The following is a 64,985-nucleotide window of genomic DNA, read 5'->3' as shown; positions in this document are numbered from 1 at the left end:
AAGTATTGTTTTGAGTTTAAATTACTGTTTAATTTATTTTAGTTTGTTTTTGGATTTAAAATTTTGTTGTTAGTATTTACTAGTTATTTATTATATTTTAGCTAGATATTGTGTTTAATTTATTTTATAAAATTTATAGCTTTTAAAGTTGCTTTTGTTAGATCAGTTTCTAGACACTAGATGTGAGGACTGGATCTCAGTTCTTTCCTTTCCTTTTTCTTTTTCTCTTCTTTTTTTTTTTCTTTTTCTTCTTTCCCTTTTCTTCCTTCTTTTTCTTTTTCCTTCCTTTTTCCCTGCTTCTCTCCTGCGTGACCCAGCCCCTCCCCCTCCCTCTCCATTCGTTTTTCGTCCCACCCAGACCGCCGCTGTCAACCTACCGGTCGACTCCCTTCTGGCCAGTGATCACCTCCCTCAATTTTCAAGCCAACCCGTGCAGCCGTTAGCCGCCACGCTGGAAGTTGCGGCACCCTTTCCTTCTAGCTCCACCGTGCGCCACCTTTTGCCATCGCTGTTGCTTCCATTTTCTTCCCCATCCACCGGCGACCTCACCTGTCCATTTTCAGCCCCCCAAACACCGTCGTTAACTACCACGAACATCACCCAAGCTGCACGGTTTTATGCTCTCGGGCAGCCGTGCCTCCGCCGTTGGCCACCATTTCTTCACCACATCATCACCGGCATCCCAGCTACCTAACCCACCCAACCCCAGCTCCGATCCATCATTGGTGAAACTCAACCAACCCACTTTCCGTTTTGGACTTTTTGGCATTCCACCACCATTTTCGCCGCCACCCACGGCCAACCCTCACTTCTACTAGCTTCATAAATACCTCTAGGTCATTCCCTATCAATCTCAAGCCTTGGATTGTCTTCATTCAAAAGTGAGTATTTTACAACCTACAGTCACAATGTATTTTATACTGTTACGTTACTTTCTTTTCGCTCTTTTCGACTCGTTGATCATTCGAAAATTGTTATATAGCGCTATAAGTATTTTTCAAATTCTATTTTAGATTTAAATATATTATTGCTTGTATAATAAATTCATTAATTGGTTGGTTATTCCAGACTGAGTCTGAGGAGTCGAGGGTCGGATAGATTTGAGAACGGAGTTGTTTAGTTATTGTTGATGCTGAGTTTTGTTGGATAAAGTGTGTCTTGAGGTGTGCATTGCATGGTGCATTCATGTGCATGTATTAAATTGTGAAAAGTGGGTTTTCAGGCGTAAATGGATTTTCGGGTACTTGTGTATAACGACACCAAGTCGGGATAAAGCATTATTTTGATGGAGCTTCTCTGGTCACTCGGGAGTGGATAATACTGAGTGACATCCCCTAGATTGTCGTTGGGTGACAACCGGATCGCACGATACGGTAACGCTGTCGTGTCGACTCCGTAGTCCCTCGGCTGGCGGGGACTAGAGGATGGCTTGGTCCAGGTACGAGCTGGGCGCGAGACTGGGTATCGCTCGTTTAGGTGTCACATACGTAGTCGTTACCTACAGTGTGGCATAGGAGTCAGAGTGTGTGGATGATCCCTAGGGGAGATCATGGTGTATGCGTTTTATTGGAACAGGTTTTACATACTGGATATGGGCTATTTTCTGGGAAAATGGCGAGATTTTGTTTGAGATTATTATGATCCATTTTCTGAAAAAATAGTGGGTTTCTTAGTTTGGGTCATTATCTGGGATAATGGCAAGGACTTGCTTTAAAAGATATGTTTTGGGCCAAAATGGGATTTTGGCGTGCGTGGAAAAATGTGGATTTATGGGACATGTGCATTTGGTATCCTTTCATGCATATTGTTGACTTTAATATATTATTATCTTATGGCGTTTGGATTATTACTTACCTGCGGTACCATTTTGGTACCGTAGATTTTGATGCAGAGTTTGAAGAGGAGGAGGTTGAGTCGAGGAGGCGGCTTCGCCCGAGTTTTGAATTGGAGTTGTTTTATGTTGGAAATTATCCTTACTTGTTTTTATGTTATGTAATTTGGATTTGAAACAGTCTTAAAACTTATAATATTTTTGAAATTCCCAACGTACCCCTGTAAAACCACGAAATTGTCTATCAATTTTCTTGAACAAATAAGTTAGTTCTCAATTATTAAGATTATGAAACGAATCAAATACTTTAAAATAAATAATCAAACTTGCAAAACACAACGATTGGTTACGAAGGGAAACCCTTTAAAGAACTCTTTAAAGGTAAAACCCTACGGGGCAGCCAAACCCAGGAAAGTCAATCTTATTATTTGAAGAACAATTACAAGCAATAATCAATTACAAAACCTTTGCAATTCGACTCTCTTACTTGCCTAGACAAACGACCCGTTTGTCTTCTACCGCAATAGCAGCCAGAACCTCTGGCGATCTTCAAATGTTGACTTCCCTTCTGGAACTCCAGAGGCTGAAATCCAATCGATATTGCTTCACACTCAAAGCACGATCACACTCAAGAAGATATGAAAAATCCCATGAAAATTCTCAAGTAAATTTTCTCTCATAAACGCTCAGAATCTCCTCTGTAAAATTCGTGGCTTGAAGTCCTTAAAGAGATACAAAACCGAATCCCTTTAACTAGAAGGTCTGAAAAGAGTTGTAGTTGTAGTAGGACTCTGCTGACGGTTAGCAACAGACACGAAAACGCGTCCCGACGGACTGCTAACATTTCGTGATAATTTCTTCTGTTATAGACTAAACTCTGTTCAGATTTCTTCTGGATAAGTGCAAAACTATCAGATCTCGATTTTGACTTCAGGAACTTATCCAAACAACTCCTAAAACTTCTAGATAGACTCAATATTGTTTAGATACAAATCAAAACTTATTTTACATTCATCCAAATTTAATCAAATAATGATAAGATAAACCTTATCATTCATCCAAATTTAATCAAATAATGATAAGATAAATCTTATCATTTAGTCATCTAATCCTAGCCAATTTTTGCCTTTACAATTTTATTACTTGTGTTTTAACCTAGTTTGTACTTAAACAAAATTCTGGTACTTAGTTATAAGACTTTTATTATCAGCTATGTGATTTTATTATACACTTGTTGCATGTACACACACTTAACACATGACGATGGGATGTGTGACCCATGTTGTCATCATTCCGACACCTCGATTTCCACGTGTCTGTACGTGGGAGTTGAAGACGTCACAGTAGTTATATGCCACGAGCTGTTTATTAGCATCGCATTGGTCTTGGTCTTGCATTTTGTCCTACTAGTTGGAAGTGGCTTAAAAATATAACGTGTATGTACGTGCCTTATCACCACGAGTACATCCTAGAGTTAAGTATTTGAAAGTACCATCTACATCCTTCTTGATTCTTTGAATGCTAGCCCCAAATCCCAATCACTTCCAATATTTCTTATAATAAGCTTGGAGATTCTATTTAGTATAAATTAAACATCAATCCGGGCATGGGTTCTTCAAGACGTGTCCGTACGTGAGAGTTGGAGGCGTCACTGTAGTTATATGCCACGAGCTGTTTATTAGCATCGCATTGGTCTTGGTCTTGCATTTTGTCCTGCTAGTTGGAAGTGGCTTAAAAATATAACGTGTACGTACGTGCCTTATCACCACGAGTACATCCTAGAGTTAAGTATTTGAAAGTACCATCTACATCCTTCTTGATTCTTTGAATGCTAACCCCAAATCCCAATCGCTTCCCATATTTCTTATAATAAGCTTGGAGATTCTATTTAGTATAAATTAAACATCAATCCGGGCATGGGTTCTTCAAGAGTATAATTCTTATTGAAGACATTTTCGTTTTCAATTTCATCATATGCACTCTCTTTGAAAAAAGTATATTAATCTGAGACCTAAATGATTTTTTTTTTTAATGGTAGACTTCCCTTTTTTAAAATAATAAAAAAAGGATTGGAACTCACACAATTTAGGACTGTATCTAATATTACTTTTTGTTAAAAATAAATGTAAATTAATCTCATTCTTTTACATTGCAATGAAAAGAGATGATTGGCTTTAATTTACAATATAAAACAATAATTTAGTGGCAAATATTATCTCTTTAATATTGTTTTATCTCTCACCAATGATTGAACCACACATGAAAGAGCTTGCTTTACCATTACTGATCAAATGATGAAATCTGTTTGAATCTCAATTCCCTCCCTTCTATCTTTGATATCAGTGCGATCATTAAGTAGTAATGCAATCTGCACATTGTGATCAAGAATGTCTTGGGAGCGTGCTTATTACAGTACCAAGTGATCAAGATGGCCAATTTCTTATTGTGATCACGACCAAAAACTATATATTCTTTTCTTTGTGTGCTCATCCACATTTTTGCACAATCATGTTTGTGTTAGCTATATACCCATCAATATTCCTCATCTTCTGGACAAGATTTTGGTAGTGCCTTCTATATATATTTCTATGCAAAGCAATTTTGAGTCATATCTCTTGATTCAAAGCTCATGCGCACTTTTCTTGTCTTCTTCCCCCTATCTGACATTAATGATCTCACATTTGCCACCCCTTAACTTCCAAGTACCCAATAGGTTCATAAGAATTGGATAGCAATATGTAGTCTTCATGTTTCCAGTGATACAAGGTAATTCCAGTTCAAGTAATGATCTCAGTCTATTGGTGTTAATTTGTTAGATCTAGATTCATGAGGTAGCAACATGAACTGAAAATGGTATTAGAAGCTTTGACTCCATGCAGCTTTATTGGCATCCTCTCGATGAGCTTATAAGCTTTCATGATATGCCCAGATTGTGCATACAAATGGTTAATGAAATCTACCATGCATGCATGCAAATGCGTGTAAGGCTAGATCATCATATATGAGTGTGATACTATTGTTAGTGTATATGTGTTATGTGAGTCCCGCATTGGTTTAGTAATGCTCTCGTATAGTTTGACTTCTTATATATAGGTCACCTTGTATAACACAACTAATATATATAGAACTAATCAATACAATTTTTTGAGCATACTCTAATGCTGACTGGGTAGATGATCCCACTGATTGTCATTTCACCATGGGTTATTGCTTCCTTCTTAGTTCCTCACTGATTTCTTGCCATAGCAAGAAACATATTATTGTCTCTCAATCCAGTATTGAGACCGAGTATAATGCCCTTGCAGACACCATCGTTGAACTCCTTAGGCTCTGATTGTTGTTAAAGGATTTAAGAGTACCTCTCACATCTACCATTCCTCTTTACTGTGACACTGGCAGTGCTATCCAGATTGCTCATAATGATATTTTCCATGAGCGGACCAAGCACATCAAGATTGATTTTCATCTAGTTTGTCATAATTTGACAAAGAGTTTTCTTCAGTTACTCTATGTCTCAGCTCAAGATTAACTTGCCAACATCTTTATCTAGTCTCATCCTATGTCTCAGTTTTGACAACCTCAAGGTGATTTCTCATCCACCTTGAGTTTAAGGGGGGACATTAGTGTATATGTATTATGTGAGTACCACATTGGTTTAGTAATGCTATTGTATAGTCTTTGACCTCCTATATATAGGCCACATTGTATAACACAATTTGAAATAAATAATTGATCAATAGACTTCTAATAACTGTGATAGATTATCATGTGTATCATGCATGGCATTAAGATTCATTTGCCTTTCTTGAACTAATATTCCTGCACGAAAGCATGCATGTAATGTGCCCAAGAATGTGATCATCTTGTTCTATACAACACCCTTCAATTTCATAATTCCATTAGTGCCTCTTTGAGAGCTTTCAATCTCTCCCAGATCATCATGTTTTACATAACCTACAATCAAAGAAATTGACAAAACCACATTCTTAAGAGGCATAATGTCTAAAAATTTGGCATGCATCTTCCTACATGCATCCACATTTAGTATAAATATTTTTTAAGAAGAGGATGATACAACAATTTTATTGATAACTTTCATTTAAGGTGGAAGAATATCTTATACAAGAGGAATTTAGAGATTAAACTCAAAATCACAAAACCAACTCCTAAAATGTCAATATCGATATTCAAACCCATCATCATCGCATGAACTTGTTTACAGTTAACCAATAAGATCAAAACGAACATAAATAGAGATCGAACACTTGATTGACATGGTCATAAAGTCAACTTGGTTGACTTCCTCCTCTCTCATTTTCTTATATAAAAATGCAGTCGTTCCTACAGAGTGTTTTGCAAGCCCGATAATTAAGTTATTTCAAAACCCCCAGTAGGTTGTGCACGTTCACGTATACTATTCAATAAAGTGGTACTGATGATCATGTCCATTGTTGAGTGACTCATAAATTTAAATCTTACCATTGCTAGCTAACAACATCTCTTTAGAGCACATCACATTACATATGATGGCAAGTGTCCATTTGAAATTATCTCTAAGAGCATCGGCAATGGTTTGGCCAAAACCAAAGTAAAATTTGCTTAAAACTACATGTTTTGCCTAAAGCCAAAACCATTAAACATATAACCGTATATTGGCCGATTATCTATATATTAGCCAAAATATTAATATAATATTATTTTTTAATAATAATATTTATTTATTTTTCATATTTTGCAATTACACTAACTATATGTTAATTAATAATCAGAGATAGCAATATTAATAACCATGCACAAAATCAGTTAATTAATATTATTATTGACAATGTTAATTAATAATTGGAAATAGCAATATTTTGGAATAAAATATGTGTTTTGGCTATGAACAATGTCTAGCCAAAGATGGAAAAAGTTTTGAATTTACCACAACTCATAGTCTTACTTAAAGGACTTTAGCTAGTCCAATGCAACTGATTTAATAAAAAAAAAAAACTAGTCATATTTTTGGCTTTAATGGTATTTAGCTAGTTCAATGTGAATGCTTTAATTGTTTGATTAAGTTGATTACTACTCTAATTTTGAGAGATGAACGTGCATGAAGGTTAACGTTTATCTAGGGTCCACATTACTTGAAAATTCAAATGAGAACATTAAATATTGTAAAGCTAGCTCACATCATCATGATATATATATATATATATATATATATATGCATGTCTATTTCTCTCGAAAACTAGCAACCTATCCAATTTGGTCAGGTAATTGAAAATGATCTATATTTATTGGTGACAACATAGGATCATTTTCTGGAGACAATCAAGACAGCAATCAAGGAGAGAATCAGTCCAAGCATTGAGGAGTAAATTATGGCATTACAATCGTTGTACAAAGTTTAGAAGTTGATTAGTTCTAATTATAGAATGTATAAATATCATTCCTTATATGGCATGTACAGCTATTGTTTAGCTGTTACTCTTTGTAAAGTTTTCTTATATAATGAAACTCCCAACGCCATAAGCATTGCTGTGGATTTACTACTGGTTTTAAATCTTTACATGGTATCAGAGCCCTATAGGATTAACCTCCACTCGATTCTATGGCCTCAGAAAATTCTTCTTCTACTCTCTCCTTCAACACCATGGTTCACATGGTTACAGTCAAGCTATCATCCACCAACTTTCTCCTCTGACGTAGCCAAGTAGTTCCCCTGCTGCAATGCCAAAAATTCTATGGATATGTTGATGGCTCAAGTCCAATGCCCTCTGCTATTGCTGATCCCACAGCCTACAATCTTTGGAAGCAACATGATCAACTAGTCATAAGCCTCCTTCTTTCCTCTCTCACGGAGGAAGCACTCTCTATTACCATTGACCTTACAACATCAAGAGATGTCTGGAACTCTCTTGAGACTGCCTTCAGCCACAAATCTAAGGTCCGTGAACTTCAAATAAAAGATGAACTTCATCTCATGAAGCGTGGCTCTCGTAGTGTTTCTGAATACTCCCGAGTATTCAAGGCTCATTGTGATCAATTATCGGCAATGGGACGTCCAGTTGAAGACACTGACAAAGTGCACTGGTATTTACGTGGTTTAGGCCATGAATTTTCAACTTTCTCCACCACTCAACTCTCTTTAACTCCTATACCAAGTTTCACAGATATTGTTCCTAAAGCATAGAGCTTTGATTTTTTTTCCAAGTCCATTGATCATAATGCAGGTGGTGTTTCTGTGTATGTGGCTAATTCCTCCTCTGCCCCTTTCAACCGAAATGCAAGACCAAACAACTATCAAAACAAATATAAAGGTGGTCAGTCCCAAGGGCGGAAACCGTAGCAAGCACCAATATAAACGTCCCCCTCGATGTCAAATATGCCATGAGGAAGGACACTATGCCACATCTTGCAAAAGCAGATACACCAAATCTGATGCAAACCTTGCTGAAGCTCTTGCCAACTGCACCATCAGCAATGACACTGCAGATTGGTATACTGATACAGGAGCATCTGCACATATGAACTCTGATGTGTCTCAACTTGATAAGGTGGAAACTTACACTGGTAAGGACAAAGTTATTGTTGGTAATGGATCCTCTCTACCCATTACTCACATGGGTTCTTGCTCTCCCACTCCCACTCTTCAATTAAATGATGTTCTTGTGGTGCCAAATTTAACCAAAAATCTGCTCTCTGTCAGTAAACTAACTAATGATTATCCTTTCTCTGTCTCTTTTATTGATAATGATTTTACCATACAGAATCTTCAAACTCGAAAGGTGGTGGCAAGCGGTAATCGTGTAGATGGTCTTTATGTACTGAAGCATGGACACCAAGTTTTCTCTACTATCATTAGCAAACAAAATCTTTGTAATTCCTTTGATATTTGGCATGCCCGTTTAGGCCATGTCTCATCCAAAATAATATTCATGCTTAATAAAAAGAGTTCTCTGCCTCTCACTTCTATATTGCCGAATCCATCTCTGTGTGTTAGTTGTCAAAAGGCTAAAAGTCATAAACTTCCATTTCCAACAAGTGATAGTCGATCAGAAACAATACTCAGTCTCATACATTGTGACCTATGGGATCCAACACCAATAACTTCAATCTCAGGATATTGATATTATGTTATCTTTATCGATGATCACTCACGTTTTACTTGGTTCTACCCATTAAAACACAAATCTGATTTTTATCAGACTTTCATAAACTTTCAGACTCTTGTTGAAAATCAGTTCTCGGCCAAAATAAAAAATTTTCGAAGTGATGGGGGAGGTGAATTCATAAGTACAAATTTCCATTCTCACTTAACTAAGTGTGGCATTCATCATCAATTATCTTGTCCCTATACACCCTCTCAAAATGGTAGAGCCGAGGGAAAACATGCATATCACAGAAACAGGTCTCACAATGCTCTTTCATGCTAATGTCAATCTTCACTTTTGGGTTGAAGCCTTCAGTACAGCAATCTTCACAATTAATCGCTTGCTCACATCAGTCTTGAATGGGACATCTCCATTTGAAATTCTGTATGGTAAGTCTCCTACCTATGCTATATTTCAAATTTTTGGATGCTTATGTTTCCCATATCTGCGCGATTATGCCAAACACAAGTTTGAACCAAGAAGTCTCCCTTGCATTTTTTTCGGTTACAACTCATCCTACAAGGGATTTCGGTGTCTTGATCCTGTATCACATCGAGTATTTGTCACTTGACATGCTCGGTTTGATGAAAATGTATTTCCATTCTCATCTTCAAATATGCACTCTTCACCTGCACTCTCAGATTTTATTTCTTTTCATGATCCCACTTCACCCAATTCTTCTTTGCCCAGCACTAACTCTTCTGCAGCTTCTCAACCATTATCGTCAGTAACTCCATCCAAGCCTTGTAAATCATGTGCCTTGGAGTTGAACACATCTCAGAGTTCATCAATTTCCCTACCTCATGTGCCTACTCCAATAGTTGAGCAAGTTCGAGAAATGCAGATGGTACCAGCCCCAAATCAGAATTCTCATCCCATGTTAACTCATGGCAAAGCAGGCATTTCAAAATCCAAAAATTATAATTATGTTTGTCAAGTTCCCTCATCTCCTTTATTATCATCTCTATTAGTAATGAAGGAATCAAAAGGATTCAAGAGTGCTGCCAAGTCACCAGAATGGCTTGCTGCAATGGAGGCTGAAATTCGAGCTCTAAATCTCAATCAAACATGGGAACTAGTTCCAAGACCACCTGCTACTAATGTGGTTGGATCCAAATGGGTTTTCCGTGTCAAATACGATTCGGATGGTTCCATCGATAGGCTCAAAGCACGCCTTGTTGCCAAAGACTATACTCAACTCTATGGACTTGATTTTTATGATACCTTTAGTCCAGTTGTTCGAGCCTCTACAGTTTGCATTGTTCTTTCAATTGCAGTATCTAATGGCTGGAACATTCGTCAACTTGATGTAAAAAATGCATTCTTGCATGGCCTTCTCCAAGAAGAGGTTTATATGGAACAACCAGCGGAATATATTGATTCCTCTAATCCAAATCATGTTTGCCGTCTCAAAAAGGCAATATATGGTTTAAAGCAAGCACCAAGAGCATGGTTCCATCGGTTTAGCACTTTTTTAATCAAAATTGGCTTCAATTGCAGCAAAGCTGATTCCAGCTTATTTGTTCATTCAACAACCAACGGGATCATTTATTTACTCTTATACGTTGATGATATTATCATCACAGGCAGCAATGTGTCTCTCATTGACACTTCCATTCACAAGCTACGGCAAGAATTTTCCATGAAGGATCTTGGCACTTTAAATTATTTCTTAGGCCTCAAAGTGATTTATTCTGACACAGGCATGTTCCTAAGCCAAATGAAGTATGCAAGAGACATTCTAATTCGGGCTGCCTTACTTGATTCCAAGCCAATTGGAACACCCATGATTGTTGCTCATCATTTAAATACTGATGGCCCTCTTTTTCATTCACCAACTACCTATCAATCCTTAGTTGGTGCACTGCAATATCTCACAATTACTAGGCTGGATATTACACATGCAGTAAACTCAATAAGCCAATTCATGCATGCACCAAGAGAACAACATTTTCAAGCTGTAAAAAGGATCCTTAGATATGTTAAAGGAACCCTGCATTTCGGTCTCAACATCAGTCCATCAACCAACCTCAACATCTCAGCTTTTTCCGATGCCGATTGGGCTGGCTGCCCCAACACAAGCAGATCAACATCTGGTTATGCAATCTTTCTTGGTGATAATTTAATTTCATGGACCTCCAAAAAGCAGTCCATTGTATCTTGATCTTTTGCGGAATCTGAAAATAGAGCATTAGCACTCACTGCAGCTTAGGTCAAATGGTCGTTAAACATACTTCATGATTTACAAATTCAGCCAACAGAATAGCCCACCCTTCTCTGTGATAACACCAGTGCCATTTTCATGACTCGAAACCCAGTGGCTCAACGACGCTCTCGGCACATTGACATTGATATTCACTTTGTCCGAGAATTGGTTTGCAATGGTGTCTTGAAAATTCAACATGTGCCATCTAACTTGCAAATTGCAGACATATGCACCAAAAGTCCATCCAAACCCCTGTTTATGCTCTTTAGATCCAAGCTTTGCGTGTTGCCAACCACGCTTGACTTGAGGGGGGGTATTGGTGACAACACAGGATCATTTTCTGGAGACAATCAAGACAGCAATCAAGGAGAGAATCAGTCCAAGCATTGAGGAGTAAATTATGGCATTACAATCGTTGTACAAAGTTTAGAAGTTGATTAGTTCTAATTATAGAATGTATAGATATCATTCCTTGTATGGCATGTACAACTATTGTTTAGCTGTTACTCTTTGTAAAGTTTTCTTATATAATGAAACTCCCAACGCCATAAGCATTGCTGTGGATTCACTACTGGTTTTAAATCTTTACAATATTCACTAGCTAGTGTTCTGTGAAATTGTTGGTAATTTTTTAATACTATTTATTTTTTTTAGCGTTAATTTTTTCCACTTTAGGAGCCTGCATTCAAGTACCAGACATTGATAACGGGTTAAAAATAAAGTTGTTGTTACTTTGGATTTTAACTTGGTTTGGGGGCTAGTTAAAGTTGTTAACGTTGGCCCCTTTAGTTCAATTTATTTATTTTTCCGTTTACGTCCCTTTACGTTTAGGGTAGTTTTTTTTTTTTTTTGTCCAATATATATATATACTAAGTCAAAGCAACGTGCAAAGCACGTTTGTCTAGTTAAATCAAACATGATTTTCATAATATTATTTTGTAATTTTTAAATTATAAAATTTAAATAATATACTTTCTTGATATTAATAATTATTTTTACATTTGAATTACACTCTAGTTTAAATTATTTTATTGTTGGAGATTTTTTATTATTTTATTTTATTAATATTTAATTTTAATGTTTTTATTTGATTTTTCTTGATTTTTATTGTGTCCTTTTACTATGTTGAATTTTTAATTTTGGGTAGGCTTTGTTCTAGTGGGATTTTTTTTTTTGGGTCAAATTCCTTCAATTTTCGGGCCTAGCCCGTGTGCCTTAAGCCCAACCCCCTTTCTCCCCCAAAACGACGCTGTTTGCTGTCTAGCCCTTAGGGCTTTGCTTCTTTCTTTCCTTCTGCTGGCGCCGCTGCTTCCTCTATCTTCTTCTTCTTCTTCTTCTTCTTCTTCCTCTGTTTTCTTTTATTCTCTCTGAGGTTCCAACTTCCCAGTCTGTGTCCTTCAAGCAGCCATCGAAGTCCAAAACCTATGGGGTCGTTCAACTTCAAGACCATGTCGATGGGCTCGGCGGTCGCTGTGGCCTCCATGGTCACTCCGTTCGTACCGTCCCGTGGCTCCCACAGTGTCAGCCAATCTAGTCTCGGCGCTTGGCTCATCCTTTGCCCAGAGGACGGCACCTGGAACTCGTGGGGCAGCCTCGAGGCGTGGCGCGAGCGTGGCTACTCTGATGTCGTCGGCTATCGCTTCGAGCTCTTAACCTGCACCGACGCCGCCACCACGCTTGCTGCCAACTCAATCAGCTCCAAGAACGATGAAAAATTCAGCATAGACAGAACCTTCGACGTCAGCAACACCCCAAGGCACACCACCAACAGCAGCTGCAATCTTAGATCTGGGTCAAGATCGTTGCTCACTTGCGGAATGGAAGACTTCAAAGACGAAGTGCTGCAGGAGGTTTTCAGAGTGATGAGAAGGGAGAGATGGAATGTGGTGGGATTCAGGGTTTGTGGAATTACACAAATAGCCATAAACGGTAGCTTAACTGCTGTTTAACGAGAAGAACAAAACTAACGGCAAAAACAATATTTTCTGTTAAAACAAGAAATTCCGTTTCATACACACTTTTTATATATAGAAGATATATTAGGTTAGAGTAACGTGTAAAACAAATTTGTCTAGTTGGGTGAAATAATATTTTTAACAAAAAAAATTGATTTTTAACAAAAAAATTAATTAATGCATAAAAAAAGTAAATTTAGAAAATATCTTTAAATAATGATAAGTTAGTGAAATTTAATAATTAAATGTTTTGATAGATTAGAAAATAAAAAGATTTGTTTTATTGGACTCTAAATTTAATTTGGAAAAAATTTGAAAAACGATGCGAAATGTAAGATCTCAAAAATTAGTGTGTTTTAATTTATTTATTAGTATTTTTATTGTTTATTTTTATTAATTATTTTTTAGATTTAGGCCTTTTGTGTAGTGGGTTAGGATAGGTTTTTTTTTTTTGGTTGTGAGCTATTTTGGGCCAAGGGCATGGAGAACAAGCCCAGCTCGTGGCAAGTGAGCCTAGCTCCACTTAAACATTGTCGTTTTAGCCAAAAGGTAAAAACCCTATCTCATCTCCTACCTCCTGGGCGCCGCACCCACATCCTCTCTCTCTCTCTAGATCTTCCTCTCTTTTTCCTGCTCTTAATCCATCCCTCTCCTTCACCGCTTCATCAAATTGCTTCGCAATTTCATCTCTCTGCTTCAAAAGCTCTTCTTTTGCTCTATTTGCTGCAGCCAATTCTGCTCCAACCTTCTCACTTGACCTCAAAGCTTCTTCCTTCTCGCGCACAGCTTCGTCCCTCTGCCTCCCACTCTCGTCATGCTTCTTAATTGCTTTGTGAACCAGAGCCTTTAAGTAGTTGAACGAAACTTGCAACTTTGATCACTCTGATCTTTCTCTATTTTAGTTCTCCCTCTATTTCTCTTATCTCTCAGCCGTCACCCACGCTTCCAGCTACCATCACTCAGCGTTGCAACTAAGTCCTTTTGTTTGCAAACTCTTGTTCTGTACAACAATAACAATAGCATTGGTAAAACTACGAGCAAATGAAAGAAAAACTAAGATATAAAATGAATTTATACATGAATGCCATTTGCTTCTCTGCAAACCAATTTCTCTGATTTTCTGCAAACCAATTTAGAGTCTGGGTTCTTTCCGTTTTCATGTTTTCTTATAGTCTTTGTTAAGCAGACGTTTGACTGCTTGGAAAACTGAGGAAAATGCTAAATAGTCTAAAATAACTCTTTGTATTCGGTTCCATGTCATTTTGGTTTCTAACGAATTAAAGAGTCTCAGCTAAAAAGCTGTATTTACCGTATATGGATATTGGAAGCCCATTTCAATAAGCCCTTCCGTTTCAAAGGAGCCCATTTCAAGAGATGGAAGTGCAAAGTGCTCTTCTATCTAAGCCTTCTCAATGTCTCTTATGTTCTAACTGCAAAGAATCCTAGAAAGATCACCATCGAGAACATGACTGAAGCATAAGTAAAAGCAATATCAAATGACTCATGGAAAGTCTGTCGCGGAGCAAGCTCAAGATTTTCAAATGCTTGTAGTAGAAGTTAGATCCGAAGGCATCAAGATTGGAGATAATCTAATTGTTTGTGGCATCATCGACAAGCTACCACATTTATGGAGAGAGTTTCAAAAGTCAATGCGCCATAAACAAAAGGAGACTTCCTTGGAGACATTAATCACGCATAGAAGAGAAAGCTAGAGGCCAAGACGCTTTGGTATTTCAAAATGGTAATGAGGATTCCATGATAAAGGTAAATTTAATTTTTGAAAATGATAGCTTGCCCAAAGGTCAAAATACAACAAAATAATAATAATAATAAAAATAAAATAAAAAAATTTAGTAGACCTCACAAAAAGGGCTTTCAAAGCCAAAATGATAAAAACCAAGGACTCCCTTCACAAAATTAAGCTTGTTTTGTTTGTGGCAAAAGCGGACACGTTACTAGAATTTGTAAATTTCGGAAGTGAGGAAATAATCCTGAAGTTAACGTAACTGAGGAACCTTTTGTAGCTATGATTACAGATATTAGCGTGGTTGAATTTGTTGAAGGATGGTGGGCAGATTCTGGTGCCAATAGGCATGTCTGCTATGATAAAGATTGGTTCAAAAATTTTACTCCCTTTGAAGAAGAGAATACTATTATGTTTAGTGATTCAAGTAAAACCAAGGTCATTGGGAGTGGTGAGGTCGAGCTGAAATTCACCTCGATACATATATTGATGCTCAAAGATATACTCTATATACCGTCCATGAGGAAGAATTTGATGTCAAGTTTTTTACTCAACAAAACGGGTTTCAAACAAATTATGGAATCTGATTAATATATAATTACAAAAAATGAATTTTTTGTAGGCAAAGACTATGCTTGTGATGAAATGTTTAAATTGAGTATTGTGAATAAAATATAGAATATTTCTCTTTATATACATTCTTCTTCAAATTTTTTAGCATGCATGTTGATGTCTTATCAACAGTCGATATGTTATAATCATGCGTAGTTTATGATTAATTCCTAACGACAATTTTTAAAAAAAAATGTGAAACTTGTATTTTTCCTAGATATGAAAGAAAAAGTAGCCATCTATTTTTTTTTTTCATATTGGAATAAAGTGGTTTTTGAGTGAGGTGTAATTTTTTTTTTATGAAAAAAAATTATTTTTAAATCAAAAAACTAGTGGGGTCAAATTTTTAGGAAATAATATTTTTTTTGAGAAGACTTTGGCCCAACACGTCTTTAGTATTCTTCAGTTTTTTTTTTTTTTTTTTTTTTCCTTTGAGAGTAAAGTCAGAAGTGATAACTTTTCGGTATTTAATGTACGTTGTGTACATTCAGTGCATTTAATTTGTGGTTTTCTTTTCTTTAATGTTTTAGAATAAAGCCGGATCTTATTAATTTATTGGTGTTAACTGCTGAATGCGCGTTCAGTGCTTTAGATGTACGGGAAAAACTTTTGCGAGCGGTTTTATATTTACGTCGGCTACATAAACTATTGCTTGACTGCCGCATTTTTTGCGGAGTCAATTATGGCAGTTGGGCTGGTTTGGCTTCGATAAGAGAGGAAGTAAATCGGCTAAAAGATCTATTAATTTATTGCGACAGTACTACTGCATTAGATACAGAGTATAAAACCGTCATTGTAACGATAAATCCAAATCTTTTAAAAGAAAAATATAATACTGTGAGATTTTATTTAGTTGACAGTGTTATTAATGTGGATTATGTTAAGTATTATGATAATCTTACAAATTTACTAACCAAGACTTTGATAAAAGAAATGATATGGAATATATAGAAGGAAATGAGATTAAAAATCCATATATCATGAGCCATTTATAAGAATACCCAATTAACTTGGAGACTAGAAATCCTGATAATCGAGTTCAATAAGAAAAACGAATCATATGATGATCGTAAGAAATGTACTATTTATTTTATTTCTCGTTCTTATGATGTGAGTGCATTTATCTTGTAATGTTGTGGAGAATGAATTTTTAGAGAAATTCTTAATGAAATTCTATAACTCTTATGAGTAAGGTGTAAGAATTACAGGAGCACCTTTGACACCTTTCACCTAAGTGAGTGTCATAGTGGAGTCACTGTCTATGAGATTTGGGTTTATTCTCAAATACATTCATGAAACTGGGATTAGCACAAGGTAATGTGCTGGCTAATAAAGCTCATGTCAACACCTGAATTGCTATGTGTGAGTAATAATTCTTTATTTCGCTTAAGCAGTCATAGTTCAAGTTTGAGACCACTACTGATTCTGGAGTAAAGGTTGTTATTTCACTAAATAAAGATTCAATGCCGAGCACACTTTCATGATGCATAATAATAATTTTTTGTCTGGAAATATCTCTCTTTATTTATTTTTCTATTATTAAAAAATTTATTGGGGGAATGTTGGTAATTTTTTAATACTATTTATTATTATTTTTTTTACCATTAATTTCTTCCACTTTAAGAGCCTGGATTCAAGTACCATACATTGATACATGTTCAAGTGGCAACGGGCTGAAAATAAAGTTGCTGCTACTTTGGATTTTAAGCTGGTTTGAAGGTTAGTTAAAGTTGTTGACGTTGGCCCTTTAATTCAATTTATTCATTTTCCTGTTTACGTCCCTTTAAGTCCAGGGTAGTTTTTAATTTTTAATTTTTTGTCCAATATATATATATATATATATATGTTTGTTTGGTCATTCGGTACAAAAAAAAAAAAAAACATTTTTTAGTAAGATACGAAAAATAAACTAGTGAGTATGTATTTTTTAGAATACTTCTAGATAAAAGAAATGTGTTCTTTTGGTAGAGTTTTGAACTCAACTACTTGTGCAGAGTTGGTTTGAATTATACAACAATAAGTTGGGTTGTCGTATTTTGGAAGAGTCAAGTTAAGAGAAGTTATACTGTACTGGTTAATTTGAGACTTTGTATACTGCAGAGGGTTTGAATATCTTTAAAGAAAGCGAGATTTCCGTATCTTAATCCAAATTGATTTCATTTTAATTTTAACTTTATTATAATTTTTATTATATTATTGGGTAATTCCACCAACATAAATATTCATATCAAGACGGGAAGTGATTAAAATTATATCTCTATTGAACCCATGTTTGAACAAACTAAATGAGCTTGCTTAGCTTCTTCAATGGCATGACCAACTCCACGATCTTCAACCCATGCAGTTCTATATAATATATATGAAGCTGATGAAACAAGTAAAAAGTATAGCTTCAGTACGTACGGCATTGCCTAGTGTTACATGCGAAGTGGTTAAAAATTATTGCACTATGTACGGGTTCCAAAAAGATGGGTGCAATGGGATTTGCTTTCTTATTTGAGAGGGATTTTCACCCAAAATTTAGATAGATCAATGGTTGAAAGCTTTCTTGCATTTGCAACGTCCCGTGACCTAACTTTGACCTCTCTCAAATTCTCTCACGTTTTCCTTTTTAATTAAATAAGAGTTTGTAGACAAACTGTCCCTAGATGGGCCCTACTCATGCAAGCCCATACATATGTATTTAAAAAAATTTTAAAATTACAATAATACTTTTTTTAAAATGATGTTGTTTTTTTTTATTCTTATTTATCAATAGAATTGTACACGTAATTCCTCGTTTAGGACTACGAATAAAATTTCTTATTAAAGAAACGCTATTAATTATATATATATATAAACCGTACATATATAGACAAATGATCGATAGATGATTGAATGTGGAGCAGTAATGATCATCTTGATCTATACTTATTAATAGAGAATGTCAAACATAGCATTATTCTCTAAAATTTAAATAAAACCCTAGGTCGTGGTGCTGCAAAGAACTCGGATTCTAGAGAGAGAAACTCTCACATCTCTCTAGAGAACAAAATCAAAAACACCCAAAGAGGGAGGTGGGAGCCTCGGCTCCATCCCATCTCTTCGTTTGTTGTTTATCTATGTTTTTTTGTTTAGGTCTTCAATTCAAGATTGAGGGGCTGTTTAATGGTGGCTTAAGGGCATTTTTTTGTGTGTCTTTCGCGTAGTGGTCAGTAACCACCTCAGCTCCAGCAACTTGTGTTGGGTTTGTGTGGCTGCGTTAGCCTATGGAGCAGATACAGTGGCATGAGCCTCGGATTATCTGGGGGTAGGGAGCCCTGTTTTCTTCAAGCAAAACAGAGGCCGACTAGCTCACGTAAATATATCCCCCAAGTGGTCCGATTCGAACCCACCACCACAAAGGAGAATGGTAGCATGAGCAGATTGGCATGAGTAGGAAAACAGAGCCAAGTCGAAGCTTAACCAATAAGAAGAGCCGCTTGTGTAATGCCAAAGGCTGCATGTTGGACTGGAATGGATGGGTTTCCAGTGCAGCGGCGATCCGTGTTAAGTGCGGTGTCGAGGGCAAGGCGGATTGAGAGACAGCGGCTGTAGGGATGGCTTTTGTGCGAAGGCTCATGCACTTGCGTTGGTGGAGGGGACCTCGCAGAGGAAGACGCAGAGGAAAAAGAAGAAGGGCAGCGGCACTAAGTGAATACGATGAAACCCTAAGGGTTGAGCCCACTTGCATACAGACTGGGCTTTTTAACTTAAATTGGGCCCATTTGGTTTTACAGCCCTCAGTTTTTGTGCTTATATTTCTATGTATTTGTAGGCTATTGTTTTTACTTTAGTTTAAAAATAAAAAATAGGTTATTGGACTTGAAGTCCATATCAGTAGTGTCCCACTCCTCCTTTGAAGGAAAGTGAGCGATTGTCCCACTCCTCATTTGGAGGAAGGTGGGTGTTTGTATTTCTCCTTCTTAAGAGGATGGAGCATATTTGTACATCTCTTTTTTGGAAGAGAGGTCCCTTAGTTCTATTTTAATAGAACACTTTCTCTATTGACTGTTGACAGGAGAGAGTTAATAGAAGTTAAGATAATATCCGTTACAAAGTAATTTGTGGGCGGGAGAGCCTCTAATAAATGAGTAGTCTGGCTGGTAATCTGAATTTTTTTTTTATATTGATTAGTCACAATTGTAACTTTAATTTCATTGAATGAAATGAAGTATATTTAAAAATAAAATAAAATAAAATAAGACCCTAAGCCGGGGATCGATCGAAGCCAATGCAACGAACAAATTGGACATGAATGCCCGCCATGAACCTAGTACTGATATATATAATTAATGCATGCTAGCTATACATAATCCATGTCAAAAGTCTATAAAATAACTGAATAGCTTAGTACTGTGTCAGATGTACCCGCAAGATCATTAGTTTAATCTCATGAATTTATAATTAATACTTGATCTTGATCAATTGGGCCAAATACAAACACGTACGTACCTAGATGAGGTAGTATTTTCAATTTTCATAGCCCATGCATGTCTGACTTCTCCAAACTCCTTCGGGAAAGGGTGGAGCTAGATTTCAATATTATACGTCAACATATATAGCAAAAAGCAATATCGCAAAAAGGGAGCAGTTGAAATGTGCATGCATGCGCAACATAATTTCAACATACATTTACTGCAGTAACAGATCGAAGGGTACGTTAACCCAAGATCACCAGGTTGACCCATTGATTAATTAGATGGTGATGTCCCAGCCGAAAGAAATCCATTAAACTGTCTGTACATTGTACTCGATCATGCTGCCATTACCAATAGTCTTTTCGTTACATTAAAGTAGTCACAAAAATTCAATTTTCTTGTAGGAGGTGAGTTCCTTTAACCTCGCCTCGCTGGCCGCTTTCTAATTTCCTCAGCAGATGGGAACCTAGCTACCTAGATGAATTTCTTTCTGACTGGGGTCGCCATTGATATATATCGAGTGCTAGGGTGTACGTACGTATCAGAGGGTAAAGCGTGTAGAGTTTGCTCTCCACAGAATATATAATGCTTTTTAAGTAATATTAATGAAGTTCCCCACGTTGAAGGTAACTAGATTATGGCCGAAAATAAATTAAAGCAAGACAAGAGAATAATGAGTTCTGTTGATAATTTTTCAGGTTAAAAAAAAACTGAGGGTTGATGTTTCAGATCATGGTATATGCATATCATGTACGGCCTCATGTTCGAGTATGTTCTGGATGAGTACCATAGATAATAATAAATTGCTTTTCCAGATAATTCATGAACCCACCCAGCTGAAAAGTCAGCTATTAGGTTTATAGCTAGAGCAATCGATTATTGGACACAATGATCTTATAAATAGCAGTAGCACCCACCATCGTATTCTATTCCAGAAAAAATGGATGCGCGCATGCATGCTTATCGAATGATGAAAATTTGATCATATCTACTTAATTTACTCATAATTCCTATTGGCTTTGCTCTATTTTTAAATAATAATACTACATATAATCATGTAGTGCGTAAATACCATACAGTTACTTTAAAAAAAAAAAAATTTATTATTAAAAAATAAATTTATTTTCTTGTAAATTATATATTTATTCATTTTTTTAAAATGATTGTACGACGCTTACATAATTATGATTACAATTATAATTTCTCATTTTCAAAACATTATATATACATGAGATTACTCTCGCCTTCCAAATACCAATTATATAATTATGTATACCTTGTCACTTAAAATTTATCATTTCTTTTTTAAAAAGGAAAAAAATCGCAAGAGATAAATCTAGTTATGAAATAGAAGCTAGGCAGCAGCGACTCGAACTGGTCCCCGGAGCTTTGTTTCCGGAGAAGTTTAGTACTGCATACAGTTGTCTGTCAGATGCATGAATTTCAATTTGAGGTTTAAACAGGTAGACTCATTTTCAAACGGGACCCATTGTGTCGATGGCTCGATATCTCAGTTATCTAGGTTGCCCCTACATGGAGCTAGCTCGTGAATGATGTCATGTTAAGGTAACCAAGCATATTGCATTAACCTCGAACAGTTCTTCATATGCAATATTGTATCGGCATAATTTATTTCTGAGCCTAACCGGTAATTATCTTCTGTAGTTCCAGATTAAACAGGTAGCCCATTTTCAAAGTGGACCCTTTGTGTCGATATCTCAGTTGTCTGGGTTGGCCCCAGTTGGAGCTAGCTCATGAATGATGTCATATTAAGGTAACCAAGCAGATTGCATTTTCTCTCGGGCAGTACGTTATATGCAATATTATTGTCCGGATCACATCCCACCAAATTTTCCGGATCACATCCCCCAAATTAGCAATTCCTTGATATTAGTCATTTTATTGTAATTGTAATTATTCCATTTCTTTTTTAATTGTTACCATAGAAGAACAAGGCATGTATCTATATATTTTACACGTTCTTACACTGTAAAGATACTTTTCAATTCTTACCATGGTATCAGCCAAACAACGTTCTTAAGCCTCCAACCCCAACGCCTTCCATGGCCGAACCCTCCAGCCCTCCTCCTTCTTCTTACCTACTTCACCTCTCTGATTCTCCTAGCCTGATTATCGTCTCTAGCCAACTTACTGGAGATAATTACCCCAAATGGAAAAAAGCCATGACTAGTGCATAATTTATTTCTGAGTCTAACAGGTAATTATCTTCTGTGCGTAGTTCTGATCTGCATACTGCATACATGCGTGCAGGTTATTCTTTCTTTCTTATCATACTGTGCACAGCTAGGTTTTGAGGGAAACCGGTTTTTCCAGACAGTGTGGACACCCTTCATCAAGAGTCTCGCACTCTATGGTACTACACAAAAATCATTAATGATATCAAGGTGGTGGTCGAAAGAAGACCACATTTTACGTGCACAGCCACATTGTGTGTTGTGTCATTCTCAGTTGCCAGCATTTGTGACTCTCCCGGCCCTCAAAACTCCCTGTCCCTTTCTAAATTCCTAAAAAAATCAGGTGATCCCCCAAACCTTATAAAGAATAGCAGTGAGGATCAAAGGATTTTCGCAATTCCAAACCTCTATCGATCCTAGCTTGTCATGTCTTCAAGAACTCTCCAATGGCTAAGCCTTGTGGGCATTATATGGCTTCAGTCCATAAATGGGACAAACTCAAACTTTCCAGCTTATTCATCCCAACTCAAGAACCTTCTTTCCATTTCCCAAGTGCAACTCAACAACCTTGCCTTTGCCTCAGATGCAGGAAAACTCTTAGGTTGGCTTTCTGGGATAGCAGTTGTTTACCTACCACTTTGGCTGGTTCTCATCATTGGTTCTTCCCTAGGGTTGCTTGGTTATGGTTTGCAATATCTTTTCCTTTCAAACCAGATTTCTCTGTCATACGTGCATATTTTCGTGCTCACTGTTGTGGCAGGAAATAGTATTTGCTGGATCAACACCGTTTGTTACGTTGTTGCCATACGAAATTTCCCATCTGATCACCAGGTTGCGGTCGGATTAACAACTAGCTACCTAGGACTAAGTGCAAAGATTTACACAGATACTGTAAATGCTGCCTTTTCTTATTCACCAGTTGAGAGAGCTAAAGGCTATCTCCTTCTCAGCTCTATCCTACCCGTTATAGTTAGTGTTATAACTGCACCACTGGCCAGAGAAGTTGAAGTTGGAAGGCCAAGAAACATGGGAGTTGGGTTCATAGCCTTGTTTGTGATAACAATGGCAACTGGGGTCTATTCTGTGATCAGCAGTTTGGAGTCGATATCAGGTAAATTATCGCCATTGGGTCATGCAATTGGCACCGGTGTGTTCTTATTTGCCCCTCTAGCAATTCCAGTTGCAGAGAAAATTATCGAAGTAGTCAGAAAATGCAATGTAAATATAGAAAACAAAGTGTATCATTTTACTATAGAAGATAACATTGAAGGTGCGGAAAGAATGGAGATCGAATTAAAAGATACGAGAGGGGAATTAGGAGCCGGTGAAGTTCGTCAAGAGAGGGAAGGTGCAGAAACAATGGAGATCAGTGGGGTAAAAGATCAGAGTGGAGATCAAGGTGGCGAAGTTCGTGTTAAAGAGGAGATTGAAGTGAAGGTGATGCTAAAGAGATTGGAATTCTGGTTATATTTCTTCGTCTATTTTTTTGGTGCAACACTTGGTCTGGTGTTTCTGAACAACTTGGGACAAATAGCCGAGTCTCGTGGGTACTCGGGGAGAGGGACGTCTTCTTTGGTCTCTCTTTCTTCTTCTTTTGGATTCTTTGGCCGTCTCATGCCATCCCTTGTGGACTACTACTTCGCAAGGTAACTCTCTTTTCATTTCAGACAAATTCATATTTGACTTTTGATCCATTTCATTGAGAAATACAATAATCAAGATGTTCATACTTATATATACTTCATGAAGCAAAATGGAGAAATCTTATACCAGATATTTTATGTCACCTCAAGAATTTAATGCAAATAATACGTGTCCATAGATTTATAGATGTGTTAGTTGATGCAATCATGTGAGGAGAACCGACCTAAACCAACTTTCCTGCTGTAGAAATTACAAAAGCTCAGCAATTTTGACATGGTTTTTAATGTTGATTTTGCCTTGAATTGTCCAGGACCAAGTGTACGATATCAAGACCAGCTTCAATTGTAGCATTAATGGCTCCAACTGCTGGAGCTTTCTTCTTACTTGTCGACAAGACCAACCTCTCTCTCCACATCAGCACTGCCATTATAGGAGTGTGTTGTGGAGCAATCACTACGGTCGCCGTATCCACAACCACCGAGTTGTTTGGGACAAAAAATTTCTCAGTGAATCATAACGTGGTGGTTGCAAATATCCCAATAGGATCCTTTCTGTTTGGTTACTTGGCAGCCATTCTTTACAGCAAGGAAGGAAATGGCCGAGATAATGGGAAATGCATGGGAGTGGAGTGCTACAGAAACACTTTCATCATCTGGGGTTCCCTTTGTTCTCTTGGAACTTTTCTTGCTTTTATTCTATACGCTCGAACTAGAAAATTGTATTTTCAAAACGGACAAGTTTTGAATGTCAATTTTGCATGACAAACAATGAATAATTATATTCATATAATAGTTAAGTGCAGTAAACGAAATATATACATACCATTATGGATTTTGTTGATCATGGTGATTCCTAAATATTTACTACTTTGATTCAAACAGAGTGCTTGATTTCCAATCATTCTTCTCTCATTCATATTGTTTTGATATGTTGTTCTTTAGATAGAATAGAGATCCTCTCCAGTCGCTTGATCAAATTATTAGCTTGTCCAGTTTTCAAGAAAGATAAACACATCGTATAGATACCACAACACTTATGCTACCCATGATACACATCATGATCAACACTTTTAGACCACAAAATAGACCTAAAAGAATATTTTAATATTGTATGATCTATTTCTCTCTGCCTTGAACCATCCAATACGGTTGATCGAGAAATTGAAGAAGCTAGCCTCAATTGCTTTAAATGGGCTACCCTTATTATCTATATTGCCATTGCCCTATTGATCATGCGTGGGAAAGATTAAGCCTTGAAGAAAGGAAAAATATAGTTGCAAGCATAATTGTGCACTAATCTGTGCACTAATGTGATGTGATTGGTCAAAAAGTAGATTTTATTGAAAACAATGTTAATTTAAATTTTAAGTATGAATAAATCAGTATTGGTACACAGATTAATGCGCGACTATGCTTGTATGTAGCAAAACTCTTAAAGAAATAAGATGAAGGCATGCATGCATTCACCCATGCATCCCCATATTGCTCATAATAAAAGTATATTCTTCCACAATCTTAGGGATCTTTATTTATTCATTTTTGAGCTCAATAGTTTCTTTAAAAATAAAAAATAAAAGAAGAAAATATGAAACTTATATATAAGTAATGTTAGATACAGTCGTAAAGTGTGCAAACGTCGCACAATCATTTTTAAAAAGAGTGAGATTTATGATACTTGAACACTCTATAATTGTAAATATAATTTTTTTTCATAAAAGATAGTGTACTTAGATATATAAAAGATGGAGAAAATATATACTTTTTTTAATTTTGTCCTTTATAACTTGGATAAAAAAATTGACAACTGACCACGTACAATAAGTTCCACATATCTTACCACATCACAACAAAACAACCAAGAAAAATTTATCACGTGGGACCGTCCGATATATTCACTTGAATCACGAAATACACAAAATGATACCAAAACCATTAACCGCATTCATCTCTCCGTACTTACCTCCAAATTAATGATGCAAGTATGATGGTTTGGTTGGATCATGAGTGTAGCATCACAGTACTAAAATCTCCTGTCCAGTCGATTTGATGCAATTCCCACCCTACAAGTGTTTGGCAAAAAAATCTCACCATTCCCACCATTACTTGTGTTGGATCTGCACGTAACCTCGGTTATCACGACTTTGAAAGTTTTCAGCCTGAACACCCAAATTGTTAGGAAAAAATAGTCATTCGTCCACTAAAATCAGGACACGTACTTGGTTGTACATTCACGGTGAATTACATGTTTTTTTTCCGTATTCTTCTATGTGCAAATTTGAATCTAATTAGGAGCATTGAAAGAATCTATATCCTATCAACTAGGTAGTGGTTAGCATAAAGAGGAAATGATCAACATGATCAATACCATCCCAAGTGCCCAACCAACAAAGAGAGACATCATGATTGCCATTTGATTGCGAGTACATCTATGCTAATACAGGTAATACGTTTTTGTGGAGTAGTACTATATATATACATACACACACACACATATATATATATATATATATATATGAAAATTTGGCATATAGTTCAAAGATATATTTTTGTGAGTAATGTCACGTACAATTATTTTTATGTATTTTATATGCATTCTATTAATATGATTAGTTGAATCAATTTTTTTAATATATAACCAATCATATTAGTAAAGTGTATAAAAGAATACGTAAAAATAACTCTATATCATATTTTTTTTAAAAATATATCAACTAATTTAACTGAAATGATGAACTTCGAAATGAAGAACACGCTCATTGTAGGGCCAATATTTTCAGACGTCTGCATGCCGTAAAGCAAGTGCTTGTATTTATTGTTGTTTTTATTATTTTGAGGTACAGTTATAGTGAGCCACTCAAGTTGGTAACCTGACTAATGAGGACCCCAATTGGATGCTAACCACGAGTTCTAGTTTAAATAGATACATTTACGTATCAATGTGTTTTCATGAGATCCACACGCAGAGACCTGACTAGATATGCACCCCGTTAGCTGAGAATGCAATGCATGGGCCGTCCATGTTGAATTTGTCGCCCTAATTAAAGAATAATCAGTCGCTATTAATCTTTAATTTCAGTTCTCTAGGGGTATTTAATTATTTGGACACTAGTGGGGTTACATCTTCATACCTTACTTTGGTGGCAAATAATGAAAAACCTGTATCTTCATGCATTTAATTCCAGCAGCCTTGAGATATTTATGCAAATTGACAATAGGACAAAAGCCGAGGGATCATGATGATGGTTAATTTGTTTGGATTTTGTTAAAGTTTTAATACGTAAGGGTGCATAGAGAAGTACAAAAGATCATGTTAAAAAGCAAACTTATATCAGTAAATTAATGAACCCAAATCCTTCCCCCAAAAAATACCCGAATTCTTTTCCATTTTTTTCTGTAGCTGGAGAGGCCATCCGTCTCTTTTTATTTCATCCCTCTCCCCATGTTCATCAGAATAGAACGTAGATGACCTTGTAAAGGCTCTTTCCTGTCATTTTCCCAAACAATTCCAGAATATTAGAATTCTGCTGATCATTCAGTTTTTGGCAAAACAGCAGAAGCACCCATCAAGTTGTGAGGTGGTAAGTACCGATCAAAAAATAGTTGTGATGTGGTAAGTATTGTGGGGAGGTGAGGAAACAATTGACGCTTTAACTGGTGACTAATTTAGCTCAATTATTTGTAATCGAGTAAGATAACCAACTTCTAGGAAAACTAATGTCACATTAAATCTGATGAGCAGTAATGAACCTTAGTCTCACTGATTTATGGCTGATGCGACAGTGGCACTACTCTGAAACTTTCCCTTCCACAATTTCCTAGCTTTCCTGACTTCATCCAATTGTACATCTGGGATGCTTGTATGCTCATCCAATTTTTCAACCCATTCTTTCCAAGGAGATCCAGAAGGATCCAATAACTTTGAGACTTCAGGCAACATTACAGATGTGTAGAAATCGTCAACTGCCATCAAAATTTCTTCTGACTCAACTATAGTCAGCATTTCAGGCCTCCTTACATCTCCAGGTCTTTTTCTCAGAGAGAAACTGTTTCCCCTCAAAATCAGAACTTCGGATGGGGCAAGGGGTAGAACAATCCGTGAGAACTTGGAAAGTGACAACATTAGAATGTCTCTGGGGAGTAAGTTGCGCTTGACTGCCACGGCAGTCCCAACCATTTTGCGGATCTATGAAAATGACTGATGTTAAAAGATTGTGGAATGAATTAGTATGACAAATGAACCACATTAGCTAAACTGATTGCAAATTTCTTCACCAAGTACAAGGCAACCAAAGGACAGCTATAACTCACTGATTAAAATTAATACCGGGGAAAAAGATCTGAATTATATGGCATGTAAAGTGGAGAGGGAAAGGTATCCATGAAGGGCCACAACCATTATCAGATGCTGGCAGAACATTTGGGCCAGAAAGATCATGCATTATAGTCTATCAATAACATAATTCTAGAACATAATGGTTCAACATAATACTTATTAAATGGATGTCCAGAATCACCTTTGTTGACACCAGGAGGAAGTTTCTATGAAGGCTTATTTTATATATTTTCCTGAAGAAGAATAGCAGTTGGAAAGATAATTGATAACTTGCACTTTCGCCATATCAGAACCCACTTATAAATCCTCAACAAGGCAAGATTTGAGTAGACGAGCAATTAGTTATCTACATATGTGAGTTATTTTGAAATCGAAGGTATTGCATGGAAAAAATAATTACTGAAACCTTTTGAGTTTGTATTGCATGTAAGACTAAGTGTAAACACCTAATTCAGCCTCCACAAAATTTAAGAAGTTGCAGTAAGTCCATAAATAATATACAATTTATAATTGATTCCTTCTGTTAGACTGATTAATAGAAATTGATGGTGTCATATCAATTTCTAATAAGACGGTTGATGTGACAAACGGAAGCCGGCTTAAACATTGACGCACTTACCAACTTAAGGAAAGAGATGATGAGTCTGTTAGCAATGATATTTTTGTTTTTAAAGTTTTGTTGTATTTAACCAGAAAAACTAAACGAAACTGGAACTCCTTGTATACTGACAGTTGCTTGCCTAAAATTAAGTACCTAACATTTATCATGAGAGATACGCATATACTCCCTATAGAAGTCACCATCACCTGAAGTTGCACCCTCATGTAGTTAAAGCAAGTTTTATGTCTACAGTTCCATGTGTGTTCTTCTGCGTCTAAATTCTTTTAGCATCTGAAATAATGACCGAATGGCATGTAAAAATGTATCAAAAACAAATAAACTAATGCCCTTGATTATATTGCAAAGACTTACTTGATGTAGCATGAAAGATTCTCCCCATATAGAAAGCTCAACATAAGGAAATCCAAGTGATTTCTCCAGTTTTCCGCAAGAACAGTGAATAATCTTTCTGAAGTGGGAAGCACCTATCCTGTCAATCTTATCAGGTTCATGCAGCCATCTTGCACGAACAACAAAATTGGTAGTGTGAGCCTTCAGACCATTTTCATGCTTATCACCAGTGTCAGATAACATTCATTAGAACTGCTGGATTCTGAAGAATTTTTGCTCATCCTCTCAATATGTAATGTAGTCACTCCATCAATCCCAAAATCTTCTTCTGCATCACTTTCCCCGCACTCAGAGATTGATGCCCCACTGGATGAGTTTGCTCTTGTAGGGACATTGCCAGTTCCAAGTGATCGTTTGGTACGAAACTGTTCCCTGTACTTGGACCGTACTGTATAATTGTGAAAAGGATGTTCTCCCTACAAATGGCATTCCTAAAATATAAAAATTGGTGTACAAGTAACCCCTAGCACATGGAAAAATAGACGGTATCTATAGACCATAATCACCGTAGACTATTCTTCATAAATGCCTGATCGAGAGGGTCATAATAAATCATTCATAATCAACCTTCTGAGCTGGTCCTAAAAGAAGGCTTAGAGAATTCTTATATGAAGAAATATTCAATAGTACTTAATAGAAAACCGTTGAAATTTTCTTCCTCCTATTCATCATAACTTATTTTCACCATCCAAAAGTATTAACACCAGGTCATTCATATGAGAGGATCTGAAGCTAAGTTAAAAGCACATTAGCTTGCCTATGAGCAGGATGTAGAGTGTAGCAAATAAAATGGGAGCCCGAGACCGGATGGAGTCAATAAAAGGTCATGCAAAGATAACATACACTCCACAACCAGTGGAGAAACGACAAATTTACACTACTAGAGGAGAAAAGAAAGAAATGACAAGTGTACCACACCTCAAAAGCATTTAATATATGATTGAAGTCTAACAGATGATGATCAACTTCAGCTGCGCTGAAGTAACTTTTGATTCCAATAATTTCAGCGGGAATGAGATAAGAATACTTCCGGAGATTACACTCCCTTCTAGGATCAAAGCTCCTATAATACAGAAACAAGGGAACCAAACCAGATTAGAATGCAAAATGGAAGAGCAGAACAGAGGTGTGAAACCAAACTTCATGTCATGAGTAACTCAACAAATCACGGACTTCAGGTTAATCAAAACTATTTCTATTCTTTCCATAAATAATGATAAATGCAACTCTAACTATACGGACAACATTCCCAAGGCCTGAATAATAACAAGTCAACAATTTGCTCTTCATCTAATAATGAACCATTATGATGTTTGCCAAACTCTTTTCTTTGTCTTCACTAAACAAACTCTCTTTCTCCCATTTTAAATAAGGCATGATGAGAATTGCAATTTTTTAATAGTTGCAAAAATGTAATTGGCTCAGTTTGGCTAGTTTGCGATTAATTAGTAGCCAAAAGCAAGTCTAATGAGGAAATCATTAATTCATTCATTATATATGCTTACCCAATTCATATCTGCAATAATTGAAACAAAGTGATTTTTTCAAGTAAAAGCAGCACATGCTCATTTTCTTTTCCATCATCAAGATACCAGAAATCCTCCGTTCTTACTAATACCATCCATTGGATTTCCTATTAGGAGGAAAAACAACAAAAAGTCAGGGTCTCACCTCTGTGAGGGCAAAATGCTAAAGACTTTAATATTTTTAGGAAGATAATAGTTGATGTGATTTCCAAGAGCCATGCCATAAGGGTCTTCTTTCCATGCATTTTCAGGAATTTCCATTTTCAAAGATATGGTTGTTGCCAACGAGTGAACCTAAAACATACGAAGCAGCACAAATATCCAAAAAGTAATAAATCAGAACCTCGTGTCGCACACAGGAAAATTATAAATACAACATAAAACAAGCAGAAACTAGTTAATGTAAGTTACTCCTTTATCGGTACGGCTACTTCTTGCCCATGAGATTTTCTGGAGATTCCCATAATTACTATCACGGATCCCACCGGCCTTAAAAATGGCCATTTCCAATTCTTCTTCGATAGCTACATGTCAAAGATTGTAACACCTATTTAGAAAGAACCCCTCCCCGCTTGTTGGAGTCAATTGAAGTAGCATATGTAGTGCATAGAAAATGTCATTAAAATAACTTAATGAACAAACACAACACGATTGCACAAAATTCATGCATCAAGGAAAAAAAAAATCCCGACAGGGATGTTTCATATTATTATTGCCAATGAATACACATATTGCTCAGTAGAATATTAAGCAATTAAAAACTAGAAAACTGAAAAGAAATGAAGTATCTTACTGGATAATGAGTGTTCATCTCGTTGCATTTGTAGACCTGAAAGATATATAGCACAAACGTCCACTGTATAAATCAAATTAACATGTGAGGAGGAAAAGTTTCAAAGAAAGAAAATATAAAGGAAGTAACCTCGGTAAGCGGTTCCCACATATCCGACCCGCAAGACGACCTTCTTTTTCCGGAAAGGTACCCATTTGTGAGTGAAGGATGGAGATGAAGAAGAGGAAGAGGAGCAAGAGCAGTAGGGTAAAAGGGGGAAAGCTGGGATTCTGAAAAGCCAGGAATTTTTTGTTGGGTTGGGGTTTTTTATGAGAATTGGAGAGAGTGGGTTACGAAGAAAGGAGACGGCCATGTGAGCGTCTGCTGTGCTGATGTTGATGAGCGTCTTCGGAAGGGGTGGCCGTACGTTGAGCCCTGTGCTTAATAAAGCAACCAAACTATTGGCCGTACGACCACCGTTTAGCACGTTAAAGATATCTATACTTCCTTACCACATTTTTTTTTTTTTTTGGGGTACATATAATTCATATTCCTTTCTTAAATTTTCAATAAATATCAATTTAGTGGAATATTAAATTAAATCCAAAAAAGTAAAATTATGAATTTAACATTTGTTTTGTGCAAATGAGTTGAATTTGAGCACTAATGGGTGATAACTTTTCAATAAATATTTTTATTAAAACATAAATAGAGTTTGAATTTAGGATGAATGTTAGGATGCCGCTTAGCTTTGATCATTAGACCGTATCCATTAATACAAGTTTTACTTTTTATTTTTTTATTTTTTAACATATTTAAATAATTTTAAAAAATAAGAAAAAAATATACAATTACATTGAAAACCACTTACTTAACCATTAAGTAAAAAAATAAAATACATAAGTGGTTAAAAATGTGCAGACAAACTCATGAAGCATACTAGCATTTTTTTTTTAAATTTATTTATTTTTATTACAAGTTGTTCATTTATTTTTCAAACAAATTTTAATTTTTCACTAGTTACTTAATTTTTTAAAAAAATAAATTATTTATATCGTATCTTATAACTTTACAGCGTTTTATCATTAGTGACAAAATAGAAATTCATATTTTACTTTAAATGCAATGAGGATGCTAGTAACCCCTTTTTAACTATCATCTTTCTTTCCTTTAGTAGTTTAACAATCATCTTTCGTGATTTCAAATGATTTGAAAATATTTATTGTTTTCATTTTTTTTTCAATTTATTGTTATCATTTATTTGAAAATCATTTCAACCATATAATAAGATGATGAAAAAATGATAATTAAAATAAAAACTTATGATGTATCTCTCTATAATATACCAATTTGCTAATGTATCACTTGGCCACTTTGATATGAATAATATTTTTCAAATACGACAGATGTGATTGAGAATAATAAAATTTAAAATGAAAAATTAATGTGAGTTAATGAACTATATATTGATGAATTTTGGGTCACTTAAATTTCCACCAAAGTTTAAATTTAAAATAAAAAATTATAAAAAATTTATAATATTTGCTAAACATTCAGTTTTTTCTAAAAGGATTAGTTGCAAATGCAAAAAACAATGCGTAAGTGTTTGCCATTCTGCAAAGAGCTACATGAATTTTCACCATTCACACAATTAATCTAATTTGGATTTATTTATTTAAAAATCACTGTTAATTTTAATACCTGTATCCAACACTCATTAATGTTTTATCTTCTTTATTGATCAATTGATTTATTAAAAAAATAAAATAAAAATATATTAAAATCACAAAATTATTAAAATATATATATATATTTTTAAAAAGATACTCTCCCCGTGGGTGGCTAGTGGCTCGGCTCTGCTCTGCTCCCGAAGAGATGGGAGATGGAGCAAGTTCTGTTAAATGCTATGGTTATAAAACTATTGGTTCAGACCGAATCGAATCGATAATCTTATTGGTCAGTTTCAGGTGTGGTTTTCTTTTTATCGAACCAAACGAAGATTGATTGAATGTATATATATTAAATATTTTTTTATATGTAATATATTATCTTATATAGTAGTTATACAAATTAATCATGTAATTTTCATGCAAATTAAATATCATCATTGATCATATATACAATAAAATTATTTAAAATTTGTTAACCATATATAAAATATTAAAAAGATCATTAAATTTTAATTTTCCTAATTTAATTACTTTTTTGTATTATTCAAAAAAAAAAGAGAAAAAAAAAATGTTCATGGACTGTATTGGACCGACTATACTTATAGTTGACAGTCCAGTCTAGCGAAAATGATGGACCGAAATCTTCAATCCGTAACCCCCAAATCAGACCGATTACATCCTTAGGGAAGGAAAAGAGAGCCTCGTATTAGAGTGTGGTAATTAAGAATATGCATATTGCTAATTAGTTCTGTTTACTGACCACATTGAAGGGCCAACAAAAGAGAAATTTGTTGATTGCCTCTTTTTATATCTGCTGCCTCTTTTAATTTGAGGAAGGGAGAGATGATCATCAGAATCAACATATATGGTTATGCAGAAAAGTTTTCGGCTTGATATTAGGTGAGAATCATGACAGCTAGTTGTCATTAATTTTGACATTAAATGAGATTCTGGATATATAATAGCTTTTGAAAATTTAATAGATCTACCTGCATGAACTATGTACATATATTTTGATTATTAATTCCTGAAGGACTGATTCATGATTTTCTGAACTACGTACCAAACATTGACAATTGGTTGGAACCTTGAAGCTAGCTGTAAGGGTTGTGTTAGGCTGTAGTAGCTTTCGATCGGACACATGTAATGCACTAATATTATTGTTTGCCTGTGGTGAAGCAGTTGCCAAAATATTCGCACACCTTAGGGCTGGTTAAAAAAGTAATGTTATATATATTCATAAAATGTATAAATATCGTATAATTTTTTTAATAATAAATAAGATTTATTATTAAAAATTTATTATTATTATTTTTATATGAGCTTATATTTATCTATTTTTATTTTAAATTAAATAATTTTTATGTATTTTATGACTATAAATATAATTTCTCTTTTAAAATAAAAATTTGAGTGCTGGCGCTCTAGCGATGGCATTGTGGCAATAGTACTAGCGAGGAAGAGGGGTTTGGTATAACTTGGATTTCAAAATAATTTGGACTCTAGTCCTGTATTTCTCACTATTCTATAAAGTAATGATTAAGATGCTAAGGTGTCAATATGTTATTGGGTGGTGTAAAGCTAGAGTACTTTACTCTACATTTGAACAAAAATGCACTCAACCTGCTTGATAAATTTTAGTGGAGTGTGCTAGTTGATTTTCGACGGTGGTTGGGAGTGCGATGTGTTAGTTTTGATAGTTTTTAAGTGTAGAGCGTAAAAATACATGATAACTTATAAATATAAATGATGGAAGGGCGACCATAAGTTGATGCTTCCTACTAGATGTTAATATAGTAACACCTTACTCGTTAGTCACATGTCATGACTCTTAGATTGATCTCAACTCCATTAATATTTCTTGATATGGTATTAAATGTGTTAGGGGATAAAATCTCCCTTGCCCAACCCAAAGGGCAACAATTTATAAGGAGTAAGAGGAAAAAGACAGGAATATATATGAGGAAAGTAAATCTCAGATGAGAAAATAATAGGGGAAGGCAGGTGCAAAGAAAAAAGGAAAAAATAGAGAAATGAAGGAAACAATAGGCTAGACACGCAAGAGGAGGAGACGTAAAGCAATGCTTTATCACCACTCCCATGGGCCAGAATAAAGGGAATTAGATCCGAAGAAATGAGGACTTCTTCCAGATGGCGAAGCAACTAAGTCAAGAACACAAAGGTCGCTTTCAACCTAAGAACAAGAGCTTCAAAATATCATATTCTCTAGAAAAAAAATCTCCGACCTCTATTGTACAAAGATAAATGAAAGATTATGAGGGATTGTAAAACATTTATATTATAATAGATTTACCCTTTAAACAACATACGGACGTAGGATATCTACCGAACTATGTAAATATATATATATATATCTCTATCTCTATTTATATTCTGTTTACTGTTATGAATATACGTATGGGCACTGTACCATTACTCTGGACCACCATCGTGGGCTTTAAACCGCCACATCTAGTGTTGGACCATCTTAGTGGGTCGAAAATTACTTTCTCTCATTCCGATCTGTTGCATATTTTTGTCATTACTAAAATGATTGGCCCACAAGTAAAATATAATTAATAATTTCTAATCATTAAATATCACATTATGGAATGATGGAAACTGATACTAAAAGAAATGATCATGAGTATTATTCCTCGATGCATAATAATAAGAACCCGTTGAAGATGAATCTCCTTTCTATAATACCATCGCCCACCGAGACTGGATCCATCAAATCTCCCATTCAATAAAGCTCATCGGGTTGAACTTTGTCATAACTGGATGAACATTTTAAAGTTAGCAACCAATTCCACAGTGTCTAAGAACTGAGATTTTAGGTCCTATAGTTCAAACGTGACGACCCCAAGCTTATCATGATAACTGATTATGCTAATATGCCTATCTTTCTTGGTTTTACAAATTGTCAAATATGCGGTCTCCAAGGAAGAAAACTTTGAACAGATATTCCATCAGACATGATCATCATTAAACCCGTCATAGCAATTAGCCTAAAATGAACCTTTTAGACAATATTGTTGAGGTTTTCTTGTAAGAGATTATTATTTAATTTGTTTATAATAAGGAACCACTTCAAGCGCGCTGTTGAATAATGTCGTTGTAAAGAGTCGTGCACGGGAAGGTTCTAAAGTTTGGGGGATTTGCAAAATATGGCTTCCAAATCAAGATAGTTGCAGAAGGTCAATAAATAAAATAAATCATGATTGGTGTTAGCCTTTTGCTTGCCCTATTGTCTAGTGGTCTAATTAGATTCCTATGACTTATATATGTTCACACACGATTTATCTACCACAAGACTTGTCAAAAGCCGCTATAAGCGCCACGCCCTAGGTTTTTTGACCCTTGATTTATTATGCAAACCATATGTATGAAGTGTAATTTCCTACATTATATCAAATATTTGTATATAAAAAATATGACGTACTATATCATGCCATATCAGGTCACATCAGTTTGTAAGTTTATTTGTGTGTAATCCTTTTTTGGCTAAAACATTTTTAAAAAAATATTATACATTTCTATTTTACAATGTGAAATTGCCCATAACCTTTAAATCAACTCTTTTTTTTAAAGAAAAAAATATTAGTTCTAGAGATAGCAAATGTCATGATCAACATATATAATAAAATGAAAGTAATATAGAAATATAGTCATGTATAATATATATACACTAATGCTGGAAACTAGACTTTCATCCCATTATGTAAAATATGATACTTTTATTATCCTTAGATGATTCTTTATATTTATTCTTTAAAAAAATAAATGATTATTCAAGAATGATAAAAGTGCCACATTTTATATGGTAAGATGAAAGTGAGATATGAGTGTGATTTATAAAATTTTCTATATCATGTATGCATGTGAGTGCGCACATGAAGTAGGTTATTTTTTCATAGGTATGTATGGTGGGTTTGGATAACATAAACAATTTTAGTGGATGCGTGGGACAATTTCCTTCCCTATTTGTTCGTTAATTTCCAAGTTTTTGAAGGTCTTTGACTTGAGACCATATGAAAGTAATTAAAAGAGTCCAAAATAGCTAGTGTTCCGCTATAAATACAGCTTCATGCAGCATGCAATCGGAACACGAATCACAAGCTCTCTACTTCTAGCTTAGTCTGTGGTCTCTCTTCTTTGAAATATGGCATTTCACTTACATGATCACTCTAACATATTCTGCTTCTTTGCGTTTTTGCTTTTGTTTCGTGGAGCCTCTGCCCAGTTATCCTGGAATTACTATGCAACAACATGCCCGAAAGCTCTATCTACCATTAGAACTGCAGTTAGCAATGCAGTGGTCAAGGAGCATCGCATGGGGGCTTCTTTACTTCGCCTCCATTTCCATGACTGCTTTATCAATGCATGTTCTCTCTTTCTTTCTTTCTTTCTTTCTTTCCGTCTTTCTTTGCATACATACAACACAGACCCGCACATGAGCTTTGACTTTGCACTCACACACGCACGCTAAATTCGTTTGTATGTGATTGTGTGTGTATATATATATATATATATATGTAAGAAGTAATGTTAGATACAGATTTAAATAATGAAAACTCATTCATAAAACATGCGACCTATCAAAAAAGAATTTTGATTACATTGTTTTAGGATAGATCTCACTTTTATAAAAGGCTTGCAAGCTTTAGGTCTAAAATAAATCATTTTGAGAACGTACCTACCATTTTCAATGATAATTTTAATATTTCAAACTCCAGTAGCATGATTATATTCTTTAATTATTGAAACAATAATGCTTGGTGCACGAACTCCCGTGCATAGATTGATGTGGTACTCCCATATTAGCATGCGTTGACCAAGTGATGTCATATCAGCTAGTGCACAATCTGTGTATATGAGAAATATAAAAATTCTATGTAATCATTTTTATATATTATTTTGTATATTTTACTAATGTGATTGGTTGAATTTTAAAGAAAAAATTGATGCAGCCAATCACATTAGCGGAATGTATAAAAAGTACCTAAAAGTAACTGTATGTAACACTACTTTTATATACATGCAACCTGATTACCTAAGTATTTGAAGAATCCAGATTCGAGACACATTATATTTCATGAAGTTTTAGACGAAACCAAATTACATGCAAATGTTGTAAAGTATAGACCATGCATAATTCGTTGCAGTTGGGATTTAAATTACTATTACTGGTCATATATATAGCAGATTTCGTATTGGAATTACCATTGATAGATCTTCTTGTGGCTTAAACAGGGATGTGATGCATCTGTTCTATTAGATGACACTTCAAGTTTCACTGGGGAGAAGACAGCCGGCCCAAATGCTGGTTCTTTAAGGGGTTTTGAAGTAATAGATACCATCAAGTCTGAAATTGAGAGTATTTGCCCTGGAGTTGTTTCCTGTGCAGATATCCTAGCTGTTGCAGCCCGTGATTCTGTTGTTTCAGTAAGTAAAATTAACAATGCATAGGGGGAAGAGTATAAATCATGAGAATTAAGGATCAATGGTATCCTAGCATGCACAGGCCTAGACAAAAGTACAAAATACGGATCTTGAATTCGAACCCGAACTCTATATAAATCAGTTGTTAACCACAGCTCTATGAATTTTATATATATGTATAATCTTGGAAAGGATATATCTTATGGCTAGTAAACAAATCTCGTACTGTCTCATTTTTCTCCAGTTAGGCGGGCCTTCATGGACAGTTCAGTTAGGCAGAAGAGACTCAACGACAGCAAGTTTTACAGCAGCAAATACTGAAATCCCCTCTCCGGGAATGGACCTCAGCGATCTTTTAGTTGGCTTCTCAAATAAAGGATTTAGTGCAGAAGAAATGGTCGCTCTCTCAGGTAAAACATAACTCAACACACAACTCAAAGTGTTCTATGTTTTCGTTTTCTTATACACATACTGCACAGTCCATCTTCCTCTGTGTTGAATGGAGATAGATGCTCCCCTTAAATAATAAACAGGCATTATCTGTGACTTTGAGGTTGCTGTCTAGATCATCATTCAATTAGTACTAATTCCGGAGTCGAATGACAGAGTTGCTCTGAGTTTCATTGAAGTTGAATCAGTTAATTCTTAGATTTTTTTTTTTTTTTATCATTTTCTTTTCTGCATTTTCCGAAATAGGAGCTCACACAACAGGTCAAGCCAGGTGCGTGATCTTCAGGGAACGTATCAATAAGGAAGCCAACATCAACTCAACATTTGCAGCATCATTAAAATCAAACTGTCCAAGCACTGGCGGGGATGACAACCTTTCGCCCTTAGATGCCACAACCCCTGTTATCTTTGACAATGCTTATTTTAAGAACTTGGTGAATAAAAAAGGCCTCCTGCATTCGGACCAACAACTCTTCAATGGCAGTTCCACGGACTCTCAGGTCACCACTTATAGCACCAACCCCGCAACTTTCAGAGCTGATTTTGCCAAAGCCATGGTGAAGATGGGAAACCTTAGCCCTCTCACTGGGAGCAGTGGCCAAATCCGTGCCGATTGCCGGAAAATTAACTGAAGTTTCCTTTATATTCAACATGGCCAATGTTTACAGGAAAAGATATGCTTTGGCCGATAGTTTAGCTACATATGGTGCTCTAGGCAATGCTTTCTGTTGTCGCTCTCCCTCTTAGCTATCTAAGCACAATTTGCACAATTTTTATATTGGATGAGCTGGAATCCATTGCTTGCTATAGTTTTTCTGTTGATACCTAGCCTTATAAGTAGTTTTGTTTGCTTTATTCCCTTTGTATCTAGGATAGTTTTAAAACTTGGCTTGATCCTGCAATGGTTATAGTTTTAAAACTAGGCTTGATCTTTGATATCCAGAGTTCTTGATCCTGCATGCAATGGCTTTTAATATCAAAGCTTGTTTCTTATCCATACAGAAGCTTCTTTCTTATCCTGCAATCCCTTTTGCTTTACCTTCCCCACCGACGCGCCAAACCGAAGAAAACGATGGTGAGTGTGATGAAAGGAAGGGTTAAGTTTGCTGACTGCTGAGAAAGTTGAGATTCTGGCCTATGGATCATCCAAGTTAAGCTCAACGTGGAAGAGACAAAATGGACTTGCAATCATAATTTGTGGGAGCCCATTTCATGAAGCCCACAAGATGTTGGTGCTACAAAGCCCTAAGAGATTAATAAATGCTCAAACCTTATAAGCCCATGGAAGAAGAATGGCTGTGTAAATAAAGGAGTTTTTGTGTATGGCTGATGGCATGTCTAAAGAGTAATCATATGTTAAATAGATAAGTTTTGTGCAGTTTCTCTACATATAAAAACAAAACAAAAATAAAAAAATAAAAAAAATGTTCTCATTATAAAAAATAAAATAAAATAAAGTATAAAAATCTTATTTTTTTTTAGTAAGATCCACTTTTTACACAAGATATGAACAATTTAAACTTGTACATAGCATTATTCATGTCTATATTTATTTTGCTAATGAAAAATGCTTGTCCCACCGAGTATGGATATCGTGTAATTTTTTTTTTTTACACAATGATTAAAAAATTATTTTTTAATAAATTTGTAATTCTTTTAAAAAAAATATTTAAAGAGTTTAAAAAATGTTTTTAAAAAAAAAAAGTATTAGGAGCTTTTCACGGGCATCTAGCATAGTCCTTTGATAATTGCGTAGTTTCTAGGATATTTGGAGAAGTCCCATCAAAGTAGATGACTTAATTTATTGCACATGGCACTGACCATATATTTTTAGTCCCAATGAATCATATCATGACCGAAGAGGAATTTTTTTCCCTCTATGCAAGAAAATATTTCATTAAGAAGTAAAAAATGAGATGAAAGAATCAACTCAACTATAGGTCTACGGGTTGCACAGCACACACCCACGTGGTTCTTTCTCACACATCACTCTCCCGAGCGGTTCTCTCAACCATTCCTCTTCTTCCTTAGACTCGAAACGAACATCTCCCTCACCCCCAGCATTGCAACACCCTAACGCCCCATAGATCACACTTGAAGATAGGCTTCTTTTTATCAATAGTTATTTCAATGTGAATAATTTCAAAGCATTATCACATAGGAGAAAATATGAACTTCTTAGTGTTTGGGTATGTGAGCAGCAGAATTAACCGTGAGAAAAAAAGTAGAGGAAATTTATCATCTTCACAAGAAACAAAGTCATGTGAATGTCCTTTGGCAAGCTATGGACTTGATGCTTAGGAGAGAGAAGAGGGTAGATTCTTTTTTAGAAGGAATAATAGTAGCTCCTTTGGGTTAACTCAACAGAGAGAATTGATGTAAAGGTCTCAACACCACATCTACTTTCGGTCTGTGTTGTTGATGCGTTTGAGTGATATCTTCATGATGGAAAAATCTAGACAACATTTGGTCTGTCAATCATCATGTAGATCACCTATACATTGAGCCAATCTTCGTCATATGTTGTTGATGCGTTCGAAATTGTTAAGAAGGAAGGAGGAAGAAGAAATATTGGTTTGAATGATGCATATTTCGTATTAAGCTTTACAAATAAATAGTTGTACAATGTGCTATGTAAGGAAATAATACAGAAAAGGAAAGTGGACTAATTGATAGCTGTCAATACTCCCCCTCAAGTTGGCGCATGGAGATCCGTAATGCCTAACTTGTGCGAGAAATGATGAAAAAGTTCATTTCCTAAAGGTTTGGTGAATATATCCGCAAGTTGCTCATTTGAAGAAGTGTGAACAGCTTTGAGGAGGCTTGAGCGAATTTTGTCCCGAATGATATGACAATCAATTTCAATGTGTTTGGTATGCTCATGAAACACAAGATTGTGTGCAATATAGAGTGCAGATTGATTGTCACAATGGAGAGTGAAAGGCTCGGGATGTGGAACACCAAGGTCAGTGAGAAGTTGTTTTAACCAAGTAAGTTCACAGGTGGTGACGACCATAGCACGATACTCAGCTTCAGCAGAAGAATGAGAGACTGTATTCTATTTCTTGGTGCGCCATGAGATCGAACTGGTGCCTAACTGAATAAAATAATCAGTGGTGGAGAGGCGAGCGATGGGGCAGCTAGCTCAATCAGAGTTTGTATAAGCTGAAACATGAATACTGTTGGAGGAAGGAAAGAAGATACCCTAACCCGAACAGCCTTTGATGTAGCGAAGAACTCTGGTAGCGGCGTTCATGTGGAGAACGTGAGGAGCATGCATGAATTGGCTGAGTGTGTTGACGGCATAAACAATGTCAGGTCGAGTGATGGTCAGATAGATGAGACGACCAACAAGACGACGATAAAGGCCAGGATCAGAGAGGAGATCGCCATCATGAGCAGTAAGCTTCAAGTGTTGTTCCATAGGAAAATGAGCGGTCCGTGCACCAAGTTGCCCATTGTCAGAAAGAATGTCGAGGGCATATTTGCATTGATTAAGAAAAATGCCAATGGGAGAGCGATCAACTTCAAGGCCAAGAAAGTATTTCAGGGAACGGAGGTCCTTGTTCTTGAAATGTGTGGAGAGAATTTTCTTGAAAAGCTCAATCTGTGAGAGATCGTTACCAGCAACCAATATGTCATCTACGTAAACAAGAACAAGAACAATGTTGGTGGAAGTGGTGAGAGTGAACAAAGAATGATCTGCTTGAGACGAATGAAAACCTGCATCAAGAAGCACAGAGGCTAGTTTAAAAAACTAGTTTCGGGAAGCTTGTTTGAGACCATAGAGGGATTTGCGGAGTCGAAAAACACAAGTCTCCCCCTTAGGACAATATCTGGGTGGTGGGGTCATGTAGACTTCTTTGTCAAGGTCGTCGTGCAAGGCTTTATTGACGTCAAGCTGATGAATAATCTAATTTTTTGTGGCTGCGACTGCTAATAAGCAACGGACCGTGGTCATTTTGGCGACCAGGGCAAATGTCTCATGGTAGTCCAGGCCTTCAATCTGAGTATATTCTTTGGCAACGAGCCGAGTTTTGTATTTCTCGATGGATCCGTCGTCTTTGAGTTTAGTTTTGAAAATCCATTTGCACCTAATGAGTTTCTTACCAGGAGGGAGAGGCTCAAGAGTCTAGCTAGAATTGGCCTCTAAAGCACGAAGCTCAGCTGTCATGGCCTCGCGCTAGTGAGGATGGCAGATGACAGTGGTATAGCAAGAGGGTTCAATACATGAGGTAAGAGCAGTCAAATAAGTAATATGTGAGGGAGAAAAACGGGAATATGAAAGAAAAGCAGACCAAGGATGAGCAATACCTGAAGCCGGTGAAGCAGGCATAGATGTAGTGCGTTCCATATGTAAGGTGGGACAAATGTAGTCATGAAGATAGACAAGTCGAGTAATAGTTCAGCGAGGACGAGGAGCTGGGGGAGAGGGGCGGGGTAAGTGCGTAGGGATTGAAGAATCAGGAGGGACAGAAGAGTTGAAAGAGGCCAGAGGATCAAGAGTCAGGAAAGGTTCAGGAACGGGAAGAGGAACGACAGGGGCAGGAAGAGATGGAGGGTCAGGAAGGTCTTGGAAAGGAAATATGTGTTATTGAAAGGTGACATCTCGGGAATAGAAGATGGTCTGAGTTTGGAGATTATATAGCTTGTAGGCTTTATGTGTGATCAGGTAGCCAAGGAAGACACATTTAGTGGCACGAGGAGAAAATTTGTCGCGGTGAGCGTGGAGGGTTTGTGCATAACAAAGACAACTGAATACACGAAGATGGTCATAGTCGGGGATTTTATTGAACAGAATTTCAAAAGGTGATTTATTGTTGAGAATACGGCTAGGGGTACGGTTGGTGAGGTAGGCTGCAGTGAGGACACAATCACCCCAATAAGAGAGAGGTAAGTGTGTTTGAAAACGAAGACTATGAGCAACATTAAGAAGGTGTCAGTGTTTATGCTCTGCAACACCATTTGTTGGGGAGTTTCTACACAAGTACGTTCATGAATGATGCTCTGTGTGTGTAGGTAGGTTTGAAATTGATGGGAAAGGAATTCTTGTCTATTATCAGTTCCAATAATTTTGACAGTAGTGTTAAACTGATTTTGGACAAGGGAAAAAAATGTATTAAATGAGTGTATGCCTCAAATTTAAAATGCATAAGATAAATCATGCAAGAAAAATCGTCAACAATGGTGAGAAAATAATGAGCGTCACATAATGAGGCTGTGTGTTAACCACCCCAAATATTACAAAAAATGCGATTAAAACAAGAATCATTTTTATTGGCATAATTGGAAAAAGGTAATCTAGTGTGTTTAGAATGAGCACAAACATCACATTCAGAAAGAGTACAAGGAGAATTAAAAATATTGGGAATAGTAAAACTAGGGGATAATCTAGACGTTGATGGTCTTATTTGCAGTAGATTGAGCAGCAAAAATGACGGGAGGTTCGGGTCGATACACATAGAGCCCATTGCATAAATCACCCGTTCCAATCGGCTTCATCGATTGAGAGTCCTGAAATAAACAAGAATTAGAGGAAAAATTTATAAGGCAAGAATTATGAAGGGCAATTTGGGAAACTGAAAGTAAGTTGAAGGAGAAAAGGGGAACATAAAAAATATTTTGTAATATGAGAGAAGGAGAAAGGCGACAAGAACCCAACCCTTCGGCTGTAATATCTTGTCCTGTTGGGAGCCAAATACGATTGGCAGAAGCAAGAGGCTGTAAATCCGAAAGAGCTTCACGTTGGTGGTAGATGTGGTGTCTTGCATCGCTGTCCACCACCCAATGGAGGTGCTGATTGAAGTTGAAATCAGATGGCGAGAAGAGATTACCAGCAAAAGATGGAGGGGATGGTTCAATTGGTGTGGCCGATGGTGCTAGGAGGTTGAGCAGCTTCTGATAGACCTCTGGAGGAAGAGAAACCAGATTTGTAGTAGAGGAAGAGGAGGGGCAAACGGTATTTACAGCGGATGGGGGTGGGCCAAGGATGGACGATTTCGGTTTGGTGATGTGAGGATTTCGACCTAGAGGGTATCCGATGAGGGTCCAGCAACGGTCACGGGTATGGCCATCTTTGCCGCATGTAGTGCATTTAAGAGGAGGTCTTGGGCGAGCTGAGGTGCAGGTAGCCATGGCCATGGTTTTGGAAGAGGTGGGTTGAAGGTTGAGAAGCCGTTGTTGCTCTTCTTGAAACAAGATGGACAAGACTTTGTTGAGAGAGGGAAGCGGGTCCATGGCCAAAATTTGGGTGCGAAGATGAGCAAATGAGTCGTTGAGTCCAAGAAGAAATTGGAAAACTCATTCATCATCAGCCTGTCGTTGAATTTCTTTGAGGTCAGTTGCAGTTTGGAGATGACTAAGTTCATCCCATAGCTGTTTTATTTGGTTGAAATAATCATGAACAGATTTTGTGGATTGGTGCAGGGAGGAGAGAGCTCGTTTGAGGTCGTATATATGGGCATTGTTTCCATGGCAAAAAGGGGAAGAAAGGTCAAGCCAAACAGCACGGGGATTGGTATGATATTCGAGAGAATTGGCAAGGGAAGGGCTGATGGAGTTGAGGATCCAGGTAAGGACCATATCCTTGGTTTGGTTCCACTGAGTATATTTTGGTTTGGTGGGTTCAGGAGGGATAAGAGTGCCATCGATAAAGCCAAGTTTATTCTTGGCATTAAGGGCTCGGGTCATGGCCTTTTGCCATTTGGGGTAGTTGTCTCCTGTGAAAAGGTTATTGATGAGAATTAAACTAGGAGAATCAGAGGGATGAAGAAGATAAGAGCAGGGAATGGGTGGGGTGTGGGTCTTCGCCATGACAGAATGGCTGGATCGTTTCTTTAGGCTGATACCATGTTAAGAAAGAAGGAGGAAGAAGAAATATTGGTCTGAATCATGCATATTTCGTATTAGGCTTTACAAATAAATAGTTGTACAATGTGCTATGTAAGGAAATAATAAAGAAAAGGAAAGTGGACTAATTGAAATGAAGTCTTAAAATTAAGCTAATTACAAAAATCGTACAAGACTTGATTCTGTGCATGTATGGTAAGATAGCTGTCAATAGAAATGGAAACACTAATTTGTTGATGTGATTTGAAAACAAATTTAAAAAAGATCTTCTACAACAAAAAACAAACCCTGAAAGTAAATTTTATGCCTTCCCAAACTATAACACGGTAACTAATTTCTCATATATTTTTTTTCCCTCGCTTTTGAATGAATGTACAAAGTTGTTATATTTGAAACTTGAAATTCTTGAATTTTACGCAGAGAGAAACAAGATGTAAATTCTTCATATGGATAGATATTCTATAATTGGTAAAGGGACAAATTTTGACAAGAGAAAATGTAGTTCAAAAGATGGAGGATGATTTATTACTATGTGAGTATGAAGTTAAAAAAAAAAAAAGAAAAAAAGAAAAGAAGAAGAAGAAGAAGAAGGTAAACTAATAGAGAGAGAGAATGAGTTTTACATGCAAGAAGACGAACTTCAAAGGTACATCGTAGAGAATAGGGGTGCGTGTATATTGTTGTATTTGCACTGAATCATATCTCTTATAATAGTTTTTGGTTGGATCGGACTACAAAATGTATAGGGATAGTTTTAAATGTAATCTAATCTATTTTTGTCGAACTTAATGTGTAATCGAATCTGTGTGATCAATATACAAGTAAGCAGCTCTCGATTTCTGAAATCCAAAAATATAATGGCATTTTGAGTGTGGTAGTTGATCAGTAGATTATTTCATTTGTATTATATAAATCAATTGTCAAAGGTAAAGGTATTAGGAAATTTACTGATATTTGGAAGTCGGTATTTTTTACGTTCTATAAAATCTAGACCTGAAGTTGGTTCTTGACAATTGCAGTAGCTCTTGCATCTATAAATCAGAAATACCGATCTGATATTTTGTATATGATTATGTAATATTATGAGCTTTACTTGTAATGTTCTCATTTGAATGACAACCGTTACTTTGAATTTTCTTGCCCGTGCTTACGTTCTTTTATGCGATTTGGAATCGTCTATAGTGCCATTCCCATTAAGATGTGTCTGCATGCACAAGCTTATATAGCAACAAGTACTACTAACCAAAAAAAGGAAAAAGAAAAAGATACTTCTCACATTCCTGACCTTTATGATATTGCTGATATTTGCTTATAAGCTTATAGATGATGATCCTTTTGGCAATTTTTGGCAAGTCCACCATAATTTCGTAATGTATAAGACCAATCATCTGGCTCTAGTAACTCACAATAAAAGTAATTTACATATTCCATTCAACCATTTTACAATCACACATTTACCTAGGAATAAGAACAAAACCTCTTTACCAATTCCATGCCCCATTTACAAAAATAATTTCCATACCCTATTTACAAATTTACTGTCACATGTACGCAATCATGGGTGAAAAGTAAACCCATGTACAAATACACAATTACACATTTACCCATTTGTTACACCAATTCGTCTAAACCAATTGTTACTCAAACTCGGCCACTGATTTGCACTAAGTCCAAGGCATGCAAGGCATTTCCTGGAGATATGAGAAATTGGAAAATTAAAACAAATACATCAAGATTTGAAGATTCCAGGAAGATTTATAAAGGTGAAAAATAACCTTACACCTCATTATTGCCTGGTAACATTGGTTGTGTTAGAGTACTACATAGGATGACAATCTCGTCAACACTATCACCAACTTGTGATTCTGGGAGGTCACCATATTGTGATTCATCATCAAATATGTTTTGCAAGTCTAAATTGAAAAAATAAAAAAACAACAAACACGTGTTAGAAAGTAATATGCATGCAATCCAATATTTACACAAGTACTCGAACAAAACTTACCACATGTTTCTTCTTTCTCTTTGTTCCAAACGTTTACACCATCAAAATCTTTATTTTTATTGGCGGTCTCTCTTTCCCCCGAACTATGTGGGGGCTTAATATTTTCTTATTCTTGTCGGTGACCATGTTCTCTTTCACCTTGGTTGAACCAGACTCAACTATAATCCTGCAAACTTGTGCTTAAAGTCATCCAAATGATGTAAGAATGCATTCACATGGTCATCACTTGGGGATACAAGTGTTGCCAACATCAGACATCTTTTAACCACAAGGTCATACCCCGTGCATCTATATCGACCCACGAGTCATCATAGCTAGTTTTCACCAGTGTGTATCTCCTCTTTTAAGTCTTTACTCTATTGATCCAATACATATTTGTCTAGTAGTACATGAATGTACTTCAACTGATAGACTTTAAATGCATGCCTATAGATAATCACCCTTATCTTAAACTGGGCAAATGTGCATTTAACTTCACACTTCACTTCGTTATAGTAAACTGAGAACATGACAATATATATGTTCATCCAAGATGGAAATTTCTTCGAAAATATCGAACGTGGAAATGCAACCTTGTGTACCGACAAATGCAGGGTTACATAGAATCATCCCCAAACCTCTCGTTGGACCTCTTTAAACTTCACATTCATGTACAATGATTGAAACTGGGGATACACATGAGATTATTTGGTTGGAAGAATGGAAATCAATTGTTGTCTCCACCTCCACCTTATTCCTCAGAGCATTGTCAAAGTGATTGACAAATTCCTTCAATGTCGTACCAGAATGCACAAACCATTCGAATAAGGCATTCGTGCTTCCATACCGCAATGTAGTGCTCATACCAACCCAAAATACACCCTTCAAGTAAACTGGTACCCAAAATGACTTCTCATTGTACAAACCCTGCAACCATGCATTATCAGTATGGTCATACTTATAAAGTAATTGCCTTTAATTTTCCTCAAATTCTTTGCAACTTTGTGTATTAAAGAGTGCACTCTGAACGACAGTCTTCAATCCTATGTTGTATTTTGAGTGGGATCCCGATTTCTTTGGCAGTTTCCACATTATATGCTAGAGACAATATCTATGACGGCTGTTTAGAAATACAATGGGAACCACACTCTTCATTGCCCGATCTTGGTCTGTTATGATTGTTTTGGGTGCCTATCCATTCGTGCACTATAACCATGCTCTAAACAACCACACGAAAGTACTTATATCCTCGATTGAAATCAAACTTGCCCCTAACAGTATGGACTGTCCATGATAATTGACACTAATAAAAGGAGCAAACGGCATCCCATACCTATTTGTTAGGTATATCGTATCGAACATGATAACATCTCCAAAATACTTATATGTCGCTCGACTTCGTGTCGCTCGACTTCGTGTCGCTCGACTTCGTGCATCAGCCCAAAACACATTCCTGACTTTGAATTCGTCATCCACATCCATGACAGATACAAAGCCACCATTCATCTCCCTCATTCTCTTAAAATAGTTATTCAATGCTTCACCACCTCCTTTACTTAGCCTCAAAAGTCTAGTTTTGCCAATAAAATTCCACCAATCTTTTTCTTGGAATTCTAAATTCTCAAAATTCCCGTGCCAGTCACAAGTGCTTGGAAATTCTTATTCATCCAAATACCCACTCTATCATTCAAGTTGAGCATTCTTTGATTATATTCATCTAAACACTTGTGAGATCTAAAAAATCTCGACTTTTGTAAACTGACGTACTATGATTGTGAATAAGATCAACATCGGTCAAAACCTATGCCCTATTTACCAAGTGAGCATTTACCTTCACCTTATAATCTGTTTTAATTGTTGGTTGTGGCTTTGATAAATTATTGTGGCTAGGTTAGTACCTGCCGCCACGTGCACATCTAATAGTCACATACGTTGCACTCTCATCTATCTCTCTCTTCATCATTTGTGATAACACTAAAACTATCTTGCTTGGCATATCATTTATAATAGGCTAAAACCTCTTTATCAGTTGTAAACACCATACTAGAATTTGGAGGCTTAAATCGTTCATCATCATTTGATACTTCATTCGTCCCCTTCATATTCAGCTCTATGTTGACATTGGATGAAGTTTCTGAAAATAATATATATGTTTAGATTAGCATTTTTATTATATACTTTAAAATTAACTCATCAGGCACAAAGTGTCCCAAAAAAGGAATATGACAAAGTTTGTTCGTTTGGCTGTGACGTACCTCCAACATTCTTTTCACTTTTAGCGCTAAATGGCATAGTTGATGAATGACTTGGACAGTGTGGGTAGGGCATAGTTGGTCCACATGGTGGTATTGCCAAATGCCACAAATACCCACTATGTTAGAATGAATCGAATGCACGTACGTACAAGAAAACATTTTTCAAACATAAAAAGATACTACCTTAATCGTATCTTGAGCTGGTCTCAAGTCCTCGAGATTACTTGATGGAGGGTAGGACATAGTTGGTTGAAATTGTGGAATTGCCGGATGCTATAATTATCAATTGTGTTAGAAAGACTCCATTACATGCACGTAGACAAAACATTTTCAAAATATAAAAAATACTACCTAGATGGTATCTTGATCTCCTCTCAAAACCTCCGGATTACTCAATAGAGGATAAGGAATAGGTGGTCCATATGGTGGCATCAATATATACTAAAATTACACACTATATTATAAACACTCGAATGCACGCAACTAAAAAGAATAATAAAATATTATTATAATATTATTTTTTTAATATTATTATTGTTTTCAGATTTAAAAATTTTAAATTATTTATTTTATTTTATATGAAAATTTGAAAACTTATAATAATTAGATGAGATGAGTTAAAAGACTTTTTATATCTATACCTCCTTGTACTTGTTTGAGTTGGTTTTTTATTGAAGATGTGTGCAAAAGCTTGTTGCGATGGTCTTTTCATAGATTGGTATTTGGACCTGAAATTGGGGGCAACACAATTTCTCTTTTTAAGTCTTATCTTACCACGAAGAAGAAAGAGTACTGCTTTGGTCCTTCGAAATGTGTTTTGTGATGGGTATAATTTGATAGAAAAGTGTGAAAAGTTAATAGTTGTAGAAATGACATCAATAGTATCAAACTTTGAAACTTAATACCTGTTGGAATAATGTTCATAAGTGACTAAATGGTCTATATAGAACGCTTTTTCTTCTTCTTTTGCCCCCCCCCCTCCCTCTTTGAACAAGTAGTTCAGAGAAAAAAAATCCCTTTTAATGCTTCTTCCACCTTCAGTCCAATTTTATCATCATGAATTGAAAAAAAAAATGATTAAAAAAAGATAAAAAGAAGTACTTGAGGAATGTGGAGTGTCAGTGCTTTGGCTTGGTCAAATCACTTCTTTTAAGGAGGGAGCGGGTGATCGTAATATCAATCTTAAGATTGCAAATATGTACCTCCTTGATTATATCCCACTTCTCGTAGTACAAGAGACCAAAGGTTCAAAACATTAAACATGCACATGCACTTCAACAACTAGCTAAGCCTAATGCCATGAGTGATGAGTCAAAACTACAACATGGACCCCTCCAATAAAATTACACAACTAAAAAATAAATAAATAAAATAAACATATATCTATCTGGCTATCCCAAGCATACAGATAAAAATTTGGATATGTATTTGATGACAGCATATATAGCAGGTAGTATGGATGTAGTGGACCATAGTATCCCTACAACAAAGTTTAAAAAATGCATTAATTTAATGCTGCAATATAAAACATTAACGACATTTTCAACTAACGACATTTTCAACTAACCAATGTGTCTCATACCTAATTCAATGAAATCAATGTTGACGGCATGGGTAGCCTTCCATCTTTCTTTTCACCCATCACGCTATTTCAACTAAGTTTGAGAACGACAATTAATATCAGCAACCAAACCAACATAATTGTAAAAGAGTACATAATGTCACATTCAACAATAATTAGTGATCAAACTGACATAACTCATCATACAATAATTGCATGTTGTGAATACTTTTGGTTGAAAATACAATGGAAAGCGAGAGGATAATGATGGAGCAGAGTTGGAGAGAGAGAGAAGAGCAAAAGAGGATGAGTGAGATGGCTAACAATCTTTAAAATTAAAAAGTCTATAATTTCTTATTAAGTATCTTCATGCAAAAGCAACAAAATTTTCTAGTAAGGCGATAAAAGACACATCTAAATGTGGCCTTAGATTAATCACAGACTAATTATCATCTCAAAGCAACATCCAAATGAGGCCTTAGAGAAGTTAGAAATGAAGAGTAGGAATATCTTGGTTTATTTTTTCAGCCTATATAGTTTTTGAAGTCCAACTTTTTCAAGACCATAGTTATGTCTTAATCACATTCAGATTTATTTCATAAATCAATTTTAAAATGGATAAAGTTATCTAATTTTAGTGGTGAAATGATGTTCCTTTGACCAATATAGCTGACCTTAGCAAGCAGAAATGACCCTTTCGTAACTAAATATTGATTTTATTTAATATTTAATTAGCTACACAATTTTAGATGTTATCAACAACCAAAAAACCAGTGAATGGTATACAACATCAGCAAACCAAAAACCAGTGAATGGTATACAAAATCAGCAACCAAAAAACTAGCAAATGGCATATCCATTAAACACAAAGACACAAAATATGAGTAATACTAGAAATGGAGAGATGAAATGAAAAGAGAAAAATAAAAAACATTTTCTTTCATTTCTTACCCTTGTTAGTGGAGCCAGAGATAATGGGTGTTGGCAGCAAGTATACTAGCGGAGGATTGAAGCCGTGTAAAAATGGTGAAGCTGAAGAAGCTTCAAACTTTTGTTACCCTTCATGGCAGAGCCACATGGTGCCAGAGTAATAGAGCCACACAATGCCAGTGGAGGGTGAGGTCAGCGAAAGGACAACGAGTTGGGGGAGTGGGGGAGAGATTGTGAGGGGAGAACAACACAAGAGGGAATTGAATTGAATCTGCAAGCTGCTCAAAACACACGTTTAAATAGTTTTTTTTTTTTAAAGAGTTAAAAAGTCACGTTGGCTGGTGTGTAGAGGTTGAGTGAACAGAATGAGGTGATATAGCATAACTCAAATGAGATATATGAGGAGGTGTGGGGTTCTTTAACAAATATCCAATTACAACAACTACAATGCAAAAGTAAAAAAAAATCAAGTTTTAAGTCCAAGAACTTGGTCTACACCCATACATTGCAAAGAGGGTGTCGTCTTAAATTACCCTTTTTTACTGTTCACATAGTTGTGCAAACTATGATACCACTGCCAATCTGCCAAAGGTGATGGATGCTAAAGGCGCACTGCAATTTGTTGTTCTGAGATATTTTCTTAAGAGACCTGTATTCCATTCTTCAAGATTATCGATTAGGAAAAGCAAAATCATACTAGGAAGATCAGTATCGAATGGGATGGACAGCGATAGATCAAGTTTCTTCACGCTCGCTTCTGGACCACACGTCGGTGATTGTAAGATGGGGTGGATTAGATCTAGAAGGTCTAGAGGTGACAAATCTACTAGTACAACTCATGTAGCCATCAAATACATTTTGGAGCAATAGCATGTGACAACCATATGCGGAACAAGCTACGTGTGAGTATCACATGCTGAGATTTCTACCACAGTTTCAATAGATTGGTAGGGCGTTGTGGGGTGGGGCGCGTGCAAGCAATTAGTCGCTAGAGTGCGGTATATCTGACCAAAATTGAATTGGTAGAGAGGAGGAAATGAAAACATTAGTAGAAAAAACTTATACATAGACAAATGCTAGAAAATGAACAGAGCAGGGGATGAGAAACTTATACACAAGGCTCCATCCTTCTCTCCAGTAGAAACACTGATTGAAAAATATTAATAAACTTTTTGTAGAGAAGCGAGAGTTTCTCTTTCTAAAAGGGTCTAAAAAGAAAAAAAAAATTCTTGAGGAGGGAAATCAATTCACCTATAAAAGGGTTGCATGGTTTAGTTGACATTCTACATTTATAGCCTTATGTTTTGCAAATGGAAAGATTAAAAAAAAAAAAAAATGGCTAAAGCAACCATCTTGATTTTATCCATTGAAGGAAATATAAATATTACAAAGGAGGAGAATAGGTGAAAAGGACCAAAAACCTCCAAAAATGACTTTTTCCTCAACCAAAAATGCTAATTGATTGTGATTTCAATGGCAAAGTAGTTCTTTCTTTTCTTTTTTTTTTTTTTTTTTTTAGGAAACATAGACATTTCATTAATAGTGCTAATTGATTGTGATTTCAATGGCAAAGTAGTTCTTTTCTTCTTTTCTTTCTTTCTTTTTTTTTTTTTCAGGAAACATAGACATTTCATTAATAGAATAAAGTTTTTACTGACATTTATCAAATTAAATGGCTTGAGAAAGAAAGTCTGAAAAACAATCAAACTACATTGAGATATTCTCAAATTTCAACATTCCATGCATAACAAACAAGCTTGTGAGCTATCCGATTTCCTTCTCTATAAACATGATGTACATGGTACTCAACATATAATTAAGGACTGTAACTTTCTGATTTTGAACACCAAAGCATCCAACATAGCTGCAACTTCAATTTCTACATTTAGTAGTCTCACTACCATCAAACAATCCGACTCTACCAGTAACTTATGAATTCCCATGCTTGAACACAGTTGACAGGCACATAAGAAATCCAGGTAGGAAAGATAGTCGAATAGTAAAATAGAGCATGTGCAAGATTTTCAACCCCTTGCTTACAGAAGCAACAGGAAGCTTCTATTGCAACATGTTTCTTGTGCAAATTCTGTTGTAAAGGTAATTCCTCTTTGCAAGCCCTCCAAGCAAAGACTTTGGTATTGTTTGGGACTTTCATTTTCCACAAGGCCTTCCAGAGTAGTTGCTGTTGGTTATCATTTGAACATTTCCCTATAGTGCCCTTTCTTCTCCATAAAAAGCCTATAACAACTCCTGATAGTAAACTTGCCACTTCTTTCGTGTAACCAAATCCACTTATCTGGTTGGTCAGCAAGGTAGATAATCACTTTCATAATATCAACAACAAGATTTGGATTGAAGAGAGCTCAAATTTGATCCACTTCCAACCTCTAGTATCAGTGTCTATCAAGCTATACATTGAAGTATCTTTGATATCATCTCTACTATCAATGTTTTCCTACATCAGAGATTGGTGTCTAGGGATCCAAGAATCTTTTCATAATTTGGCAGTCTTCCCATCACCAATCTTCCATGAACAGCCCTTTCTCAATAATTTCATGGCTTCCCAAATGCCTCAGTACCTAGCAAAAGATGGATTTATTTCTAGTCCAACTTCTACAAAATGAACTATGGGGAAAATAATTGACTTTGAACATTATCTGCAACAAAGAGTCTGTTTCTTGCAAAATGCCCCAACTTTGTTGTTTGGATGCTTGCGAAGAGAGAATTAAAAAAATAAAAAAAATAAAAACCAACAATTTTAATTATTAGCATATTCCTCACCTCACCGACAAGCTGGTGATCAATTATTGAGTCCAGGGACAAAAAGGTCGTTCCAAGATTTTTTAATAAAAAAAAATATTGTTTTTGTTCGATAGATAATGACAGTTTACCTGATCTAACAAGAAGTTTTCTCAAACCCATTTAAAAAATTGGCATCTATCCGTTGAGCATGTGACAAATATATATTTTTAATAAGTTCTACTCACCCCATCTGAATGTCGTTGTAGCCCTTCGAGCCACAGACTAAAGGTCCAGCTTGGATGGGGGACCATGAGTAAGGCAATGGCCACCCTGTGTGTGTCCCCAAACCAACTTCGTTTTTAACCAAATTAATGACACTTGTCTTGTTGCTAGATGATTAGTTAAAGGGTCGATGTCCTATTTCGTCGGCCAATATTGATGAATGGACGATATATAATCGAAGAAGTTAACCGATAAATGCAAATATATATATTTTTTAATATTTTTTTCTTCTTTTATTTTTATATTTTTTATATAGTTTTAAATATTTTTATAATTTAAAAAAAAATACTAATTTATTAATATTTACTTTTTTAATCAATAAAAAAAATAATCAATTATTTTTATCAATAATTAACTTTCTACGTAAGGAGATCGATACTTTCTCATATTGAACAGTAATACTGACTTTAAGAGCCGAATGAGTCTATCAACTTTTGACTATTCTTGATGAAAAAGTCTTCTTAATTAAAATGATAAGTAGCTATACTTCTATAGAAAGAAATATTTATATATATATATAGTATTTTGTTGTGGATGGAGCTTATCCTTTAGCAGCATGTTCTCTTTTCGTGGAGGAAGCATTCTTGGCTGATTGCAATATTGCCCATCTTTGCTAGCTGGAGTGGGGACTACATATATATATATATATATATATATGCACAGCTAGACCATCCTAGCTAGCTAGAGAAAAGTAGTACCGTACGAGGAAAAGGCAAATTAAGCTTATGGGGAACCACAAAATAGCGATTCTAGCTACGTACGTACTCACCGGCCAAATGGATAATCATGATGATTAATGGACAATAATTAAGTTTTTTTCTTTGTCACCGCCCTCATGGTAAACTTTAGTTAGCTAGCTCATCAATGAGTAAATGACCCAATAAAATAAAATAAGAGAAATGTCGTGAATATATATATATATATATATATGCACACATCATCTTTTTATCTGTGTATGAAATGATTAAAAAATTATTTATTATTTAATAATCATTAGATGCCACGTAAAAGAATGGTGAGAGACCAATGAGGATTAAAAGAATTGTAGATAGAATTCTTCATAAAATAATCGGGTCGATCGGTATTTAGCAGCCTATATATTAGTGATTTATTTATTTTGAAAATTACATATATGTTCTTTTGGCGTAAAAAAGAAGCAACTCCAATCTCATTTATTCTCACATTTTGAAAAGCTCTTTGGCAACTTCATTATATATAATTAATTAATCTCAAGCACTTGGTAAGATTTCGTCAACATATTATGATTACTCGAAGTAAGCTAGCTAGCTAGTTATTTTCGACTCATGTTATGGCCTCAACAGTAATAAAATAATTTAAATTGAGATGTTTAATGGCGTTTGAAAAATAAGAGAAAAATAAATTAAATAAAAATATTATAAATTTAAAATATGGTTAGAATATAATTTTTATTTTAAAATTTAAAAATTTTGAATTATTTTTTATATTTTATTTAGAAGTTTAAAAAAATTATAATAATCAGATAATGATTAGATGAAAAAATTAAAAATTAAAAAATATTTATATTTATAATATTTAAATTTTAATATAATTAAATTAGATGAAATAAAATAAGATAAAATAAGTGACTCAATTTAACCTAAATCATATGCTGTTTCAAAAACTTTGAAAAGAAAACCACCTTCTTTTAAACAAAAAAAAGTTTCTTATAATTACTCTTATAATTTTTACTTGAACGGATAATGAAATAATAATGATTAATATTGGACAATAATTGCAACAAAAAACTAATAATTTGCTACATCTACCCTGTAAATTATTGCATCAGCTATAACCTTTTTAGATACTCCCACTCACAGATGAATCTATGATCATCCAACCACTCATGAGCTTCTTGAGTCTGCAGGAGGTACTGTCGTGTTACGTACTTGTTCGTTGAACGATTAAAGGGATATTATATTATTTTAAGCTTTCAGTCTCCCAAATAATAAGATATACGGTGACTGCATGCGTAGAGTAGTACTTAACTCTTTCACCTTCTTCAGTACTACTTTATAGAGAACATTGACTACAAATCAATGAGAGATAGGGTTATAAATGAAAGAGTGTTTTCAATAATTCATTCGGTATTCATTTAATTAAATTCGAATCCAACTCAAATCGTAAAAAAAAAAAAATTCATTCGTTAAAATAGATATTCACTCGATTTATAAATAACACATACTTGATAAAATTCAACTCGACTTAATTAAAACCCATTCATTTATTGATATATATATATATATATATACACCTATGCATATATATACGTATTAGTTAATAATATAAACATACCACTTATATAATTAAATATATAATATGTATTCTAATTACTTATATCTATATAGTAAATATATTTCATAGGTATATTTTATAATTTGTATAATAATTAGTTGATAAAATTTAATAATTTCATATATTAGTATGTGAGAAATATATATGAAATAGATATATTCTATTATATTAAGTGTATGTATTAATAATATATATAGGCATATAATATATTATTATTTTAGATAAATATCAACTAGTTAGATATTAATTATTTATAAATTTTTTAAAATTTTATAATTTAATAGAAGTTTTACTTGTTAGTTATATAAATTTAATATTAGTTCTTATTTATTTATTTATTAATTATTAAATTTTATTAAAAAAAATTCAAACTCGAGCTCGAGCTCAGCTCGACTCGAACTCGTTTGTGGGATGAGCTCAAGTTCGAACTCAAGTTGAAATTTTAGTTTATCGAGTCAAGTTTGAAAAAAAAATTAAAATAAATTTCGAGTTCGAACTCGGGTATTTTAAGTCGAGCTGAGTTGGACAAGTAAAAACTCAATTCGGCTCAGCTCAATTACAGCCCAAGAGACATGCAATTTTTAAGACCCATTGTCTTTGCACGTAGTAGAGTAATACGTACGTGCAAGTATAATTCGTCGTAGGTTTAAGTAACTTTTTCGTGTTAGATCATTACGATTTTTAGCGATGATAAGTACTACCTGCATATTTGTACTTGTCAAAACAAAAAACAAACATTTTTTCTAATTCTTTTTGCCTTGTTCTGACCGATCATGCATGCATGCTGTGTGGGGAAATTGTTACATTTCCGATCGAGGAGGTAGTTAAGACTTAAAGTATCTATGACGACTAGTTTGATCATATAATATTCCGATTAGTTCCTAGATCTCTCCTAAATTTGTTCGAAAATTCGTTCATACGTTCTTTCAAGAGAAAAAGGCAAAAAATTAAAGAGCCGAAAGGTCGCTTTCTGCTGTGACATTAAAGAGAGATGGGATTGGTCTGATGGCGTAGGGAAGGGGACAAAGTAAACAAATTACACGCTTTTCTATTGTCTGTTTTATGAGTCGGCGATTCTCTCACGCCATCTTTTTCCGGCTGAGTGTAATTTCAATTTTCTGAGCACTGTAATTAACTTCATTCTCAGATACCCTTTTGCGCTATATAGCTGTTCTGGAGTACTGTGAACTGTGACAAGGCCGGGTCTGAGAAATTAAGCTCCAATACCTTGGAATATACGTTTTAAAAGTGCAGGAGTACGTATATACTTATTTCATGCATGCACACTAATCACTCCGTTGGGACCGGTAATTAAAATTATTATGTCCCATTCCATATATATATATATATATATGAGAATCAAATCATTTGTTGTACGTTCCGACCGCCTATGTTGAATCGTCAACTTTGTAGCTTAGTTTTCAATTGTCTGAGACCAACGTATTATAACCTCGATCGAGGTGTCTATTTATCTATACTTTTTAATATGGCGCGGTCTTCAACAAACCCAAAACTTTAATTGATGGATAATTCGGATACCCCACAATTCTGACAACTTGGACGCATGCATTTAGGATCTATACCCTATCAGAAAAAATACTTTGGCCACCGCTGGTTGCTCCGGGGCCACTGTGAACTTTTTTTTTTTAATAATTAAGAAAAAATTATTTAATATTATTATAAATTTTCTATATTTTTTAAATATTTAAAAATATTAAAAATTAATTTAAAAGAAAATCTAGAAAAAACATATTTTTTTAAACCTAACAGTGATGCTAACGAGAGCGATGACTCTAGCATCATCCTGTCCCGCCAGTTCAATTCATGTGAACGTGTTTCTATTCTGGCGTGCACTACTTTTTATCATTATCAGACATGTATAATTTATGAAACGTCAAATCCTGTTGGCTGTTGCTTTTACGATATATCTTTTCTTTTTAATTAATTAACTTATAGAGTTATACACCAATTCCATGTGGCCGTGCAATATTACTGAGTTTCCTTATTATATCTCTCGTATGATCTGTGTATTATAAGGGTAACTCCCCCACACGTGGTCTCGACACATGCAGCCGACTGCCGACTACCTTTAAATATTCCCAATCTTGTCTAGCTGATCAACAGAGAAAATGGCCTCCTGCATTTCTTCTTCCTCCTTCACTGTCAATGTTATCGTCGCATTAGCTCTACTTGTGGTTTTCACGGGGAGCTCCTCTGCTAAACTCTCTACAAGTTTCTACTCTAAAAGGTGTCCCAAGGTCTTCAGCGCGGTGCGGCCTGTTCTCATAAATGCCATTTCAAAGGCACCTCGCCTGGGTGCTTCTCTCCTTCGCCTCCACTTCCATGACTGTTTTGTCAATGTAAATTCCTTCTCCTGTCTATATATATCTACCTGGTTCTAGTTTGCAGTGAATTAGAGTAAAAACATAATTTAGCTAGATCCAAGTTGCTAATTAAATACGCTTGCTAACTTTTATTAAATATATATGTGTGTGTGTGTGTATCAATTGATTGGGGTTGTGCTCTTCTCAATTAATCAGGTTTAGCGTGACTGATTAAGTTGGCAAGTAGAAGACTAAACTTAATGGTACAGCATTTATAATTAAATAAAATGTAGTCTATGATATATGTGTGCTGTATTCAGCCGGGAAGAAGAAGAAGAAGAAGAAGATAAAGTGTGCGATGCACAATTGAATGGCACTTTCTTGTATGACTGATCATAGTACATAAACAAAGCTTTAGCACATGCATTTTACATTGTCAGTTAAATTTTACATGCAAAATTTAAGCGAGGTAATGGGGGAGAGAGTCTTTCATGACACCCTCGTTGGCTACATTGTCAGATTTATTTGGTGGGTTTGGGTCCATCCATTCAGTTTGTTAGATGAATTAATCCAGTCATGTTACAAAAATTCATGAAACGACATAAACATTACACGACCGTATTTTTCGTTTTACAGCAAAGAAAATCTAGGAAGCTTGCTAAAAAAGAAATTATGTGACAGAGAGAAAACAATCTAGGAAGTTTCATGGTATTTTGCCTGGTTGTCTCATGCATATATGCTAATTCGTGACACTCTTGCAGGGTTGTGACGGCTCGGTACTCCTGGATGACACAGCCACCTTCCAAGGCGAGAAGACAGCACCTCAAAACAACAGATCCATCAGGGGTTTCAAGATTGTCGATGACATAAAAACAGCTGTAGAGAAAGTATGCCCAGGAGTGGTGTCTTGTGCTGATATCTTAGCCATTGCTGCTCGTGACTCTGTTGTAATTGTGAGTTAATTCTCCTCCTTTATCATCATGTCTACGACATACAAGAGATGACTAATTTTTCACTCGTTGGAACTACAGATTCAAACATTTTTATTTATTATTTGCTTTGATTGTCACGTTTGTGTGGGACAGATAACATATAGTTTTAAATAGTAGCTAGACAAAAAGATGTTAAATAATTGAAATAAGAGGTACAATAATAGAGACATGCTTACAAAACCACATATTCTGATAACATGTTAAATTATGACTGGTTGTATGATAGCCTGGGAAACAATTTATTATTATTATTATTATTTTGAAAAAAGGAGGAATATTAATAATCCTTTACATCGAGACAAAAATATCTACAGTTATCTTTCTGATTAATCTGATAATTGGTAACGTAGTGAAATTTTTCTGCAGCTTGGCGGGCCTAATTGGGCTGTCAAAGTGGGAAGAAGAGACTCGAAGACAGCCAGCTTTAAGGATGCCGGAAATGACCTCCCTGTTGGCATATTTAACTTATCCGCCCTCATCAGCAATTTCCGAAACAAAGGTCTTTCTCCCCAGGATTTGGTTGCCTTGTCTGGTATGCCTCTCTCTTTCTCTCAAAGCTGGCTTCTAGACTTCTGGTTTTCAACAACTATATATGGAAAAAATCCCCTCAACCAAGAACAAGGGGGCCTTTCTCGTCTCTTTCTAAATGTTTTGGATAACTTTAAATGCCAAATAAATGTTGCAGTGTAACTTTGTTGTCAACCTGATCCCAGGAGCTCACACGATCGGGCAAGCAAGATGTATAACTTTCAGAGACCGCATATATAACGAAACAAACATCGATAGTTCATTTGCCAAGCTCAGACGGAGAACATGCCCGAGGAAAACCGGCGGCCGCAAGAACCTTGCCCCTTTGGACATCCAAACGCCTAATCATTTTGATAACAAGTACTTCAAAAACCTCCTCAGCCAAAAGGGTCTTCTGCACTCTGATCAACAACTGTACAATGGCGGGTCGACCGATTCACTGGTTAAAACCTACGTCAACAATCCTAAGACCTTCAACGATGACTTTGTCACTGCAATGATCAAAATGGGAGACATCGAACCCCTCACTGGATCCAACGGTGAGATTAGAAAGAATTGCAGAAGGCGGAACTAAGGTAGATCGTGTGCATGAAGTCATGGAATATTTATTATAATTGAAATAGAGAAAATATATATGTTCCATAAATAATGGTGGGTAGCAATAAAAAGTATTCTCACGTGCACGGAGATATACAATCGTGGACAGTTGTCACTATAAATTATAGATAAAAAAGATAAGCCATTGGAAGGAGCTTTTGAGCTCATTTGTTTAAATTTTAAATAAATATGAATTTTACATAATTCATTAGGAGTCCTCGTATAGATGTGTATTTATTTTTCAAGTATTTTATGATGTAATTTTGTATATTTTTTAAAGTATCACATAATGAAATAATTCAGAGGGTCCTTTTGACTTTAAAGCTGACCTCTTTTTATATTTTTTTACCCTGGAGGGACGGTGGGGCCTGGGGGATTGGGCCATTGGCTACTTTAAAGTTTAAAAGCTTATTACACCTCTTCTGAAGACGAGAATCGATAATTTTAATTTTATTGCGAATAATATATTATGAGCGGTGCTGCTCAGCCGCAGTTCAACCTCACCGGTAGTTGGTTTTGAATTTTTTTTTCAATTTTTTAATATATTTAAATATTTAAAAAAAAATTTTAAAAAAATATATCATTATATTTAAAATCATTTCATTAATTATTAAGTAAATTTTTTTTTTTTTTTACGAACAGTCAATTAGAGCAGTAACAATAAGGAGGCATAATAGATTTATCTATATATTATATAGCTAAAAGCACTTCTAATTATTCTTTATCTTATTTTTTAAAATACATCATCAAAATTTATTTTTTCTATTTTATATATTAACTTTTACAATATATTATATATCAATTTATCTATTTTTTCTTCATATCATTTAAATATTATATTTTTTAATTTTTTTTATTCATTTCAAATGTTTTCTCTATCTACCAATAATATGTTCATATCTTTTGATATTTATAATATTTCTATATATACAATGTCATATAATTATGTATTATTTTAAATTAATCTAAATTTATAAGTTAAAAAAAATATAAATTAATTCAAAAATTATATAATAAAAATATATGTTAAAATATATAACACTACTAACCAAATAATTGATATCCAAACTATTAAAGATATCACCATTCTAATACAATGGCAATCTGACTACGTAGCCTCCACGTTCCTCTGGACACGTGAGAAATGAATGAAAAAACATTTACAACTGTGAATAGGTTTCTTTAAATGTAGCGATTTTTTTGTAGCAAATTGTAAACTCTCTTTGAAATAGAACATACAATAGAAGGTAATTTTGAGAACATTTCTTTATATTTTAAAAAAATATATATTATAGAGCATCCATTAGGAGTGTTCTAAGAGTGTCACTACAGGCATTACTCCCAGCTACGGTTGGGAGCTACCGTTAATATAAAATTGTATTTTTTATATTTTGCTTTTTCTTACATGGAGCTTTTTAACACTTTCAAATATTTTTTTAAAATAAAAACTTCACAATATTATTAAAAAATGCTTCTTTAATCATGGAATAAAAAATAAAATAGAATAAAATAATTTTTTTGGCAGCAATAGCTCATAGCTGGAGCTAGAAGCGGTGAATTTAGCATTTTCCTATAGCTAAAGCTGTGTTTTTTTACTCGTATAATTATTTAATATAATTTATTAATCCGAATTATGAATAAAAAAATGAATATATGTATGTAACTTATTCCCCTCTTTTTTTTATAAAGACTAGTAGAAAGAAAGAATATGGAAAATTTTATGTTTCAATGAATCGCAGGTAGAGATATTGATAATACACATATATTATCTCATCTCATCTTATTTTATTTTATTATTATAATCTTTTAAATTTTTATACAAAATATAATAAATAATTTAATTTTTTCAGATTTTAAAATAATAATAATAAATAATATTTTAATAATATTTATTCAACTTTTAATTTTCATCTGAACTCATTCTCCAAACGACACCATAGAGTTCATGTTATTTCATAACTACTCAATTCAGCAGTAGCTCGTAGACCACCTAAAACGGAATATTATTTATTATTTGAACTATATCTCAGACATAAGAAGAGAAAAATTTTATTTAGAGAAATTATATTTATAGTCTTTAAATATACAAATTTCGTAGACTCCTTTTAAAAAATGAATAAATAAAGGATCTACTTGAAATAATAATTTTTTTAATGGTGAACCTCACTTTTTTTAAAGAGACACTACAAGAGATATGATTTTTTGAGACAAAAAATTTTGTCTCAAAAAATGGAAATTTCGTCCCTAAAAGTTTTGGGAGACGAAAAAATTTTGTCTCTATTTTGTCTCAAAAAGGCTGTCTCAGAAAGTTGAAAAGTATTTTTAGGGACGAAATTGGGCGGAACCAGTCGAAACCGTTCGAACGGGAAATTTTTTCTGAGACAAAAAAATGTCGTCTCAGAATCAAGTTTGAACGGGAATATTTTTGTTCGAACAACATGAAATGTTAATTCAAACCAATAACCATATCTGACCAAGTTCGTTCGAACAAAAAAGTTCGTAAGCGACTTTAGTTTGAAGAAAAATATTAACTGTTCGAACAAATAATCTATTTACAGAAATCTTCTATTCGAACGAACTTTTAGAAATGAATTTATTCGAATGAGTATTTATTTGTTCGAACGAACGCAAGGATTGTATTTCCCGGTAAGTTCGA

At 35.2% G+C, this 64,985-nt stretch overlaps 3 protein-coding genes and 1 pseudogene across 3 annotated transcripts; 3 read left to right on the top strand and 1 right to left on the bottom strand.

Annotated features, from left to right (window-relative positions):
- The first annotated feature begins 21,892 nt into the window (after positions 1-21,892).
- Positions 21,893-24,608, top strand: LOC122293392 (protein NUCLEAR FUSION DEFECTIVE 4-like). Its single transcript, XM_043101950.1, has 2 exons — positions 21,893-23,767; positions 24,076-24,608. Exons 1-2 carry the CDS (start codon positions 22,548-22,550, stop codon positions 24,524-24,526), a joined length of 1,671 nt encoding a protein of 556 aa, XP_042957884.1. The 5' UTR covers positions 21,893-22,547; the 3' UTR covers positions 24,527-24,608.
- A 2,464-nt stretch (positions 24,609-27,072) lies between these two features.
- LOC122294278 lies at positions 27,073-31,879 on the bottom strand (annotated as a pseudogene).
- A 5,285-nt stretch (positions 31,880-37,164) lies between these two features.
- On the top strand, positions 37,165-39,969 carry LOC122294279 (cationic peroxidase 1-like). Its single transcript, XM_043102882.1, has 4 exons — positions 37,165-37,461; positions 38,334-38,525; positions 38,767-38,932; positions 39,219-39,969. The coding sequence occupies exons 1-4, from the start codon at positions 37,243-37,245 to the stop codon at positions 39,602-39,604; spliced, it is 963 nt and encodes a 320-aa protein (XP_042958816.1). The 5' UTR covers positions 37,165-37,242; the 3' UTR covers positions 39,605-39,969.
- Positions 39,970-59,947: 19,978 nt separating this feature from the next.
- Positions 59,948-62,652, top strand: LOC122294421 (peroxidase 4-like). The gene is made up of 4 exons (XM_043103153.1): positions 59,948-60,248; positions 60,974-61,165; positions 61,571-61,736; positions 61,918-62,652. The coding sequence occupies exons 1-4, from the start codon at positions 60,018-60,020 to the stop codon at positions 62,304-62,306; spliced, it is 978 nt and encodes a 325-aa protein (XP_042959087.1). The 5' UTR covers positions 59,948-60,017; the 3' UTR covers positions 62,307-62,652.
- The last annotated feature ends 2,333 nt before the right edge of the window (positions 62,653-64,985 follow it).

Source organism: Carya illinoinensis, chromosome 14 (assembly GCF_018687715.1).
Source record: "Carya illinoinensis cultivar Pawnee chromosome 14, C.illinoinensisPawnee_v1, whole genome shotgun sequence".
In the NCBI taxonomy this organism is placed as follows: Eukaryota; Viridiplantae; Streptophyta; class Magnoliopsida; order Fagales; family Juglandaceae; genus Carya; species Carya illinoinensis.
This window is presented reverse-complemented; position numbering and strand designations above follow the sequence as displayed.

Coding starts and splice junctions, on each gene's coding strand:
- LOC122293392 (XM_043101950.1), top strand. CDS start 22,548: ATGTCTTCAAGAACTCTCCAATGGCTAAGCCTTGTGGGCATTATATGG. Junction 23,768..24,075: donor GTGGACTACTACTTCGCAAG/GTAACTCTCTTT, acceptor TGAATTGTCCAG/GACCAAGTGTACGATATCAA.
- LOC122294279 (XM_043102882.1), top strand. CDS start 37,243: ATGGCATTTCACTTACATGATCACTCTAACATATTCTGCTTCTTTGCG. Junction 37,462..38,333: donor TCCATGACTGCTTTATCAAT/GCATGTTCTCTC, acceptor TGGCTTAAACAG/GGATGTGATGCATCTGTTCT. Junction 38,933..39,218: donor AGAAATGGTCGCTCTCTCAG/GTAAAACATAAC, acceptor TTTCCGAAATAG/GAGCTCACACAACAGGTCAA.
- LOC122294421 (XM_043103153.1), top strand. CDS start 60,018: ATGGCCTCCTGCATTTCTTCTTCCTCCTTCACTGTCAATGTTATCGTC. Junction 60,249..60,973: donor TCCATGACTGTTTTGTCAAT/GTAAATTCCTTC, acceptor ACACTCTTGCAG/GGTTGTGACGGCTCGGTACT. Junction 61,166..61,570: donor CTCGTGACTCTGTTGTAATT/GTGAGTTAATTC, acceptor ATTTTTCTGCAG/CTTGGCGGGCCTAATTGGGC.